This window comes from Strix uralensis, chromosome 18 (genome assembly GCF_047716275.1).
Source record: "Strix uralensis isolate ZFMK-TIS-50842 chromosome 18, bStrUra1, whole genome shotgun sequence".
NCBI lineage: Eukaryota > Metazoa > Chordata > Aves > Strigiformes > Strigidae > Strix > Strix uralensis.
This window is the reverse complement of record NC_133989.1, coordinates 11,521,786-11,589,600: the sequence shown is the minus strand read 5'-3', so window position 1 is coordinate 11,589,600 and position 67,815 is coordinate 11,521,786. Positions and strand designations below refer to the sequence as shown.

Sequence of the window (67,815 nt, the reverse complement as noted above, 5' to 3'; positions counted from 1 at the left end):
ACCATGACCATCAGCAGTCTACCTGAATTGACCGTGCCGCTTCCTTTTCTTGCAGGGCACATGGACACGCTGGCGGGGCTGAAGGAAATCTGTATATAAGTTATGTCGTTTGTTTTGTTCTCTGTTGTTTTGTAAATAGATTTCTTTATGTTTTTCACGCTGTTGGGACTGAAGGAAAGATGTATATATGTTATGTAGTTTATTTTGTTAGCTGTTGTTTTGTAAATAGATTTCTTTATATTTTTCAGCCCCAAGCTCTCTTTGCGTTTGCTTTGGGTACAGGCGGCGTTGGCAGGGTTGTGCTTTCCACTTGCTCTGGGTTCCCGGGGCTGGAGGCGGCTGGGGGTGCTGGCACGGCCGCCCCGGGGGCAGGGGGTACCTGTGCACAGAGCGGGTCCCACTGACGGCGCTCACGGCACTGGGCACCAGCGGGGTTCATGGGCTGCCACTTGCCTCCTCCAAAGCATTCCTGCCAGGAGGTACAAAAATGGCAGGAGCCAAGTCTGGGTGGGATAGGAGAAGGTTACTGAAGTCCTGCGATCTCTTGCTTGCTTCCCCTTGACTAGCTCGGCTACGAAGCGGGCTGAGATAGAAAGGGGTGTCTAAAGGGCTTTTGGAGGCAGGAGGGTTGCACGGGGGCATCTGCTCTCCGTTCTGGTGCAGAGTGGGTGGTGTCCAGTAGGAAAATGCCATCGGGGAGGGAGGGACGCTGCTGCGTGCAGCAAGTGCGCCCGCACACGCACAGGGGGATGTGTGAGTTCAACCCCCCCGAGCTTTTTTAGCTCACGCTTCACCCAGGCCGTGCTCGCCGCGTGCTGACGGCAGCACACCGTGTCCTTCCCTCGGCAGCCGTCGGTGCGCGCTGGGCGCGGGGTCTCGCAGGGGCTCACCCCGTGGCGTGACGTGCCCAGCTGGAGCACGTGGCAGCGCAGCCATGTCCGACCGCCTTCCTGCATCCAGAGGCCAGACAGGGCTGAATTCCGCCCCCATGGCCGCATCCATGCTGGAGGACACGGGCAGTGCTCGGGTCGGCTCGCCGGCTGCTCGTGGGCCAATGCCAGAACGAAGGAGATGGTCCTCGACCCCCGGAGCTGGCCCTATGCTCTGGCCCCTGTGCAGCTGGGAGCCGCTCGGTGCATCTGCACGGCCGTCAAGATGAGGCGGTGGGGAGTGGGGGGCGGGCTGGCAGGTGCCCTCTGCCCACCCCGGCGTCCTGGGCTGTCCCCTGCCCCCTTCCCTGGGCCCGGCCAGGCACAGGGGGGTGCCCGAAGCTGCCCCCTCGGGACTGCAGGGCTGGGTGCTGGGCTCACGAGGGGGAAGCCCACTCCCAGCTGAGCCTGGGGCTGTGTCAGCCTCCCAGGCTGATCCCTGAAGGGGAAATGCAGATGGGAACTGCTCAGCAGTGGGAACCTGTGACCGAGCAGTGACCAGGCACGGAGGGCAAGAGGGCAGGGCCGCCCCGCGGCCACCCAGGGGGGTCCCTGCAGCAGCAGAGATCCGTCTGCGGCCTGTGGAGGAGCCCCGGGACCCTGTGGGAAGAAGCAGCCCCGCCCCCACGGTTCGGCGCTGGCAGGACTGCAGCACCAGGGGTGACCCACGTCCCTGCATCTCCAGAAGAATGTATCCCGTGGGGAGGACTCACGGCGCAGAGAGTTCCTGGAGGACTGTCTCCCGTGAGAGGGACGCCTCGGGGAGCAGGGCAGTGCTTCCCGCCCCGGGAGGAGAGAGCGGCGCCCCGGCCGAGAACCCCCCGTTCCCTGCCCCCCTGCAGGCCGCTGGGCAGAGGAGTGTTGCAGAGGCTCTCCAATACACAAACAACAGCCAAAAGTTAAAAATGTGTTATCAGCACAATTAACTAGCACCCCGCAAACATTCAACAGCTTGTTGATTCCAGTGTCCGTGAGAGGAGAACAAAACCATCACCGCTCCCTCGGGTTTGACGACAGCCCAAACCGCTCTGTCACTCCCCTAACAAATGAGGGCTCCCAACCTCGAGGAACTTCTCAGGGCAGCGTCCCGACCCACAGGAACCCCAAGGAGTTTCCCTGGGCGGCGTCCCGGCCCAAGGGGAGAGTCCTTGACGGCAGCGTGCTGCTCCGGGGGGGACTAGCTCAAAATGGCTGCCCCGGGGACTCCATTTACGCCCAGGCCGGATCTGATCTCTGGTCCATACCGGCTCTTGTGGGCCCAGGGCCCCAGGTACCATCAAGCCCTGAGAACAAGGGTGCAGGGAAAGGAAATCAATAGCCGCTACATTTCAGCAGCCAAGAAGCCCGATTTTCATCGGGCGGGTGCACCTGCCACGAGGAGGTAGAGACATCAGGAACAAAACTGGGCCCGGGAAGAAGGGAGGGCAGGGGGGAGGTGTTTTCGAGCTGTGGTAACGCTTCTCACTGTCCCACTCTGTCTGTCACGTGTTGGTTTTGTTAGTGTTTGAATTAAAGTGATGGTGTTTTCTTTTCTTCCTCTAACGGGTCCGTCTTTTGCCCATGACCATAACGGGCGAGCCACCCCTCTCTGTCCTTCTCTCGATTCTTGAGCCTTTTGACTGATTTTCTCCTTCCCAGCGCTGCAGGGAAGAGGCGAGCGAAGGGCTGCGTGGCGCTCAGTTGCTGTGTGGCGCTCAGTTGCCCTCTGGGCTCAAAGCACGAGAGCTGGCTGGCAGCAGGGTGGCAGAAAGAGCAGGACTGCCTGCGAGGGAGTGGGGTTTCCCTTGGGGATGAGAAGCAGAAACAGCCCCAGCTTAGTCCTGCAGCCATCCTGGGCTGGGAGCGCTCAGGGACCACCTTCGGGCAGCAGAGCTGGGCTGGGGGATGGACCCACGGCCGGGCTGAGGCCCCGCCATGCAACCGCTCAGGGACGGGTGCTGGGGCAAGTGGGTACAAGGGATCTGCTCGTGACGCAGCTCTGCAGACTCCTTGAAGGACCACTGATGGCGGCAGGACTGCGCCCAACGCACTGTTCAGTCAGTTCTGTGTTTCGGCCATTCACTTCTATATTTCAGCACAGAAGTGTGTCTAATTCATCTCGAGGGCTAACGTAAAAATTCCCCCATGTACCCCGTGAAGTTGCAGCCCCTTAAGGTGTTCTCACCCCCCCTGCACAGCTGGCACTGCAGCTCTGATGTGATTAGAACCGTGGGATGTCACGGCCCGTGTACCAGCTGTGGGTTCCGGTGCCTGGCAACGGGCACAGACCAAGCAACCCTCTGCCCTGCCAGCAGCCCCTCTGCCCTGCTCCCAGCCCAGATCTTGACCCCTGATACCCACTCCTCACAGGAACAACCCAGCCCTTGTCCCCTGCTCCCAGCCCCTCAGTCCCTGCCCAGGTGCTGCCATCTCGGTGGCACCTGAAGAAAGAGAGGACACTTGTGCTGCCAGAGCTGCGGGCGCTCTCCACAGAGGTGAGCAACCTGTCACTGCCCGGGCAGGCTGGAGCAAGCAGTGCAGGGATGGTGCGGGGTGGGGACCCCTCTCTGGGGAGCTCGGGGGGCCGGGAGCTTGGCTCACACTCTGCAGCCAACCCTGCAAGGCCCCGGGCTGGGAGAAGCCCTTCTGGGCCGCTCATCCCCTGCTGAAATCGAGCATCCCTGCCTGGGGGGACACATCCTCGGGGGAGTCCAGGGCTTGTGCCGGAGGGATGCTCACCAGGCCCAGCTGGGCTCTGCCCAGAGCCTGAGCCGGTGCCTCCTCTGCCCCTTTCCAGGCTACATCATGAGAGCTGAGCCCTGCCCGCAGAGCAGCACAGAGAGCAAGAGCTCCCTGCACAGGGTAAGGAGCTTTTGGGTGCCGAGAGAGGCACGGGAATGGGGTCTGTGCGTGGTGGGGCTGGGGTCTGTTCCTGGTGCCCCGGCAGGGGCAGGGGCAGGGAGCAAGGCCGCTCACCCCTGTCCTCTCTCCTCCCGCAGATCGTCAAGCCCTTGCCGCTTCCCAAGCTGCTGAAGCAGCAGAAGCACAAGGTCCACCAGCTGCAGGTCCTGATCCATCTGGACCGGTGGGTGCCAGTGGCCAAGGAGCCACCCAGCCTCCAGCCAGCTCCTGCTGGGGACGTGCCCACCGCCCCAGCGCCCCATGGCTCTCCCTGAGCGGCGAGAGGGGGCAGGGGTGCCGAGCCCCCTGTCCCACAGCTGCACTCGGCTGGCCGGGGCACCACCAATGGACTTTTCTGCTTGGCTTTTGACTTAGGGTGTGGAACCTTGTGCTGGAGGCTGCAGGAACACCAGGCAGCAGCAGGGAAGCGGCAGAGGAGATGGAGGTGGAGGAACAGGGGGAAGAGCAGATGGAGGTTGAGGAGGAGATGGACAGGGAGGTGGAAATGGAGATCGACCCGCCAGCAGCAACACAGGCACGTGCTCCCCATTCCCTGCCCGCAGTGAGGGTGGGCTGCCTGCTGCCAATCTGGGGATGGGACTGCTGTGGGTGGGCCCCGCTGCAGGGACACAGTGCTCGGTCCCCTCGTCCTGGTGGCAGAACTGCCACCACCGCGCTGCCCTGAGCTCCCATCCGCTTTGGGAAGTGAGCGATTCCTTAGGGCCAGGCAGCCCAAGTCTAACCCTAAGCCCAGCCGGGGCTTAGCGCTGGTGGCAGAGTCCTGCTCTCCCCAGCGTGTCCCAGGGCTGTGGCAAATACCATGACCATCAGCAGTCTACCTGAATTGACCGTGCCGCTTCCTTTTCTTGCAGGGCACATGGACACGCTGGCGGGGCTGAAGGAAATCTGTATATAAGTTATGTCGTTTGTTTTGTTCTCTGTTGTTTTGTAAATAGATTTCTTTATGTTTTTCACGCTGTTGGGACTGAAGGAAAGATGTATATATGTTATGTAGTTTATTTTGTTAGCTGTTGTTTTGTAAATAGATTTCTTTATATTTTTCAGCCCCAAGCTCTCTTTGCGTTTGCTTTGGGTACAGGCGGCGTTGGCAGGGTTGTGCTTTCCACTTGCTCTGGGTTCCCGGGGCTGGAGGCGGCTGGGGGTGCTGGCACGGCCGCCCCGGGGGCAGGGGGTACCTGTGCACAGAGCGGGTCCCACTGACGGCGCTCATGGCACTGGGCACCAGCGGGGTTCATGGGCTGCCACTTGCCTCCTCCAAAGCATTCCTGCCAGGAGGTACAAAAATGGCAGGAGCCAAGTCTGGGTGGGATAGGAGAAGGTTACTGAAGTCCTGCGATCTCTTGCTTGCTTCCCCTTGACTAGCTCGGCTACGAAGCGGGCTGAGATAGAAAGGGGTGTCTAAAGGGCTTTTGGAGGCAGGAGGGTTGCACGGGGGCATCTGCTCTCCGTTCTGGTGCAGAGTGGGTGGTGTCCAGTAGGAAAATGCCATCGGGGAGGGAGGGACGCTGCTGCGTGCAGCAAGTGCGCCCGCACACGCACAGGGGGATGTGTGAGTTCAACCCCCCCGAGCTTTTTTAGCTCACGCTTCACCCAGGCCGTGCTCGCCGCGTGCTGACGGCAGCACACCGTGTCCTTCCCTCGGCAGCCGTCGGTGCGCGCTGGGCGCGGGGTCTCGCAGGGGCTCACCCCGTGGCGTGACGTGCCCAGCTGGAGCACGTGGCAGCGCAGCCATGTCCGACCGCCTTCCTGCATCCAGAGGCCAGACAGGGCTGAATTCCGCCCCCATGGCCGCATCCATGCTGGAGGACACGGGCAGTGCTCGGGTCGGCTCGCCGGCTGCTCGTGGGCCAATGCCAGAACGAAGGAGATGGTCCTCGACCCCCGGAGCTGGCCCTATGCTCTGGCCCCTGTGCAGCTGGGAGCCGCTCGGTGCATCTGCACGGCCGTCAAGATGAGGCGGTGGGGAGTGGGGGGCGGGCTGGCAGGTGCCCTCTGCCCACCCCGGTGTCCTGGGCTGTCCCCTGCCCCCTTCCCTGGGCCCGGCCAGGCACAGGGGGGTGCCCGAAGCTGCCCCCTCGGGACTGCAGGGCTGGGTGCTGGGCTCACGAGGGGGAAGCCCACTCCCAGCTGAGCCTGGGGCTGTGTCAGCCTCCCAGGCTGATCCCTGAAGGGGAAATGCAGATGGGAACTGCTCAGCAGTGGGAACCTGTGACCGAGCAGTGACCAGGCACGGAGGGCAAGAGGGCAGGGCCGCCCCGCGGCCACCCAGGGGGGTCCCTGCAGCAGCAGAGATCCGTCTGCGGCCTGTGGAGGAGCCCCGGGACCCTGTGGGAAGAAGCAGCCCCGCCCCCACGGTTCGGCGCTGGCAGGACTGCAGCACCAGGGGTGACCCACGTCCCTGCATCTCCAGAAGAATGTATCCCGTGGGGAGGACTCACGGCGCAGAGAGTTCCTGGAGGACTGTCTCCCGTGAGAGGGACGCCTCGGGGAGCAGGGCAGTGCTTCCCGCCCCGGGAGGAGAGAGCGGCGCCCCGGCCGAGAACCCCCCGTTCCCTGCCCCCCCGCAGGCCGCTGGGCAGAGGAGTGTTGCAGAGGCTCTCCAATACACAAACAACAGCCAAAAGTTAAAAATGTGTTATCAGCACAATTAACTAGCACCCCGCAAACATTCAACAGCTTGTTGATTCCAGTGTCCGTGAGAGGAGAACAAAACCATCACCGCTCCCTCGGGTTTGACGACAGCCCAAACCGCTCTGTCACTCCCCTAACAAATGAGGGCTCCCAACCTCGAGGAACTTCTCAGGGCAGCGTCCCGACCCACAGGAACCCCAAGGAGTTTCCCTGGGCGGCGTCCCGGCCCAAGGGGAGAGTCCTTGACGGCAGCGTGCTGCTCCGGGGGGGACTAGCTCAAAATGGCTGCCCCGGGGACTCCATTTACGCCCAGGCCGGATCTGATCTCTGGTCCATACCGGCTCTTGTGGGCCCAGGGCCCCAGGTACCATCAAGCCCTGAGAACAAGGGTGCAGGGAAAGGAAATCAATAGCCGCTACATTTCAGCAGCCAAGAAGCCCGATTTTCATCGGGCGGGTGCACCTGCCACGAGGAGGTAGAGACATCAGGAACAAAACTGGGCCCGGGAAGAAGGGAGGGCAGGGGGGAGGTGTTTTCGAGCTGTGGTAACGCTTCTCACTGTCCCACTCTGTCTGTCACGTGTTGGTTTTGTTAGTGTTTGAATTAAAGTGATGGTGTTTTCTTTTCTTCCTCTAACGGGTCCGTCTTTTGCCCATGACCATAACGGGCGAGCCACCCCTCTCTGTCCTTCTCTCGATTCTTGAGCCTTTTGACTGATTTTCTCCTTCCCAGCGCTGCAGGGAAGAGGCGAGCGAAGGGCTGCGTGGCGCTCAGTTGCTGCGTGGCGCTCAGTTGCCCTCTGGGCTCAAAGCACGAGAGCTGGCTGGCAGCAGGGTGGCAGAAAGAGCAGGACTGCCTGCGAGGGAGTGGGGTTTCCCTTGGGGATGAGAAGCAGAAACAGCCCCAGCTTAGTCCTGCAGCCATCCTGGGCTGGGAGCGCTCAGGGGCCACCTTCGGGCAGCAGAGCTGGGCTGGGGGATGGACCCACGGCCGGGCTGAGGCCCCGCCATGCAACCGCTCAGGGACGGGTGCTGGGGCAAGTGGGTACAAGGGATCTGCTCGTGACGCAGCTCTGCAGACTCCTTGAAGAACCACTGATGGCGGCAGGACTGCGCCCAACGCACTGTTCAGTCAGTTCTGTTTCGGCCATTCACTTCTATATTTCAGCACAGAAGTGTGTCTAATTCATCTCGAGGGCTAACGTAAAAATTCCCCCATGTACCCCGTGAAGTTGCAGCCCCTTAAGGTGTTCTCACCCCCCCTGCACAGCTGGCACTGCAGCTCTGATGTGATTAGAACCGTGGGATGTCACGGCCCGTGTACCAGCTGTGGGTTCCGGTGCCTGGCAACGGGCACAGACCAAGCAACCCTCTGCCCTGCCAGCAGCCCCTCTGCCCTGCTCCCAGCCCAGACCTTCTCCCCTGGTCCTGACGTCTCACAGGAACAACCCCAGCCCTTGTCCCCTGCTCCCAGTGCCTCATTCCCCACCCAGGTGCTGCCAACTCGGTGGCACCTGAAGGCCCAGAAGAAGAGGACACTTGTGCTGCCAGAGCTGCGGGCGCTCTCCACAGAGGTGGGCACCCTGCCACTGCCCGGGCAGGCTGGAGCAGGCAGTGCAGGGATGGTGCGGGGTGGGGACCCCTCTCTGGGGAGCTCGGGGGTCTGGGAGCTTGGCTCGCACTCTGCAGCCAACCCTGCAAGGCCCCGGGCTGGGAGAAGCCCTTCTGGGCCGCTCATCCCCTGCTGAAATTGAGCATCCCTGCCTGGGGGGACACATCCTCGGGGGAGTCCAGGGCTTGTGCCAGAGGGATGCTCACCAGGCCCAGCTGGGCTCTGCCCAGAGCCTGAGCCAGTGCCTCCTCTGCCCCTTTCCAGGCTACATCATGAGAGCTGAGCCCTGCCCGCAGAGCAGCACAGAGAGCAAGAGCTCCCTGCACAGGGTAAGGAGCTTCTGGGCGCCGAGTGAGGCGCGGGAATGGGGTCTGTGCGTGGTGGGGCTGGGGTCTGTGCCCAGCGCCCCGCGGGGCAGGGAGCAGGGCCACTCATCCCTGTCCTCTCTCCTCCTGCAGATTGTCAAGCCCTCGCCGCTTCCCAAGCTGCTGAAGCAGAAGAAGCACAAGGTCCACCAGCTGCAGGTCCTGATCCATCTGGACCGGTGGGTGCCAGTGGCCAAGGAGCCGCCCAGCCTCCAGCCAGCTCCTGCTGGGGACGTGCCCACCGCCCCATCGCCCCATGGCTCTCCCTGGGCAGTGAGAGGGGGCAGGGGTGCCGAGCCTCCTGTCCCACAGCTGCGCTCGGCTGGCTGGGGCACCACCAATGGACTTTTCTGCTTGGCTTTTGACTTAGGGTGTGGAACCTTGTGCTTGAGGCTGCGGGAACACCAGACAGCAGCAGGGAAGCGGCGGAGGAGATGGAAGTGGAAGAGCAGGGGGAGGAAGCGATGGAGGTGGAAGAGGAGATGGATAGAGAGGTGGAAATGGAGATCGACCCTCCAGTGGCAGCACAGGCACGTGCTCCCCATTCCCTGTCCGCAGTGAGGGTGGGCTGCCTGCTGCCGGGCTGGGGCTGGGGCTGGGGCTGGGGCTGGGGCTGGGGCTGGGGTGGGTGGGCCCTGCTGCAGGAGCACTCGGTCCCCTCCTCCTGGTGGCAGAACCGCCACTGCCGCGCTGCCCTGAGCACCTGTCTGCTTTGGGAAGCGAGTGATTCCTTAGGGCCAGGCAACCCAAGTCTAACCCTAAGCCCAGCCGGGGCTTAGCGCTGGTGGCAGAGTCCTGCTCTCCCCAGCGTGTCCCAGGGCTGTGGCAAATACCATGACCATCAGCAGTCTACCTGAATTGACCGTGCCGCTTCCTTTTCTTGCAGGGCACATGGACACGCTGGCGGGGCTGAAGGAAATCTGTATATAAGTTATGGAGTTTGTTTTGTTAGCTGTTGTTTTGTAAATAGATTTCTTTATGTTTTTCATGCTGGTGGGGCTGAAGGAAAGATGTATATATGTTATGTAGTTTATTTTGTTAGCTGTTGTTTTGTAAATAGATTTCTTTACATTTTTCAGTCCCAGGCTCTCTTTGCGTTTGCTTTGGGTACAGGCGGCATTGGCAGGGTTGTGCTTTCCACTTGCTCTGGGTTCCCGGGGCTGGAGGCGGCTGGGGGTGCTGGCACGGCCGCCCCGGGGGCAGGGGGTACCTGTGCACAGAGCGGGTCCCACTGACGGCGCTCACGGCACTGGGCACCAGCGGGGTTCATGGGCTGCCACTTGCCTCCTCCAAAGCATTCCTGCCAGGAGGTACAAAAATGGCAGGAGCCAAGTCTGGGTGGGATAGGAGAAGGTTACTGAAGTCCTGCGATCTCTTGCTTGCTTCCCCTTGACTAGCTCGGCTACGAAGCGGGCTGAGATAGAAAGGGGTGTCTAAAGGGCTTTTGGAGGCAGGAGGGTTGCACGGGGGCATCTGCTCTCCGTTCTGGTGCAGAGTGGGTGGTGTCCAGTAGGAAAATGCCATCGGGGAGGGAGGGACGCTGCTGCGTGCAGCAAGTGCGCCCGCACACGCACAGGGGGATGTGTGAGTTCAACCCCCCCGAGCTTTTTTAGCTCACGCTTCACCCAGGCCGTGCTCGCCGCGTGCTGACGGCAGCACACCGTGTCCTTCCCTCGGCAGCCGTCGGTGCGCGCTGGGCGCGGGGTCTCGCAGGGGCTCACCCCGTGGCGTGACGTGCCCAGCTGGAGCACGTGGCAGCGCAGCCATGTCCGACCGCCTTCCTGCATCCAGAGGCCAGACAGGGCTGAATTCCGCCCCCATGGCCGCATCCATGCTGGAGGACACGGGCAGTGCTCGGGTCGGCTCGCCGGCTGCTCGTGGGCCAATGCCAGAACGAAGGAGATGGTCCTCGACCCCCGGAGCTGGCCCTATGCTCTGGCCCCTGTGCAGCTGGGAGCCGCTCGGTGCATCTGCACGGCCGTCAAGATGAGGCGGTGGGGAGTGGGGGGCGGGCTGGCAGGTGCCCTCTGCCCACCCCGGTGTCCTGGGCTGTCCCCTGCCCCCTTCCCTGGGCCCGGCCAGGCACAGGGGGGTGCCCGAAGCTGCCCCCTCGGGACTGCAGGGCTGGGTGCTGGGCTCACGAGGGGGAAGCCCACTCCCAGCTGAGCCTGGGGCTGTGTCAGCCTCCCAGGCTGATCCCTGAAGGGGAAATGCAGATGGGAACTGCTCAGCAGTGGGAACCTGTGACCGAGCAGTGACCAGGCACGGAGGGCAAGAGGGCAGGGCCGCCCCGCGGCCACCCAGGGGGGTCCCTGCAGCAGCAGAGATCCGTCTGCGGCCTGTGGAGGAGCCCCGGGACCCTGTGGGAAGAAGCAGCCCCGCCCCCACGGTTCGGCGCTGGCAGGACTGCAGCACCAGGGGTGACCCACGTCCCTGCATCTCCAGAAGAATGTATCCCGTGGGGAGGACTCACGGCGCAGAGAGTTCCTGGAGGACTGTCTCCCGTGAGAGGGACGCCTCGGGGAGCAGGGCAGTGCTTCCCGCCCCGGGAGGAGAGAGCGGCGCCCCGGCCGAGAACCCCCCGTTCCCTGCCCCCCCGCAGGCCGCTGGGCAGAGGAGTGTTGCAGAGGCTCTCCAATACACAAACAACAGCCAAAAGTTAAAAATGTGTTATCAGCACAATTAACTAGCACCCCGCAAACATTCAACAGCTTGTTGATTCCAGCGTCCGTGAGAGGAGAACAAAACCATCACCGCTCCCTCGGGTTTGACGACAGCCCAAACCGCTCTGTCACTCCCCTAACAAATGAGGGCTCCCAACCTCGAGGAACTTCTCAGGGCAGCGTCCCGACCCACAGGAACCCCAAGGAGTTTCCCTGGGCGGCGTCCCGGCCCAAGGGGAGAGTCCTTGACGGCAGCGTGCTGCTCCGGGGGGGACTAGCTCAAAATGGCTGCCCCGGGGACTCCATTTACGCCCAGGCCGGATCTGATCTCTGGTCCATACCGGCTCTTGTGGGCCCAGGGCCCCAGGTACCATCAAGCCCTGAGAACAAGGGTGCAGGGAAAGGAAATCAATAGCCGCTACATTTCAGCAGCCAAGAAGCCCGATTTTCATCGGGCGGGTGCACCTGCCACGAGGAGGTAGAGACATCAGGAACAAAACTGGGCCCGGGAAGAAGGGAGGGCAGGGGGGAGGTGTTTTCGAGCTGTGGTAACGCTTCTCACTGTCCCACTCTGTCTGTCACGTGTTGGTTTTGTTAGTGTTTGAATTAAAGTGATGGTGTTTTCTTTTCTTCCTCTAACGGGTCCGTCTTTTGCCCATGACCATAACGGGCGAGCCACCCCTCTCTGTCCTTCTCTCGATTCTTGAGCCTTTTGACTGATTTTCTCCTTCCCAGCGCTGCAGGGAAGAGGCGAGCGAAGGGCTGCGTGGCGCTCAGTTGCTGCGTGGCGCTCAGTTGCCCTCTGGGCTCAAAGCACGAGAGCTGGCTGGCAGCAGGGTGGCAGAAAGAGCAGGACTGCCTGCGAGGGAGTGGGGTTTCCCTTGGGGATGAGAAGCAGAAACAGCCCCAGCTTAGTCCTGCAGCCATCCTGGGCTGGGAGCGCTCAGGGGCCACCTTCGGGCAGCAGAGCTGGGCTGGGGGATGGACCCACGGCCGGGCTGAGGCCCCGCCATGCAACCGCTCAGGGACGGGTGCTGGGGCAAGTGGGTACAAGGGATCTGCTCGTGACGCAGCTCTGCAGACTCCTTGAAGAACCACTGATGGCGGCAGGACTGCGCCCAACGCACTGTTCAGTCAGTTCTGTTTCGGCCATTCACTTCTATATTTCAGCACAGAAGTGTGTCTAATTCATCTCGAGGGCTAACGTAAAAATTCCCCCATGTACCCCGTGAAGTTGCAGCCCCTTAAGGTGTTCTCACCCCCCCTGCACAGCTGGCACTGCAGCTCTGATGTGATTAGAACCGTGGGATGTCACGGCCCGTGTACCAGCTGTGGGTTCCGGTGCCTGGCAACGGGCACAGACCAAGCAACCCTCTGCCCTGCCAGCAGCCCCTCTGCCCTGCTCCCAGCCCAGACCTTCTCCCCTGGTCCTGACGTCTCACAGGAACAACCCCAGCCCTTGTCCCCTGCTCCCAGTGCCTCATTCCCCACCCAGGTGCTGCCAACTCGGTGGCACCTGAAGGCCCAGAAGAAGAGGACACTTGTGCTGCCAGAGCTGCGGGCGCTCTCCACAGAGGTGGGCACCCTGCCACTGCCCGGGCAGGCTGGAGCAGGCAGTGCGGGGATGGTGCGGGGTGGGGACCCCTCTCTGGGGAGCTCGGGGGTCTGGGAGCTTGGCTCGCACTCTGCAGCCAACCCTGCAAGGCCCCGGGCTGGGAGAAGCCCTTCTGGGCCGCTCATCCCCTGCTGAAATTGAGCATCCCTGCCTGGGGGGACACATCCTCGGGGGAGTCCAGGGCTTGTGCCAGAGGGATGCTCACCAGGCCCAGCTGGGCTCTGCCCAGAGCCTGAGCCGGTGCCTCCTCTGCCCCTTTCCAGGCTACATCATGAGAGCTGAGCCCTGCCCGCAGAGCAGCACAGAGAGCAAGAGCTCCCTGCACAGGGTAAGGAGCTTCTGGGCGCCGAGTGAGGCGCGGGAATGGGGTCTGTGCGTGGTGGGGCTGGGGTCTGTGCCCAGCGCCCCGCGGGGCAGGGAGCAGGGCCACTCATCCCTGTCCTCTCTCCTCCTGCAGATTGTCAAGCCCTCGCCGCTTCCCAAGCTGCTGAAGCAGAAGAAGCACAAGGTCCACCAGCTGCAGGTCCTGATCCATCTGGACCGGTGGGTGCCAGTGGCCAAGGAGCCGCCCAGCCTCCAGCCAGCTCCTGCTGGGGACGTGCCCACCGCCCCATCGCCCCATGGCTCTCCCTGGGCAGTGAGAGGGGGCAGGGGTGCCGAGCCTCCTGTCCCACAGCTGCGCTCGGCTGGCTGGGGCACCACCAATGGACTTTTCTGCTTGGCTTTTGACTTAGGGTGTGGAACCTTGTGCTTGAGGCTGCGGGAACACCAGACAGCAGCAGGGAAGCGGCAGAGGAGATGGAAGTGGAAGAGCAGGGGGAGGAAGCGATGGAGGTGGAAGAGGAGATGGATAGAGAGGTGGAAATGGAGATCGACCCTCCAGTGGCAGCACAGGCACGTGCTCCCCATTCCCTGTCCGCAGTGAGGGTGGGCTGCCTGCTGCCGGGCTGGGGCTGGGGCTGGGGCTGGGGCTGGGGCTGGGGCTGGGGTGGGTGGGCCCTGCTGCAGGAGCACTCGGTCCCCTCCTCCTGGTGGCAGAACCGCCACTGCCGCGCTGCCCTGAGCACCTGTCTGCTTTGGGAAGCGAGTGATTCCTTAGGGCCAGGCAACCCAAGTCTAACCCTAAGCCCAGCCGGGGCTTAGCGCTGGTGGCAGAGTCCTGCTCTCCCCAGCGTGTCCCAGGGCTGTGGCAAATACCATGACCATCAGCAGTCTACCTGAATTGACCGTGCCGCTTCCTTTTCTTGCAGGGCACATGGACACGCTGGCGGGGCTGAAGGAAATCTGTATATAAGTTATGTCGTTTGTTTTGTTCTCTGTTGTTTTGTAAATAGATTTCTTTATGTTTTTCATGCTGGTGGGGCTGAAGGAAAGATGTATATATGTTATGTAGTTTATTTTGTTAGCTGTTGTTTTGTAAATAGATTTCTTTATATTTTTCAGCCCCAAGCTCTCTTTGCGTTTGCTTTGGGTACAGGCGGCATTGGCAGGGTTGTGCTTTCCACTTGCTCTGGGTTCCCGGGGCTGGAGGCGGCTGGGGGTGCTGGCACGGCCGCCCCGGGGGCAGGGGGTACCTGTGCACAGAGCGGGTCCCACTGACGGCGCTCACGGCACTGGGCACCAGCGGGGTTCATGGGCTGCCACTTGCCTCCTCCAAAGCATTCCTGCCAGGAGGTACAAAAATGGCAGGAGCCAAGTCTGGGTGGGATAGGAGAAGGTTACTGAAGTCCTGCGATCTCTTGCTTGCTTCCCCTTGACTAGCTCGGCTACGAAGCGGGCTGAGATAGAAAGGGGTGTCTAAAGGGCTTTTGGAGGCAGGAGGGTTGCACGGGGGCATCTGCTCTCCGTTCTGGTGCAGAGTGGGTGGTGTCCAGTAGGAAAATGCCATCGGGGAGGGAGGGACGCTGCTGCGTGCAGCAAGTGCGCCCGCACACGCACAGGGGGATGTGTGAGTTCAACCCCCCCGAGCTTTTTTAGCTCACGCTTCACCCAGGCCGTGCTCGCCGCGTGCTGACGGCAGCACACCGTGTCCTTCCCTCGGCAGCCGTCGGTGCGCGCTGGGCGCGGGGTCTCGCAGGGGCTCACCCCGTGGCGTGACGTGCCCAGCTGGAGCACGTGGCAGCGCAGCCATGTCCGACCGCCTTCCTGCATCCAGAGGCCAGACAGGGCTGAATTCCGCCCCCATGGCCGCATCCATGCTGGAGGACACGGGCAGTGCTCGGGTCGGCTCGCCGGCTGCTCGTGGGCCAATGCCAGAACGAAGGAGATGGTCCTCGACCCCCGGAGCTGGCCCTATGCTCTGGCCCCTGTGCAGCTGGGAGCCGCTCGGTGCATCTGCACGGCCGTCAAGATGAGGCGGTGGGGAGTGGGGGGCGGGCTGGCAGGTGCCCTCTGCCCACCCCGGTGTCCTGGGCTGTCCCCTGCCCCCTTCCCTGGGCCCGGCCAGGCACAGGGGGGTGCCCGAAGCTGCCCCCTCGGGACTGCAGGGCTGGGTGCTGGGCTCACGAGGGGGAAGCCCACTCCCAGCTGAGCCTGGGGCTGTGTCAGCCTCCCAGGCTGATCCCTGAAGGGGAAATGCAGATGGGAACTGCTCAGCAGTGGGAACCTGTGACCGAGCAGTGACCAGGCACGGAGGGCAAGAGGGCAGGGCCGCCCCGCGGCCACCCAGGGGGGTCCCTGCAGCAGCAGAGATCCGTCTGCGGCCTGTGGAGGAGCCCCGGGACCCTGTGGGAAGAAGCAGCCCCGCCCCCACGGTTCGGCGCTGGCAGGACTGCAGCACCAGGGGTGACCCACGTCCCTGCATCTCCAGAAGAATGTATCCCGTGGGGAGGACTCACGGCGCAGAGAGTTCCTGGAGGACTGTCTCCCGTGAGAGGGACGCCTCGGGGAGCAGGGCAGTGCTTCCCGCCCCGGGAGGAGAGAGCGGCGCCCCGGCCGAGAACCCCCCGTTCCCTGCCCCCCCGCAGGCCGCTGGGCAGAGGAGTGTTGCAGAGGCTCTCCAATACACAAACAACAGCCAAAAGTTAAAAATGTGTTATCAGCACAATTAACTAGCACCCCGCAAACACTCAACAGCTTGTTGATTCCAGTGTCCGTGAGAGGAGAACAAAACCATCACCGCTCCCTCGGGTTTGACGACAGCCCAAACCGCTCTGTCACTCCCCTAACAAATGAGGGCTCCCAACCTCGAGGAACTTCTCAGGGCAGCGTCCCGACCCACAGGAACCCCAAGGAGTTTCCCTGGGCGGCGTCCCGGCCCAAGGGGAGAGTCCTTGACGGCAGCGTGCTGCTCCGGGGGGGACTAGCTCAAAATGGCTGCCCCGGGGACTCCATTTACGCCCAGGCCGGATCTGATCTCTGGTCCATACCGGCTCCTGTGGGCCCAGGGCCCCAGGTACCATCAAGCCCTGAGAACAAGGGTGCAGGGAAAGGAAATCAATAGCCGCTACATTTCAGCAGCCAAGAAGCCCGATTTTCATCGGGCGGGTGCACCTGCCACGAGGAGGTAGAGACATCAGGAACAAAACTGGGCCCGGGAAGAAGGGAGGGCAGGGGGGAGGTGTTTTCGAGCTGTGGTAACGCTTCTCACTGTCCCACTCTGTCTGTCACGTGTTGGTTTTGTTAGTGTTTGAATTAAAGTGATGGTGTTTTCTTTTCTTCCTCTAACGGGTCCGTCTTTTGCCCATGACCATAACGGGCGAGCCACCCCTCTCTGTCCTTCTCTCGATTCTTGAGCCTTTTGACTGATTTTCTCCTTCCCAGCGCTGCAGGGAAGAGGCGAGCGAAGGGCTGCGTGGCGCTCAGTTGCTGCGTGGCGCTCAGTTGCCCTCTGGGCTCAAAGCACGAGAGCTGGCTGGCAGCAGGGTGGCAGAAAGAGCAGGACTGCCTGCGAGGGAGTGGGGTTTCCCTTGGGGATGAGAAGCAGAAACAGCCCCAGCTTAGTCCTGCAGCCATCCTGGGCTGGGAGCGCTCAGGGGCCACCTTCGGGCAGCAGAGCTGGGCTGGGGGATGGACCCACGGCCGGGCTGAGGCCCCGCCATGCAACCGCTCAGGGACGGGTGCTGGGGCAAGTGGGTACAAGGGATCTGCTCGTGACGCAGCTCTGCAGACTCCTTGAAGGACCACTGATGGCGGCAGGACTGCGCCCAACGCACTGTTCAGTCAGTTCTGTGTTTCGGCCATTCACTTCTATATTTCAGCACAGAAGTGTGTCTAATTCATCTCGAGGGCTAACGTAAAAATTCCCCCATGTACCCCGTGAAGTTGCAGCCCCTTAAGGTGTTCTCACCCCCCCTGCACAGCTGGCACTGCAGCTCTGATGTGATTAGAACCGTGGGATGTCACGGCCCGTGTACCAGCTGTGGGTTCCGGTGCCTGGCAACGGGCACAGACCAAGCAACCCTCTGCCCTGCCAGCAGCCCCTCTGCCCTGCTCCCAGCCCAGATCTTGACCCCTGATACCCACTCCTCACAGGAACAACCCAGCCCTTGTCCCCTGCTCCCAGCCCCTCAGTCCCTGCCCAGGTGCTGCCATCTCGGTGGCACCTGAAGAAAGAGAGGACACTTGTGCTGCCAGAGCTGCGGGCGCTCTCCACAGAGGTGAGCAACCTGTCACTGCCCGGGCAGGCTGGAGCAAGCAGTGCAGGGATGGTGCGGGGTGGGGACCCCTCTCTGGGGAGCTCGGGGGGCCGGGAGCTTGGCTCACACTCTGCAGCCAACCCTGCAAGGCCCCGGGCTGGGAGAAGCCCTTCTGGGCCGCTCATCCCCTGCTGAAATCGAGCATCCCTGCCTGGGGGGACACATCCTCGGGGGAGTCCAGGGCTTGTGCCGGAGGGATGCTCACCAGGCCCAGCTGGGCTCTGCCCAGAGCCTGAGCCGGTGCCTCCTCTGCCCCTTTCCAGGCTACATCATGAGAGCTGAGCCCTGCCCGCAGAGCAGCACAGAGAGCAAGAGCTCCCTGCACAGGGTAAGGAGCTTTTGGGTGCCGAGAGAGGCACGGGAATGGGGTCTGTGCGTGGTGGGGCTGGGGTCTGTTCCTGGTGCCCCGGCAGGGGCAGGGGCAGGGAGCAAGGCCGCTCACCCCTGTCCTCTCTCCTCCCGCAGATCGTCAAGCCCTTGCCGCTTCCCAAGCTGCTGAAGCAGAAGAAGCACAAGGTCCACCAGCTGCAGGTCCTGATCCATCTGGACCGGTGGGTGCCAGTGGCCAAGGAGCCACCCAGCCTCCAGCCAGCTCCTGCTGGGGACGTGCCCACCGCCCCAGCGCCCCATGGCTCTCCCTGAGCGGCGAGAGGGGGCAGGGGTGCCGAGCCCCCTGTCCCACAGCTGCACTCGGCTGGCCGGGGCACCACCAATGGACTTTTCTGCTTGGCTTTTGACTTAGGGTGTGGAACCTTGTGCTGGAGGCTGCAGGAACACCAGGCAGCAGCAGGGAAGCGGCAGAGGAGATGGAGGTGGAGGAACAGGGGGAAGAGCAGATGGAGGTTGAGGAGGAGATGGACAGGGAGGTGGAAATGGAGATCGACCCGCCAGCAGCAACACAGGCACGTGCTCCCCATTCCCTGCCCGCAGTGAGGGTGGGCTGCCTGCTGCCAATCTGGGGATGGGACTGCTGTGGGTGGGCCCCGCTGCAGGGACACAGTGCTCGGTCCCCTCGTCCTGGTGGCAGAACTGCCACCACCGCGCTGCCCTGAGCTCCCATCCGCTTTGGGAAGTGAGCGATTCCTTAGGGCCAGGCAGCCCAAGTCTAACCCTAAGCCCAGCCGGGGCTTAGCGCTGGTGGCAGAGTCCTGCTCTCCCCAGCGTGTCCCAGGGCTGTGGCAAATACCATGACCATCAGCAGTCTACCTGAATTGACCGTGCCGCTTCCTTTTCTTGCAGGGCACATGGACACGCTGGCGGGGCTGAAGGAAATCTGTATATAAGTTATGTCGTTTGTTTTGTTCTCTGTTGTTTTGTAAATAGATTTCTTTATGTTTTTCACGCTGTTGGGACTGAAGGAAAGATGTATATATGTTATGTAGTTTATTTTGTTAGCTGTTGTTTTGTAAATAGATTTCTTTATATTTTTCAGCCCCAGGCTCTCTTTGCGTTTGCTTTGGGTACAGGCGGCGTTGGCAGGGTTGTGCTTTCCACTTGCTCTGGGTTCCCGGGGCTGGAGGCGGCTGGGGGTGCTGGCACGGCCGCCCCGGGGGCAGGGGGTACCTGTGCACAGAGTGGGTCCCACTGACGGCGCTCACGGCACTGGGCACCAGCGGGGTTCATGGGCTGCCACTTGCCTCCTCCAAAGCATTCCTGCCAGGAGGTACAAAAATGGCAGGAGCCAAGTCTGGGTGGGATAGGAGAAGGTTACTGAAGTCCTGCGATCTCTTGCTTGCTTCCCCTTGACTAGCTCGGCTACGAAGCGGGCTGAGATAGAAAGGGGTGTCTAAAGGGCTTTTGGAGGCAGGAGGGTTGCACGGGGGCATCTGCTCTCCGTTCTGGTGCAGAGTGGGTGGTGTCCAGTAGGAAAATGCCATCGGGGAGGGAGGGACGCTGCTGCGTGCAGCAAGTGCGCCCGCACACGCACAGGGGGATGTGTGAGTTCAACCCCCCCGAGCTTTTTTAGCTCACGCTTCACCCAGGCCGTGCTCGCCGCGTGCTGACGGCAGCACACCGTGTCCTTCCCTCGGCAGCCGTCGGTGCGCGCTGGGCGCGGGGTCTCGCAGGGGCTCACCCCGTGGCGTGACGTGCCCAGCTGGAGCACGTGGCAGCGCAGCCATGTCCGACCGCCTTCCTGCATCCAGAGGCCAGACAGGGCTGAATTCCGCCCCCATGGCCGCATCCATGCTGGAGGACACGGGCAGTGCTCGGGTCGGCTCGCCGGCTGCTCGTGGGCCAATGCCAGAACGAAGGAGATGGTCCTCGACCCCCGGAGCTGGCCCTATGCTCTGGCCCCTGTGCAGCTGGGAGCCGCTCGGTGCATCTGCACGGCCGTCAAGATGAGGCGGTGGGGAGTGGGGGGCGGGCTGGCAGGTGCCCTCTGCCCACCCCGGTGTCCTGGGCTGTCCCCTGCCCCCTTCCCTGGGCCCGGCCAGGCACAGGGGGGTGCCCGAAGCTGCCCCCTCGGGACTGCAGGGCTGGGTGCTGGGCTCACGAGGGGGAAGCCCACTCCCAGCTGAGCCTGGGGCTGTGTCAGCCTCCCAGGCTGATCCCTGAAGGGGAAATGCAGATGGGAACTGCTCAGCAGTGGGAACCTGTGACCGAGCAGTGACCAGGCACGGAGGGCAAGAGGGCAGGGCCGCCCCGCGGCCACCCAGGGGGGTCCCTGCAGCAGCAGAGATCCGTCTGCGGCCTGTGGAGGAGCCCCGGGACCCTGTGGGAAGAAGCAGCCCCGCCCCCGCGGTTCGGCGCTGGCAGGACTGCAGCACCAGGGGTGACCCACGTCCCTGCATCTCCAGAAGAATGTATCCCGTGGGGAGGACTCACGGCGCAGAGAGTTCCTGGAGGACTGTCTCCCGTGAGAGGGACGCCTCGGGGAGCAGGGCAGTGCTTCCCGCCCCGGGAGGAGAGAGCGGCGCCCCGGCCGAGAACCCCCCGTTCCCTGCCCCCCCGCAGGCCGCTGGGCAGAGGAGTGTTGCAGAGGCTCTCCAATACACAAACAACAGCCAAAAGTTAAAAATGTGTTATCAGCACAATTAACTAGCACCCCGCAAACATTCAACAGCTTGTTGATTCCAGTGTCCGTGAGAGGAGAACAAAACCATCACCGCTCCCTCGGGTTTGACGACAGCCCAAACCGCTCTGTCACTCCCCTAACAAATGAGGGCTCCCAACCTCGAGGAACTTCTCAGGGCAGCGTCCCGACCCACAGGAACCCCAAGGAGTTTCCCTGGGCGGCGTCCCGGCCCAAGGGGAGAGTCCTTGACGGCAGCGTGCTGCTCCGGGGGGGACTAGCTCAAAATGGCTGCCCCGGGGACTCCATTTACGCCCAGGCCGGATCTGATCTCTGGTCCATACCGGCTCTTGTGGGCCCAGGGCCCCAGGTACCATCAAGCCCTGAGAACAAGGGTGCAGGGAAAGGAAATCAATAGCCGCTACATTTCAGCAGCCAAGAAGCCCGATTTTCATCGGGCGGGTGCACCTGCCACGAGGAGGTAGAGACATCAGGAACAAAACTGGGCCCGGGAAGAAGGGAGGGCAGGGGGGAGGTGTTTTCGAGCTGTGGTAACGCTTCTCACTGTCCCACTCTGTCTGTCACGTGTTGGTTTTGTTAGTGTTTGAATTAAAGTGATGGTGTTTTCTTTTCTTCCTCTAACGGGTCCGTCTTTTGCCCATGACCATAACGGGCGAGCCACCCCTCTCTGTCCTTCTCTCGATTCTTGAGCCTTTTGACTGATTTTCTCCTTCCCAGCGCTGCAGGGAAGAGGCGAGCGAAGGGCTGCGTGGCGCTCAGTTGCTGCGTGGCGCTCAGTTGCCCTCTGGGCTCAAAGCACGAGAGCTGGCTGGCAGCAGGGTGGCAGAAAGAGCAGGACTGCCTGCGAGGGAGTGGGGTTTCCCTTGGGGATGAGAAGCAGAAACAGCCCCAGCTTAGTCCTGCAGCCATCCTGGGCTGGGAGCGCTCAGGGGCCACCTTCGGGCAGCAGAGCTGGGCTGGGGGATGGACCCACGGCCGGGCTGAGGCCCCGCCATGCAACCGCTCAGGGACGGGTGCTGGGGCAAGTGGGTACAAGGGATCTGCTCGTGACGCAGCTCTGCAGACTCCTTGAAGGACCACTGATGGCGGCAGGACTGCGCCCAACGCACTGTTCAGTCAGTTCTGTGTTTCGGCCATTCACTTCTATATTTCAGCACAGAAGTGTGTCTAATTCATCTCGAGGGCTAACGTAAAAATTCCCCCATGTACCCCGTGAAGTTGCAGCCCCTTAAGGTGTTCTCACCCCCCCTGCACAGCTGGCACTGCAGCTCTGATGTGATTAGAACCGTGGGATGTCACGGCCCGTGTACCAGCTGTGGGTTCCGGTGCCTGGCAACGGGCACAGACCAAGCAACCCTCTGCCCTGCCAGCAGCCCCTCTGCCCTGCTCCCAGCCCAGATCTTGACCCCTGATACCCACTCCTCACAGGAACAACCCAGCCCTTGTCCCCTGCTCCCAGCCCCTCAGTCCCTGCCCAGGTGCTGCCATCTCGGTGGCACCTGAAGAAAGAGAGGACACTTGTGCTGCCAGAGCTGCGGGCGCTCTCCACAGAGGTGAGCAACCTGTCACTGCCCGGGCAGGCTGGAGCAAGCAGTGCAGGGATGGTGCGGGGTGGGGACCCCTCTCTGGGGAGCTCGGGGGGCCGGGAGCTTGGCTCACACTCTGCAGCCAACCCTGCAAGGCCCCGGGCTGGGAGAAGCCCTTCTGGGCCGCTCATCCCCTGCTGAAATCGAGCATCCCTGCCTGGGGGGACACATCCTCGGGGGAGTCCAGGGCTTGTGCCGGAGGGATGCTCACCAGGCCCAGCTGGGCTCTGCCCAGAGCCTGAGCCGGTGCCTCCTCTGCCCCTTTCCAGGCTACATCATGAGAGCTGAGCCCTGCCCGCAGAGCAGCACAGAGAGCAAGAGCTCCCTGCACAGGGTAAGGAGCTTTTGGGTGCCGAGAGAGGCACGGGAATGGGGTCTGTGCGTGGTGGGGCTGGGGTCTGTTCCTGGTGCCCCGGCAGGGGCAGGGGCAGGGAGCAAGGCCGCTCACCCCTGTCCTCTCTCCTCCCGCAGATCGTCAAGCCCTTGCCGCTTCCCAAGCTGCTGAAGCAGCAGAAGCACAAGGTCCACCAGCTGCAGGTCCTGATCCATCTGGACCGGTGGGTGCCAGTGGCCAAGGAGCCACCCAGCCTCCAGCCAGCTCCTGCTGGGGACGTGCCCACCGCCCCAGCGCCCCATGGCTCTCCCTGAGCGGCGAGAGGGGGCAGGGGTGCCGAGCCCCCTGTCCCACAGCTGCACTCGGCTGGCCGGGGCACCACCAATGGACTTTTCTGCTTGGCTTTTGACTTAGGGTGTGGAACCTTGTGCTGGAGGCTGCAGGAACACCAGGCAGCAGCAGGGAAGCGGCAGAGGAGATGGAGGTGGAGGAACAGGGGGAAGAGCAGATGGAGGTTGAGGAGGAGATGGACAGGGAGGTGGAAATGGAGATCGACCCGCCAGCAGCAACACAGGCACGTGCTCCCCATTCCCTGCCCGCAGTGAGGGTGGGCTGCCTGCTGCCAATCTGGGGATGGGACTGCTGTGGGTGGGCCCCGCTGCAGGGACACAGTGCTCGGTCCCCTCGTCCTGGTGGCAGAACTGCCACCACCGCGCTGCCCTGAGCTCCCATCCGCTTTGGGAAGTGAGCGATTCCTTAGGGCCAGGCAGCCCAAGTCTAACCCTAAGCCCAGCCGGGGCTTAGCGCTGGTGGCAGAGTCCTGCTCTCCCCAGCGTGTCCCAGGGCTGTGGCAAATACCATGACCATCAGCAGTCTACCTGAATTGACCGTGCCGCTTCCTTTTCTTGCAGGGCACATGGACACGCTGGCGGGGCTGAAGGAAATCTGTATATAAGTTATGTCGTTTGTTTTGTTCTCTGTTGTTTTGTAAATAGATTTCTTTATGTTTTTCACGCTGTTGGGACTGAAGGAAAGATGTATATATGTTATGTAGTTTATTTTGTTAGCTGTTGTTTTGTAAATAGATTTCTTTATATTTTTCAGCCCCAAGCTCTCTTTGCGTTTGCTTTGGGTACAGGCGGCGTTGGCAGGGTTGTGCTTTCCACTTGCTCTGGGTTCCCGGGGCTGGAGGCGGCTGGGGGTGCTGGCACGGCCGCCCCGGGGGCAGGGGGTACCTGTGCACAGAGCGGGTCCCACTGACGGCGCTCACGGCACTGGGCACCAGCGGGGTTCATGGGCTGCCACTTGCCTCCTCCAAAGCATTCCTGCCAGGAGGTACAAAAATGGCAGGAGCCAAGTCTGGGTGGGATAGGAGAAGGTTACTGAAGTCCTGCGATCTCTTGCTTGCTTCCCCTTGACTAGCTCGGCTACGAAGCGGGCTGAGATAGAAAGGGGTGTCTAAAGGGCTTTTGGAGGCAGGAGGGTTGCACGGGGGCATCTGCTCTCCGTTCTGGTGCAGAGTGGGTGGTGTCCAGTAGGAAAATGCCATCGGGGAGGGAGGGACGCTGCTGCGTGCAGCAAGTGCGCCCGCACACGCACAGGGGGATGTGTGAGTTCAACCCCCCCGAGCTTTTTTAGCTCACGCTTCACCCAGGCCGTGCTCGCCGCGTGCTGACGGCAGCACACCGTGTCCTTCCCTCGGCAGCCGTCGGTGCGCGCTGGGCGCGGGGTCTCGCAGGGGCTCACCCCGTGGCGTGACGTGCCCAGCTGGAGCACGTGGCAGCGCAGCCATGTCCGACCGCCTTCCTGCATCCAGAGGCCAGACAGGGCTGAATTCCGCCCCCATGGCCGCATCCATGCTGGAGGACACGGGCAGTGCTCGGGTCGGCTCGCCGGCTGCTCGTGGGCCAATGCCAGAACGAAGGAGATGGTCCTCGACCCCCGGAGCTGGCCCTATGCTCTGGCCCCTGTGCAGCTGGGAGCCGCTCGGTGCATCTGCACGGCCGTCAAGATGAGGCGGTGGGGAGTGGGGGGCGGGCTGGCAGGTGCCCTCTGCCCACCCCGGTGTCCTGGGCTGTCCCCTGCCCCCTTCCCTGGGCCCGGCCAGGCACAGGGGGGTGCCCGAAGCTGCCCCCTCGGGACTGCAGGGCTGGGTGCTGGGCTCACGAGGGGGAAGCCCACTCCCAGCTGAGCCTGGGGCTGTGTCAGCCTCCCAGGCTGATCCCTGAAGGGGAAATGCAGATGGGAACTGCTCAGCAGTGGGAACCTGTGACCGAGCAGTGACCAGGCACGGAGGGCAAGAGGGCAGGGCCGCCCCGCGGCCACCCAGGGGGGTCCCTGCAGCAGCAGAGATCCGTCTGCGGCCTGTGGAGGAGCCCCGGGACCCTGTGGGAAGAAGCAGCCCCGCCCCCGCGGTTCGGCGCTGGCAGGACTGCAGCACCAGGGGTGACCCACGTCCCTGCATCTCCAGAAGAATGTATCCCGTGGGGAGGACTCACGGCGCAGAGAGTTCCTGGAGGACTGTCTCCCGTGAGAGGGACGCCTCGGGGAGCAGGGCAGTGCTTCCCGCCCCGGGAGGAGAGAGCGGCGCCCCGGCCGAGAACCCCCCGTTCCCTGCCCCCCCGCAGGCCGCTGGGCAGAGGAGTGTTGCAGAGGCTCTCCAATACACAAACAACAGCCAAAAGTTAAAAATGTGTTATCAGCACAATTAACTAGCACCCCGCAAACATTCAACAGCTTGTTGATTCCAGTGTCCGTGAGAGGAGAACAAAACCATCACCGCTCCCTCGGGTTTGACGACAGCCCAAACCGCTCTGTCACTCCCCTAACAAATGAGGGCTCCCAACCTCGAGGAACTTCTCAGGGCAGCGTCCCGACCCACAGGAACCCCAAGGAGTTTCCCTGGGCGGCGTCCCGGCCCAAGGGGAGAGTCCTTGACGGCAGCGTGCTGCTCCGGGGGGGACTAGCTCAAAATGGCTGCCCCGGGGACTCCATTTACGCCCAGGCCGGATCTGATCTCTGGTCCATACCGGCTCTTGTGGGCCCAGGGCCCCAGGTACCATCAAGCCCTGAGAACAAGGGTGCAGGGAAAGGAAATCAATAGCCGCTACATTTCAGCAGCCAAGAAGCCCGATTTTCATCGGGCGGGTGCACCTGCCACGAGGAGGTAGAGACATCAGGAACAAAACTGGGCCCGGGAAGAAGGGAGGGCAGGGGGGAGGTGTTTTCGAGCTGTGGTAACGCTTCTCACTGTCCCACTCTGTCTGTCACGTGTTGGTTTTGTTAGTGTTTGAATTAAAGTGATGGTGTTTTCTTTTCTTCCTCTAACGGGTCCGTCTTTTGCCCATGACCATAACGGGCGAGCCACCCCTCTCTGTCCTTCTCTCGATTCTTGAGCCTTTTGACTGATTTTCTCCTTCCCAGCGCTGCAGGGAAGAGGCGAGCGAAGGGCTGCGTGGCGCTCAGTTGCTGCGTGGCGCTCAGTTGCCCTCTGGGCTCAAAGCACGAGAGCTGGCTGGCAGCAGGGTGGCAGAAAGAGCAGGACTGCCTGCGAGGGAGTGGGGTTTCCCTTGGGGATGAGAAGCAGAAACAGCCCCAGCTTAGTCCTGCAGCCATCCTGGGCTGGGAGCGCTCAGGGGCCACCTTCGGGCAGCAGAGCTGGGCTGGGGGATGGACCCACGGCCGGGCTGAGGCCCCGCCATGCAACCGCTCAGGGACGGGTGCTGGGGCAAGTGGGTACAAGGGATCTGCTCGTGACGCAGCTCTGCAGACTCCTTGAAGGACCACTGATGGCGGCAGGACTGCGCCCAACGCACTGTTCAGTCAGTTCTGTGTTTCGGCCATTCACTTCTATATTTCAGCACAGAAGTGTGTCTAATTCATCTCGAGGGCTAACGTAAAAATTCCCCCATGTACCCCGTGAAGTTGCAGCCCCTTAAGGTGTTCTCACCCCCCCTGCACAGCTGGCACTGCAGCTCTGATGTGATTAGAACCGTGGGATGTCACGGCCCGTGTACCAGCTGTGGGTTCCGGTGCCTGGCAACGGGCACAGACCAAGCAACCCTCTGCCCTGCCAGCAGCCCCTCTGCCCTGCTCCCAGCCCAGATCTTGACCCCTGATACCCACTCCTCACAGGAACAACCCAGCCCTTGTCCCCTGCTCCCAGCCCCTCAGTCCCTGCCCAGGTGCTGCCATCTCGGTGGCACCTGAAGAAAGAGAGGACACTTGTGCTGCCAGAGCTGCGGGCGCTCTCCACAGAGGTGAGCAACCTGTCACTGCCCGGGCAGGCTGGAGCAAGCAGTGCAGGGATGGTGCGGGGTGGGGACCCCTCTCTGGGGAGCTCGGGGGGCCGGGAGCTTGGCTCACACTCTGCAGCCAACCCTGCAAGGCCCCGGGCTGGGAGAAGCCCTTCTGGGCCGCTCATCCCCTGCTGAAATCGAGCATCCCTGCCTGGGGGGACACATCCTCGGGGGAGTCCAGGGCTTGTGCCGGAGGGATGCTCACCAGGCCCAGCTGGGCTCTGCCCAGAGCCTGAGCCGGTGCCTCCTCTGCCCCTTTCCAGGCTACATCATGAGAGCTGAGCCCTGCCCGCAGAGCAGCACAGAGAGCAAGAGCTCCCTGCACAGGGTAAGGAGCTTTTGGGTGCCGAGAGAGGCACGGGAATGGGGTCTGTGCGTGGTGGGGCTGGGGTCTGTTCCTGGTGCCCCGGCAGGGGCAGGGGCAGGGAGCAAGGCCGCTCACCCCTGTCCTCTCTCCTCCCGCAGATCGTCAAGCCCTTGCCGCTTCCCAAGCTGCTGAAGCAGCAGAAGCACAAGGTCCACCAGCTGCAGGTCCTGATCCATCTGGACCGGTGGGTGCCAGTGGCCAAGGAGCCACCCAGCCTCCAGCCAGCTCCTGCTGGGGACGTGCCCACCGCCCCAGCGCCCCATGGCTCTCCCTGAGCGGCGAGAGGGGGCAGGGGTGCCGAGCCCCCTGTCCCACAGCTGCACTCGGCTGGCCGGGGCACCACCAATGGACTTTTCTGCTTGGCTTTTGACTTAGGGTGTGGAACCTTGTGCTGGAGGCTGCAGGAACACCAGGCAGCAGCAGGGAAGCGGCAGAGGAGATGGAGGTGGAGGAACAGGGGGAAGAGCAGATGGAGGTTGAGGAGGAGATGGACAGGGAGGTGGAAATGGAGATCGACCCGCCAGCAGCAACACAGGCACGTGCTCCCCATTCCCTGCCCGCAGTGAGGGTGGGCTGCCTGCTGCCAATCTGGGGATGGGACTGCTGTGGGTGGGCCCCGCTGCAGGGACACAGTGCTCGGTCCCCTCGTCCTGGTGGCAGAACTGCCACCACCGCGCTGCCCTGAGCTCCCATCCGCTTTGGGAAGTGAGCGATTCCTTAGGGCCAGGCAGCCCAAGTCTAACCCTAAGCCCAGCCGGGGCTTAGCGCTGGTGGCAGAGTCCTGCTCTCCCCAGCGTGTCCCAGGGCTGTGGCAAATACCATGACCATCAGCAGTCTACCTGAATTGACCGTGCCGCTTCCTTTTCTTGCAGGGCACATGGACACGCTGGCGGGGCTGAAGGAAATCTGTATATAAGTTATGTCGTTTGTTTTGTTCTCTGTTGTTTTGTAAATAGATTTCTTTATGTTTTTCACGCTGTTGGGACTGAAGGAAAGATGTATATATGTTATGTAGTTTATTTTGTTAGCTGTTGTTTTGTAAATAGATTTCTTTATATTTTTCAGCCCCAAGCTCTCTTTGCGTTTGCTTTGGGTACAGGCGGCGTTGGCAGGGTTGTGCTTTCCACTTGCTCTGGGTTCCCGGGGCTGGAGGCGGCTGGGGGTGCTGGCACGGCCGCCCCGGGGGCAGGGGGTACCTGTGCACAGAGCGGGTCCCACTGACGGCGCTCACGGCACTGGGCACCAGCGGGGTTCATGGGCTGCTGGAGAGTGGTGTCCCCAAGAGCAAAGCTGTCACCAGCAAAGAGTGAGTTCTGATGTGGGCAAGGCCAGTAGTGATGACATCAAAGCAGCCAGGAAACCCTCTGCTTCCGTTCATGCTCGAGGAAAAGAAAAAGGACTTGTGGGGCAAGAGCCAGGATCTAGCCGTAGAGATGTAAAATCCCAACTCGTTCCCTGAGTGCCATGAGAGCCTTGGGGATGGCTGGTGCCAGGATGAGGGGAGGTTTTGTAGCTGTCGGTGCCCATGTTTGCAGCTTTGAAGTTGCACACACTCGGGGCTTTGCTTCACGTCCTGCTTTGCTTTCCCCTGGGCGTTGCAGGAGACTCAACCCGAGGCAAAGCGCATTCCTGCTGCAGGCCCCGGCCCGGCCCGGCCCCACTCGGGGGGTGACGCGCGGAGTGGGCAGCGCGGCCTGCGGGGGGGAGGGTGCTGGTGACAGGGTGCTGTGGGTGCGGGGGGTGCAGGGTCCCTGGATGTGGGGTGCAGCGGGTGGGGAGCCCTGGGTGCTGGCAGGGAGTCCCGGGGGGATGCCACGCTGCGAGCTCCGGGGGTCGAGGGGCCAAGGGGCTGCGGGGCGCGATGGGGCCGGGGGTGCGGGGTGCGGGCTCGGGGCTGCCCCCGGGCGCTCGTTAGCCACGGCCCAGCCCCTCCTTCATCAGCCGCGGCCAAAGCTGCTCATTAGCGGCGGCCGGGGCCGGGCGCCCTCCCCGCGGAGGCGGGCGGGGAGCGCTGCCGGCCATGGGGGTACGGGCAGCGGGACGGGCAGCGGGACGGGCAGCGGGGCTGGAGCTGGAGCTGGAGCTGGGGCGGAGCCGCGGAGCCGGCGGCGGGATGGGGCAGCGGCGGGGCGCGGCCGTGCTGCTCCTCGCCATGGGTAAGGCTGCCCGGGGCGGGGGGGTCGGGTTTTTTGGGGTGCCCGGGCTGGGGAGGGGCGGCTTCCCACGTGGCGTCTGGGGTGTCCAGGCGGGAGGTGATGCGGGGTCCCCTCCCTCCTCCCCAAGTCGGTGCCGTGTGTCTCTTCCTGGTGGCTCCTGGCTGCCGGTGCTGAGCTGGCCATGCCCGCCCCCCCCCCCCGCCTGTCCCTGCCCTCCGCCCCGCGCCGGGGGTGCTGCTGCTGCGTGCGGGGCGCCCCAACTGCCCCCGCATCGGCTCCCTGCCCTGGCAGAGCGGCTCTTTCAGGCTCTCTGCAAACGCAGGCAGAGCTGAGCACGGGCGAGAGATGGTGTGTGGTTTGTGTGCGTCCTGCGTGGAAGGGGGAGCTCGCCGTGCCTGGGTGGTGGGCTCCATCCCCAAAGGTCGTGGTGCTCACACCGACCCCCTCGGTGGCTGGCAGGGCACCTGGCCGGGCTGCTGGCATCGGGCACTGCCTGCACTGACATTTACCAAGGCTTCTCGGACTGCGTCCTCAAGCTGGGGGAAAACATGGCCACGTACGAGGAGGCGGATGGCATCGAGCTGCAGGGGTTGCCCCGAGTCTGTGGGTGAGTATGGCCCCACATCAGGACCCCCTGCATGTCCCATCCCGTGGGGCCTGTCCCCGGAGGAGGGAGGGTTGGGGGGGGTTAACAGTGGTGCACAGCCAGTGGGGCTTTTTGGCATTGCCCCTGTGCTGGGTGCTGCTCTCTGAACTCTTCTCCTGCGCTCCTGGATCCCACCGGTGTGCGCACACACACACATGCTCCCCACTTCGCTCCGATTTCAGGCAGACCCACTGAGATCCATCCATCCATCCATCCATCCATCTGCAGCTTGGCTCCGGCTGGAGTTTGTATTCCCAGCCCTTGACAATAGCTCCCACCCCCAGGACTTGTCCTGCGACCCCCTGCACACCTGCAGCTGGGAGGAGTGGGGCTGGTGGGACCCAACCCCTCTGCCCCCCGGGAAAGGCTCCCCTGGACACCCAGGTTTCAGGCAGCGACTCGCACGTGGCTGGGCTGCTCCAGGCTCCAGTGCTGCAGAGAGCAGGCTGCACCCAGCCTTGAGTCAGATTCAGCTGCCCAAAGCAAGCCTTCTGCCACCAAGACCCATCTTCTCCCTCTGAGACCCTTCGTCCTTCTGGCTTGAATTTACCCCACCCCTGATTTTCGTGAGTTTGTAGCAAGTGTCGCAGGAGGGCGGTGTTGGGTGGCCATTGCCTTTAGCAGAAGAGAAATCATGGGAAAAGAGTTGGGTAACGAGGGGTGGTGTTGGGCAGGTTTGGGGAAAGGTCTGCTTAAAAAGTAGACAAGCAGAAGCAGCAAGGTGGGGAGGGCAAGTGAAAGGTGGAAATAAAATATTTGAGAGAGAGATGGAGACTGCTCTGTGTCCCTGGCAGTGAGTTGTGGGAAGTGGAAAGGAGTTCTAAAGAACTGTAGACAGCAATTAAAGGAAAACCAACGTGCCTTGGGGTCGTGGAAACCTGCCAGGGCAAGGTGGAGGGCTGAGTGCCCTGCGGGTCAGGCTTTCCAAGCTGCTGAGAACCACCGTGGGCTGGGAGGGGAAGGCATCGCCCTTAGCAATGGGGTGCAGGCTCTGGGACCGGCTCTGAGGTGCCAGCATGCTCCGAGGTGCTGGCCGGCAATGGATGGGGCCATGGCAGGGCAGGGGACAGCTGGGACAGGGCAGTCAGCGGAGGCAGGTCGGGCTCTCAGCAAGCCGGGATGAGGGGCTGGTGTTGCCACCGAGGCAAGTGGAGGGTCCCCAGCCCTCCTGCCTGCCCCAGCTGAAATATCTAACTTTGGTGGTTGTTAGAAGCAGAAAATGCTTCAACAAAACTCTTGCTTGAGGAGAATGGAAAAGTAACTACCCGCTACTTTTTAAAAATTCATTTATTTCTTCCATGCATTCCCCTGCCAGCAAACATGCCGATGGGAGGTTGCTGTGACCTATTCTTTATTCCCCCTTCTCCACAGGACAGCCTAGCTCAGGACAAACATCCTCTCTGGGACATGGCTGAAGGCTGGGTTGAAATGGGAGCTGCCCTGGTTTGGGCTGCAATATATACTTTTTTTTTTCTAAAATGTGGCTTCTTGGTATTAGAAAACCACCAAGCATGCAACCCAGCACATGCTGTGGTTGACTGCTGGAGGAGTGATTCCTTTGCTGAAGCTCCCATGAAATGTGTGAGTTGAGGCTTTTTGACAGGCTCTGGGGCACTAACCAGGCATCACCGGACAGGTCCTGGGATCTTCCCTGCCTGTGGGGCTGGGGCTCTGCACCTTCTGGCCCACGCCAGCTTCTGCTGCTGGTCCCAGTGCACAGCTAGCCGGGCTTGCCATGGCTGGAGGAAGAGATTGATGAGGCCTCAGCTTCCTGCCAGGAAATATTTCTGCATTACTGGCCTTTAACCCTCAACTTCCTCCACTGCTGTCTACTTTCCTGGTGCTGTAGTCCCCTCTCTGGGAGCGTGGGTGAGGGACAGACGCAGAGCTGGGAGCCGGCATGGGGCTGGTGGTGTCTTGGCTCAGTATGCGCGGTGCTGCCCCAGAGCCGGCGTGGGCAAGTCGCTTGATGGCAACCTGCCTGGCTGAGCAGATGGAGGCTGTGAAGGGTGAAACATTGGGAATTGCCATCCCGGCTGAAAGCAGAACCAGGCAGGAGCTGTCATCCCCCTCTGCCTTCCCCCAGCCATCCTTTGCCTGAAGACATGGGCCAGGTTTAACTCTCACCTGGCAGAGCTGCCTTCTGGTGCTGCTGCAGCTCAGGAGCGAGCGTGGGAGGTTACCTGCGTTGGCACCAGCTTTTCTCATTATCTGGGGACATTTATTCTGCCACAATGACTCGGTTTAATGAACTCCCTCACAGCTGGCGTTCTGACGTAAGCCCCGGTAGGAAAACTAAGTAGAGTGCTGGGATCTGCCTGACTGCACAAGGTGTCATCTCCAGCACAGGGCACTTGGACAAAACCAAGCTGCCCCTTTCCCACGTGCAGGGTCCCTGCTCAGCCAGCCAGGCTGCATCTCCTTCCCGAGGGGTGGCACATGTCCCTGGTGTCCTGGTGGGATGGGGGAGGTGGCAGAGTGATTGCTCCTGTCCTCTTGGCGGTCCTGGGTTTGCAGGTAAACTATGGCCTGGAGGTGGTGCCCAGCCCCAGTTAATGTGGGACAGCAAAGCTGGGGTGGAGGGGAGGGCAGGAGGGTGCTGCCTCGGGGTGCTGTGGGCTGCCAGAGGCCGGGGAGCCAGATAGGACCCAGTGGGGTGCTGCCCACAGCTGGTCCCTGCCTTGCCCCAGCATTGGTGCCAGGACATGCATTGCTCCAAAGAGCTGCCATATGAAATGCTTTTGTGAAGCTCTTTTCAGGTAAAAGAAGCTCTCTTTGAAAGAAGTCATGGGGGGAAGGTTAATGGCAAGTGTGACACAGACTTATCTGTCCCTTGGGGAAGATTTTGTTTTGGAGAGGAGCCACTTCCAGAGGAGAGGATGGCTCATGGCATTTGCTGAGACTTTCAGGCTCCTGCTGTTTTATTTTGTGGGTTTGTACCTACAAAACAGAGACCTCGCCTGTGAATTCAGGTGTGTCGGGACTAGTGTGCGTGCAGCAACCTGCCAGGCTGTGGGTGCCCTCCCCATCACAGCACCTACAGGAGCCTTTGGGGAGGTTGATATGGAGTCTAATGCCCTACTATCCTCAGGTACTCAGCAGTGAAAAAAAGAATCAGACAGGGATGTCCATTCTCATCCTCCCTATGCTGGGTGGGGAACGTGGCCCAGCCTGGTACCTGCTGTCCTGGTCCTTGGAGAGCTGGAGCCCACCCCACCCTGCCCAGCTTGACACCTGTGGGCACCCACCCAGCTTCTTCAGAGCCACCGCACTCCTTCACCAGAGGCAAGGAGGGAGCTCAGGGAGGAGACAAAGCCTTGGCAGGCTGGATACTGCTCTGGATAAATGCAGTGTGGGGCCATCCTGCGTGGTGCTGGCCCCAGCATACCAGACTGGTGGGGTGGTGTTCACCACAGCCCTCCCAGGAGAGTCTTCTCGGGCACTGCTTTTTTCAGCCGTGTTTCTGCCGTTTTTCCCTGCCTGGTTCTAGCTCTGGATCTGAAAAAAAAAAAATCCACGTTGCCATCCCCAGGGGAGGCAGCCAAGGGGTCTTCAGCGAGCAGCTCCTGGTTTGTTCCCGCAGGACTGGGGGTTACTTTTGCCCGTCTTGTTGTTTTTCCCTGGTGCTCCCCAAGAGCCTCTTTCCACTGAATGGCTTCTACTCACGCAGGGCAATATCCAGCAGATACGTGGAGAAGTGTCTAATGAGAACACAGAGAATAACTCCTCCTGCCCCTGCCCATACCTTAATTATAAAGCTGCGATGGTCTGCAGGAGCCGTTGTCCTTCCCCTTGCTTTGTGCTCGCATTTTGCCCTTGACTCAGCTTGGAGAAAGCTATGAATGAAATGTGCTGGGCCTTTGTTTGCAGTCTAGTTTAGACACTCAGGGTGCTCGGTGCTGAAGGGAAACAGTTGTTGATGGAAAATAATGGATTTTATTGACTTCCAGAGAAAGGGGGGGAAAAAAAAAAAAAAGCATGAAATAATTTCAGTGTGTTTTGATGTTTGTTTGGAGTTTTAGCCAAGATGCTCTGATAGACAATGGAGGGGGTGACAAAACGCTGAGGTTGCTGCTGCTCAGAGGGCAGGCTCGGGGCAGCAGGGCTCTGCCCAGCTCCTTGGTGCTGTGCGAAGGGTCTGACATGCGGTGTCTCCCCTGGCTGCAGGTACTGGGATGAATTCCACACGTGTGCCCTGACAGCGCTCTGGGAGTGCCAGAAGGAAGCAGCGGCCGTCTGGGAGATGCTGAGAAGGGAGTCTCGAAAAATCAAATTTCAAGGCAGCTTGTTCGACCTCTGCAGCCCCAGCACGGCCCAAAGCTTTGCCTGGATCCATGTTCCCAACGTTTCCATCCTTGGCATCCCCCTCATCGTCACTTGGCTGAACTTAGAAACTGCAGCTCTGTAAGTATCACAACAAAGGTGGTGGCTGCATGTGTTGTGACATCTGATAATTTTTCCAAACCTTTGAGGAATACACTGTGGGGTGCTCAGTGAACACTTGGCTCCATCCTCTGCCTATGAGACATGGAAGAGCTCAGCAGCATCTTCTGCGTTTTGCTGTTTCTCTGTAATGTGGAGTAACACCCATCCCCTTCTGCCTCAAGGCACAGGCACAGATCTGGCTGACTGCAGAATTGGGAACTTGTAGATACAGGGCAGAGGATTTGGGGAAAAATGATAAATTGGTCATGAATGCTGGATTCCTTTGCACTCTTCTATGGCTACTGGAAGGAAATCTCCTTTGCTGACTCTTTCCACCAGATCAGCTCTCCAGATTTTTGATTTGGGCACTGAAAACAAGGGGCAGGGGATGGTGTATGTCCTGTCGAAGGCAGAAAGGAGACCTTACTGCCCTGTACTGGCCTTTTTTCTTTAATGACATGGTGAAACCCCTGCTGAAGAATAACCACAGGTGCATGACCTCTTGCACACATCTGGATCCTGAGTAACTCCTGTGTTATGTGTAAATCCCTTTCCTAAGGAAATAGAGGGCAAAAATATTTAGGGAAAGAGGGACTGTTGAGCTAGCATGACAAAAAGGATTTATAGCAACTCTTACGCTTTAAAGCTTTCTCCAAAGGTACCTGTAAGCAGCTCTGTGGGTGGCAGTGTGTAATCCAGAGTATTAAAGTTTGTTGTAGAGCCTACAGCATGGTAGAAATTATTTGTCCCACCTCCTGTTTGATAGCACAGTCTCTTCTTGTCCCCTTTGTGGCTCAGAGCATTGTTACTTCTGCAGCTTCAGTACAAGCATGAAAGTGTTAGCAATAGAGAGGTGCTTGCAAGTGATTTCTGGGTATGTTAGAAAAACTCACCAGTATTTCTGGGCAGTATGATGCAATTCTGTGTTTTAAGGGTGCTAATGAAGCTCTGTGCCCTGCCTGGCCGGCCAGGGCCATAGGAGCTGTGGTGACCCAGCATGGGTTTGTGACCTGTTTCCCAGGAGGGTCGCGGGGCAGCTCCTCGATGAGGGGAAGCACAGTCAGTCCTGACGGGACTTTCTTCCACTTCCAGTGCATTCCCCATGCGGCGCTGCCACTCTGGAATGGGAAAGGAGCTGGTCTTCATCATACTCTAAACTAGGGCTCAACAGTCGGACATGGTGGTAAACTCCATGTTCTAATAATGGGACTCAGCTGTCATTCTTCAGATCTGAAATTTCCGTCTTCAACTAATGAGGTATTTCAGCCCAACTTTCCTAGATCTGTCACAGATCACTTTGGCTGTTTCCACAGCTTGTTCGCCCCTTATCAGGGCACTTGCTTTGTCTTCAGTAGGGGCAGGCAACTGCTAACAGCAAAGGACAGCCGGGTGCGGAGCTGGGGAAGCTCACGGCTCCTCATGGTGCTGAGAAATACTGAACAAGGACCTTGCAGTGATGGTCTGAGCGCTGCCTGCCGTGGGGGTAGGCACAGCAGTAGATACCACCAGCCGTAAATGGATCGGGAGGTTCTGAAACGGTGTCCCCAAACCTGAAAATGTGCTTTACACTGTGAGGAGGGGATCTGGGGCCCTGCTAGCCCCAGAGATCCCACTGGATGCATTACAGGCACGTGGGCAAGCTTCTCCTACAGCAAAGGATCTTTTTACCAACAGTGGTGTTGGGCTTTTTAATGATGGGTCACGCTGCTCTCCTTTGGCATTCACACATTCTTCCTCCTACCTTCCCTATCACCTAACACTCTGCTCCTGCAGCAGCAGGAGGGAACAAATAAATTGAGACAAATTCCAAGAAATAAGTCAGGGAGGAGCAGCTGGTGTTCAGACAGCACTTCAGTGTGAGGCACCTAGGCTTTCTACAGACAACAGAGTTGCTACTCACAGACTCGGCATCTCAGGCACAAAGCCTTAAGAGTAGTAGTGGAGAAAGGGCAAACCAGAGCACTGCAGAACCTGGAGCGAAGCACTCAGCTGCTTTGGTTTTTCTTCTGATTCTGCTCCAACAGCAGCATACGCTGTTTGATCCTGCTTCCCCTCCCTGTTATCTCTTCTCCTGCCTGTGGTTTGTAGCTGGGGAAAGATGAAGCAGGTGGGTATTGTGTACCACCAAGGCCAGAGTCTTTTGGATCCAAATCCTGTACCTGCTCTTTATTTAGAATGAGTGTTCAATGCCTTTAGGAAAACAAATAAGCACAATCACCCAAAGTCCCACAACCCTTAGCTTCTTTTTGGATTTAGCATCTTCCCCTCTGTTAAAATTTCTGTTAAAATTTCCTACTTTTAAACAGCTCTGGGGAAGGGGAATGCAAAAGTATCAGCAGAGATCTCCAAGAATTCTTCTTTTTGCAAAACCATTGGTGTACTACCACGGTCTCTAAGAAGAGCAGGTGTTGAGGCATATCTTCCCTGGAAGCAAATCCCTCAACTCTACTGCAACACAAAACCCAAAGATTCATTAAGAAACGAAGACCATCTGCCGTCATTCCAGTATGAAGCAGCAGATTTTTTTTTAAAGCCAAAGGTGCTCCTAAATATGACTGAACGCATGTGAGTGAAAATTAGGTCCCACAGTATGGGAGTGATGAGTTTCAGAGGTTCCCTCCTCAATCAATCAATTTCATTTTTAGCAGAACTTCCCCTACGACTAGGACAATTACAGTAGATTTCCTTTAAAAAAGAAAAAATTAATATACAGATTCAGTCCTCAAAGGCAAAGTCAGCAGACTTTCAGAAAGAATTTCTAATCCTACAGCACGCTTCATAGTGATAGAGGGCAGCTCGTTGGATGTCCCACACAGTGTGTTAAATCCACATTTGCCAAGGAGTTTTCTTGTGGTCCTGCTCTGAGTGTCTCTGGATACGAAGCTGTACTCGGACTTCACCCTGCTCAGCAAGGGAGGCTGCTGAAGCAGCTGCAGCATGTCTCATGTATTCAGAAAATAAGGAGGTAAGTGTTCCTCGACCCAAAGTGTTCATCTCTGTTCTTACAGGGGGAACAAAGATAGCACCTCTTTAATACAGTCTCACAGCAACACTGGGATTAGCTGCCCATTCTCCTTTAAGAAATGGGATGAATGTGGCTTTCCCTCTGCTCTCTCACATTCACTGTAATTAGTCTTCTAGCTCACATTTTCCTTAAGACCACCCCTGAAGAACACAGGAGTTCACACTGTGCTTCGGTGTGCTGTTAAGCCTTGAATTAAGCCTGCAAACTTTCCCTGTGCAGGATTGGGATGTTCTTTCTCAGTAATAGCAACAAAAAGCAGGAGAGGACAAAATGACCCTGAAAGTCTTAAAATCCGACTGACACCAAGCCGGTGTTTGTCAGCCCCGAGGCAGTGTGCCTTCTGCTGTGCCCCTGATCCCAGTCGCAGCACACTGGCTGCTCTTTTCCGAAGGAGATACTGGCACCTGCTGGAAGACCAGTTTATATCTAGGCTGAAGGTGACTGGAAGAAAGGCAAGTATCTTTATTATATGAGAAACAAGGAGATTTTGAGAAGGGATGAATTGTCTTGCTGACTGCACAGCAGAGTTGCGGGGGAAGCCCTCGGAAGTGACCTCTGGGTGGCCCTCCAGCAAGTGTTGGCTCCTGCCCAGAAAAAAACTTGTGTAAACTCTTCCCTCTGAAAGACTGCTGCTGTTTAAAACTGCTTAAAGGGGTTTTTCGTCAGGAAGAGGTCCTGGCAAAATCTCAGAATATAAAGCTCTGGCTAAACATAACCAGCAATCCTCCTCTGTGGCAGACCTGCCAAGTATTTAAAACATCAGGATGTCATCCTGCCCCAATCCATAGTATCTGAATATGAGTGGGAACTGAAATACAGCTCCCCTAGTAACAAAAGTCAAAAGAGCAGCTTCAAGGACTTTATCAACTTTTGCATCTCAAATCATCCCACTGCTTTTCAACAAACTGAATTAGCAAATAATTTATGCAAATCAACACTTACAAATATTAACATACAAAGGAAAGTTACTGCAGCAAGATGCTGCACAGGACAAAAATCTGCCTTTAGAACTGGCTTTGCCCTTGTTTGGGCTCGCACAAACTGGCCATCTCTCAGCAGAAGCCAGGCAGAATGCAGGTCTGCTTGCCTGGGCTGTGGGATCTGAAGAACCATCTGGCTTTGGCCCCTGAGCAGTAAGGTGTTGTCCCTGCCTGCCCACGGGTGATGTTTATTTGAAGTGCCTCTAAACAAAGGCACATCCTGTTATTTTGAGAAATAAGCAGGAGTCTCTCACTTAATTAAACATCACCTCTACCAGACCAGATCTGTTGCTAGACTTCTGAAACCTGACAGGAAGACCCGGACAAGTGGGAAGAGCAGCATGGCTCCAGGACACCTTTGCAGGCTTCCACGGGACAGCTCCAGCCTCGGGCTGAACCTGTGGAGACCCTGGGCTGCTGACGCTCCTCCTGAAGCGAGGTTTATGCTGGCTGACTTCCCAAGACAGCACTCACTGATGCCTTCATTTCAGAGCAGAGGTATGAAATATTTATTGTAGGAAATTTTATGTGCCATAGACAGTGGGCGTCTTACAGCCACGTGTTCTCTGGCTGTATCCTTCTGTTGCCATGATACAGACACTCATGGTATTTCCTGAAGCACTCAGCTTCCCAGGAGAACCGTAACACACTCACAGCAACATAACATTTTTATTATTACAAAAGATTTCTTCAGCAAACTGCTGTCTGACATCTCTATGTATTAAACATGGAAACAGCAAACAAACCCACCTAACGTTACAGGTTATTTAGGGTCTCAGCTGGTGATTCAGGTAAGTACAACTATTTTCTCTCTCTGTCCATTCACCTCCTTGACTTCCTTTTCCAACCAAAGCCCAAACAAGTTACAGATCAGTAGCAGCAGCTCCCAGCCCCACTGCTCACTGTGCCAGCTCCTGCAAGAAGAGCTGACTACTGCGTTACCCATACAGGGCACTCTCACATTTGTTAAATTCCAGATGCTCCTCACGTATCAAGTTTTGCTACCTGGCTTTTAACAGTCTCATGAGTGAAGAGTTTAAGAGCACACTCGCCATACAGTCATATTAAATGCTTTGTGTTAACAAAATAAACATCTGCTCCTCCCCTGTTGCTGGCTGATGCCAGAGGAGATGCTCACACTCATGCAGTCACCAAGGTCCAAAAAAAAAAGTCTAAACAGACCTGCTGTGCTTCTTCAGTGATGATTCTCAGGCATTAGATGCACTTGTGCTGGAAACAACGACATAATGCAGCATGTTGTTACCAGAGCGAGTCTATACGTTGGATTTGGGTGCAGAGTTGAGGGGGATTTCTCTGAGTTCTATCCTCATGCAGAGGTACTCCCCGATCGCAGCCATCAGCGCGGTGCACACGATGTGCACCAGCCACCACGTCAGGGTCGAGGGAAAGTGCGAGTTATAAATCCAGCAGCCCAGAAGGTGGAAGAAGTGAACCGTGACTGTGAAATCCAGGCACTGCTTTCCTCGGCGGATGAAGTACAGCAAGCCCAGAGCACTGCAAAATAAAGACAGAGATCAATAAACAAACCACACCATGCCTATGGCAAAGGAGATGCAGTGAGAGCTAGCAGCAGCTGTCAGTGCTGATTGTTTAGCTATTTTAAAACTTTTAAAGTGTTTTAAGGATGTTTCTGACCCCTCTCCTGGCTGCTGCAGCAAGACTTACATGCTTACAACTTTTTAATTATATGACAGCAGGGAAATGAGCTTTTAGTGCAGAGAGCCAGGCAGGAATTTTTAAACTATCTCCCCCAGTAATCTTTGCCCAGTGGCAGGGGAAAAATACATTCCTCTTTATAGATCAGTGTTTGCTGAGATCCATTAATTCTAACTTTCAGTAAAATCTCTCACAGAAGCAAATCTCATTCCCAGGTGGGAAACTGAGGCAGTGAAGTGAAATGACTTCTCCAGGCTCTAGAAAGTCAGGAGTCAGCAGTTCCCAACTGCTCTCAGCAGACATGCTCAATCAGGCACAACGCTTTTGGCAGATCTTTTAAGAGAGGCAGTATGTCATGCTGAATTCTCTTAAAGTTTAATATTAAGAAAGAACAAGACACAGGTGCTCCAGCTAGTTGCCAACTTACCAGGTGAGCGCATTGAGGATGAAAGCCATCATGGAGAGCCTCCCCGGCGGGGTTGAGAAGCCTAAAATCTACATGGGACTATTAGTAGGAAACCGTGGCACAAATCACAGCCCCCAGCACGTAATCTCGTTATCATCGGCACAGCCCTGCGCTGATTATGATCTATGAGAGGGGCCTGAGCCGTTACGGCAGTCCTAAGAGGTCTGTCTCTCTGTCTGGGGGTACCTATAGAAAAGGGACAGGTTTGTTCCTATACTGACGAGTACCATCTAAATGAGGCATGGAGCGTGTGTGTGTCTCCATACTGGGGTTACCTCTATGGGGGGAGTTGTTTTTATACTGGAGGTACCTATACAGGGTGTCTGTCTCTAGACGGGTGTACCACCTATACAGCGAGGCGCTGTGTCTATACCGGGGGAACACCTATCAAAGGGAGGGGCCTGCCTCCACACCGGGGGCACCTACGGCAGGTCTGTAAATACTGGGGGGCAGCTACATGGGGTGGGGGAGGCCCGCCTCTATCCCGGGGTGCTACCTACGGCGGGGCAATGCCGACGCGGGGAGCGGGGTCTGCCTCCCCCAGAGAAGCCCCCGAGAGAGCCGCCCCCCGCGCCCGCCCCAGGGGCCTGTGCCCACAGCGGCTCCCCGGGGCCCGGGCGGGCCCGCGCCCTCACCTCGTCGCTGAAGACCTGGTGGAGGGAGGGCCCGGTCCTGCCCAGGGTGCCGAGGAGGGCGAGCCAGAGCCCGAGCGAGCTGTAGTAGCCCGCCTGCAGCAAGACCATCTGCGCCACGATCAGCGCCGGGTCCCACACGTAGCTGCGGAACTGCGCCGCCATCGCCCGCCCGCCACCGCGCGCCGGAAGTGGCGGCCGCCGCGCGGCAGCGCCCCCTGGCGCGGCGGAGGACGCGGCGCTGACCCCTGGCCCCGACCCCAGCCCTTTGACCCCGCGCTGGCCGCGACATGGCGGGCCCGGGCCCCGCGGCCGGGGGTCACCACGGCGGGGGGTGCCGCTGCTTTCCGCCCCCGCTGCGAGGCAGGTAAGCGCCCGGCCCCGGGGAGCTGAGCCCGCCGGTTCACGGGGCCGGTGGCGGTGCCTTGCCGGGACCGCTCGGGCCGCGGGCAAGGGCTGAGGTACCGCCCTTCAGCACCCGGAGCGCAGCCCGGGCGGCCTGCGGAGGGGAAGCGCCTCCCGGGAGCCCACAGCACATATTTGGTTTATTATACGGGAGCAGCGGGTTATGGCCGTGCGCTGTCTGCCCGGTGACCAGCACCCGGCTCGTTCTCATGCTGGTGTGCTCTGGGCTTGCCCCGTCTGCACGGTGCCGATCTGGGTTTGTTTCAGTGCATTCAGTAATTTGGCTGAGCGGCCCTTGCTAAAAAGACACAGATGCCGAACATGCAAGAAATGATTGTCACGGGATATTTCCTTTCATCGCTAGGCCAACGCCTGTAGGTGCCAAGACTGTTGGTAGCTGCTGCCCAGCTGTACTCATTTTAGCTTTAGGCCATAGGGCACCGAGATGTTGTTTTGAGCCCTGGTATGCCCTGGCAGCACCTTTCCATGACAGGGCTGGCTATGTGTAGGGCTTGGCTTCTTTTGGGAGGTTTTTTCTGATATGTGATTGTTTCTTTCTATGCTTCATGAAATGGCGAGGTGCCAGAGTCCCTCATGCTCAGTCGTACCTCTTCTGTGCTCTGCTCTTGGCTGCTGGAGCTCATTTAGTGGCTTCAATAAGCTGTCCTGCTTGCTTGGCTTCAGATACGGGAATTGTCACTATATGAATACTAAAATCCCCAAGGCCGCATAGGACAACCCAGCGTTTTGGAGATAAGGTCTCTGCTGGAAGAAGGAGAGGAGGCACCCCCGGGCTGCTCCGGTGGACGGGGGAGTTGCCACAGAGCTCTTGTCACGTGGAAAAGAGAGGAGGAGGACAAAAGGGGACCCCAGCTTTTATGGGAGGTGGTAGACTCATGTCAGTCATGGGTGTGGAATATTCTGGCTATGGGAACTCAGATTATGATCTCTGACATTCTCTCATGACGTTTTTCCCATGTCCCCATATGGGAAGTTCCCTATGCTGCATGTTTTCCCTTCCTCGTCCTGTGGATGTCAATGTGCTGAGGCAGGTTTGACACATTTTTCTCCCTGTTCCTGAACCTGCTGCTCGTAGAAAGGATTGTGGGCCACTGCTGCTGAGTTCTGACTTGGGTCTTTGGAGAATTTATCTTTGCAGAAGCTTACCAGCCTTAGTGCAGAAATGAACACGGGAAAATCCCAGCCCTGTCAGGGCTGTCTGCTGCCAGCACATTGCTGAGCATAAATTGCGAGACTCAACACTTCCTCTCTTAACTCTTGGTAGAAATTGGTTTCCTTTCCTGAAATCTACTGTGCTTAGCTCTCGGAGACATGCAAGCCACAGCTTAGATATTAATTTTCACTTCCCTCTTTCCTGTTCAAGCTTTGTAGGACTGACTTTCCTTTGCCAGCAAAAATTTTGGTTCTTTAGTCATAGCCAACTAAAACTCCAAGCTAGTGTAAGGTAGGACTGTTGGTATATTGCTGGGTGTCTTTCCACAGCCAAAGTCATCAGCAACAATATTTCTGATTTATCCAATAGTCCTTGGGATCACAAGATATGAGCTGGTGTTTTGGGAGATGCCGACTTGAATTCCTTCTGAATTTGAGACTCCTCCCTGCTTGGTTGCTGCCCCATAATTGAAGGCATCAGCATGGCACCAGTCGTGTCAGATGTGTGAGCTGAGGCTCTGTCCGGCCTTGGGCAGGCAGCGTACCAGTGTGGACACAGTGAAGTGCTGTGGCACAGACATTTGTGCTGCGAGTCAGCTGCAGACCAGTTTGTGAATTCAATTCCTGGCTGACTTCGTGACAGCATGTTGCATGGTCACGTCTGTTCGTCTGCGCTCCTGAATTCGGCTCTCTCTCCTCTCCAGGCTGCTCCAGCTTTGGAGACTGTGTCCTTCTCCTGGAGGAGAGGGTGTTCTCCCCATGGGGAGCCTCGCCCCACACTCCTGCTCTGTGGGAAGGATTTAAAGTAGATCTGGAAAGCAAACATTGTTGGAGAATTAAGTGACATTCTCAATTTTCCTTTTCTTCCTCTTTACTTCAAACGAAAATCAGAGACAGCTGTGAAGGAAAGATGTGTTAAAGGGGAAAAGGATGTCGAAACACAGAGATCATGCTTTCTAGGGTGTCATAGTACGTGCTGCTCGCCTGGCTCCTGGTTAGAATGTCCTTTTTTAACCAGCTGACTGCTCTGTGCGTGACACCTGCATGTTGTGAAGAGCAGCAGGTGGAAGAAGAAGTGGCAATATGCCCAGGACGTAGCAGATGCCCCGAGAATGTACCCAGATCACATGCAACTATCATGGTCTCCTCTTTATCAGGTGTATGGAAAAAGAATGCCCTGTGTAGCCAGGGGTTCTTTCCATAAGAAATATCTGTATAGGATGGTATTGTTTTTCCTCCTCAGGAATCATTGCCTAAAACATGAAGCTGTTTGTTTAGGTGATCCATATTTTACCAGCCAGTGTACAGAGGGCAGTGCTATCTGAACTGATCTTTGCTGGCGTCTGTTTCCCTCTTGTCAGGCAGGTAGGGTTTGTGCTAAGGTGGCCTTTGCTAAAGGGACAGTAAGGCCAAGATTATACTTTTCCAGAATTACCTGGCATTAAGTTGTTCAAAATGTGGGATGAGAGTTTCCAGTCGCTCCTCTTCCTCTACCCCCGCAGTGTGCAGGTCTGTTTTTCCAAAGAGCTCCGTGTAATGAACAGACTTTGGGAGTTGAGATTTTTTAAAATGCTACTTAAGGTTTTTTGTGCTTGAGAATCCTGCTCTAAATTAATTTTAAAATCTACCTGTAGGAACTGTGCTGAGCTTGGCTGAATAATCTCTTTTCCTGGCCACGGCAGTAGCATTTATGATCTAGAATTGTCTAAAGGGCTCTGCGTGTGGCCTTCTCAAGATTATCTACACATTTCTTGATGTGTCATGTAAAAATGTGGTTCCCCTCACCCTCCAAGTGCATTGTATTTGGACACTCCCTTCCACTTCCAGCATGTTTGTGTTGTGTATTGGGAACTGGCAGGTGTTTATTTTTATTTTCAATGCAAGAGTTAGGTAACTGTTCACTGTTGAACACTGGGTTAGGAACAATGGTGGCCAGCTCATATTATTTCTCTGCCAACTGTAATTTTTAAATGGAGAAGGGAACTGACACACCTTGAGTGTGAGAATTCATCACCCAGAACAAATGTGTGGCTCAACACGTGGTTTATTTTTCTTCGGCTTCTCTCACTTGTAGTGAGGTTTCAGGAAGTACATTTCAATTGTGCTTTTTTTCTCTCTGGGCCCATTTGTCCTGTCGTTCTCAGTGAGTGTCATATACCCACAATTTTTCTGCATCATTCCAGAGACAGGAGAATGTCAGCATTTTGAGAGGAGGTATTTGAAGTGCGAAAGGAAGCAGGCTGCTCTATGTCATGGGTAACAGAACCATATTACGATTTTGTGGCTGCATTTCCTTTCATATGAATTCTCTTGAGATACAGTCGCGGAAAGTTTGTGTGAGGGAGGTGGATCTACATAGTGCACTTTGAAAATGTCATCAGTAAAGTTACATAAATTTGTTCTCAAGGTTGGAAAATACATTAGGGTCGAGTTTAATTTTCTCTTCTCTTTCTAGAAGCCCAAGAGTTCTATCAGTTTGCTTGAAGGATTGTGTGTGCAAGTGTGACTTTGATGGACAATGTGTGTGGTCCCTGGGCCAGGTAGGCAGACTGGGTCCTCTCCGTTCTGTCAAAGCAGAACTTCCCCAGGAGGGAAAATGGTGACTTTTTGGTGGAGGGGGAAGGGTGTTGAGGGGTATGACAACCAGGAGGAGTATGGTGTGTTGTGCTTGCTGCCAGAGGAAGTTAGCAGGCAGGTTAGCAGTGTTTGTAGCCACATTACAGACAGCTGGCTTTGAAAGCATCTTTGTGGTGGCTGTTTTGCCTGGAAGGAAGGTGTAGAGGGGTCGTGGCCACACGCACACAAATATAGATGCCGTTTAGATGGTTAGAGAGGACTGGAGTGCTTCTGGCCACCTTGTGCCACCAAGACTGTCTCCTGGCTGGCAGATGTTGTCATGGTATGGACCAGTCTTTGCACATTCAACCCAGCCCCTGTGCTCTTGTTCCTCTCCATCTTCTGCTGCCCACCTCTGCTGGACTGGAGACTCACTGGAGCTGGGCTCCCTGGCTGCACCAGGGGTGACTTTCATCAGCTCCTCTGTGTGATGAAGTGAGGATAATGAGGAAGGGTAGTAACCCATCCCACAGCGCAGATCCCTCCCTCGCATCCTTGGATGCTTGAGGTGAACTAGAGGATTAGTGATACATCACTGTCCTGAGCACAGAGGGTCATGTGCTACAGGAAACTCCACCACTGGTTCCTACCCTTACCTGGACATATGCTGTCTTCAGATCTTCATTTTTTTTCAACTCCGAGCAGTGCTCCTTGTTACTTCATATGATGCCAGTGGTCATGTGTGCAGGCACAGTCCTAACAAACTCTTGACCTCAGCTCGCACCCTCTGTACCTATTTATTCCCAAAGGAATGGGCAGTTGGGAAGGCTGCTTCACCTTAGGGATCTTTGGTTTGAGGGTTAGCATGCTAAAGGTGGGACAGGGGGAAGGCCACAAGTTCTCTCGGGGTAGCTTTGTAGTGCTGGAGCGGGCTGAGAACCAGATCTGGCAGAGTGTGCATCCATACCTGGCAGATGGGATCCCGGCACACGTGTGTTGCTTCCCTGTTAAAAAAATATTTTATGCTCTACAAACTAGAGCCCAAGTGCAAACTGATGTGACTGTGGCATGAACGAAGGACTGACACAGAGGGCATACTGGTATGGTAGTTCAGGTGCACCCTCAGGTTGTTAAGGGGCTGAAATGAGAGCTTTCAAGGAAATTCTCATGGCCAGGCAAAGTTGTTAATGAAGGAACCAAAATTGAAATAGTTAAACTGTGCCTTCAGGTTTTTTCCCTTCTTTATCTGTGTGGGTTTTTTGCACTTGCCACTTACAGAGAAAACAGACGGAGCAGTTTCGCTTTCCATCTTCAACAAGAACTGTGATGCAACACCCTGCCTGATAACCGCGGTGATGACATGCCGCGAGTCGCAGAGTCCTTCTCGGTTTTCTGTAAATGTCAGACTGTCACTTGTGGAATGCTGCAAAAGCGGATGCTGTGTGCCCACTTCCCCCCCACTTTCCCTTTCTCTTCTCCCCCCCTTTCCCTTTCTCTTCTCCCCCCCTTTCCCTTTCTCCTTCCCCCCCCCTTCCCTTCTGTCCCCCCTTTTTCTCCCCCTTCCCCCCCTTTTTTCCCCCCTTTTCCCTCCCTTCCCGTTTTCCTCCTTCCCCCTCTTTGTCCCCCTTCCCATTTTTCTCCCCTTCCCCCCTTCTTTCCCCCTTCCCCCTTTTTCCCCCTTCTTTCCCCCTTCCTTTTTCCTCCCCCCTCCTTTTCCCCTCTTCCCGCTCCTCTTCCCCCCTTCCCCCCCCCCTTTTTTCCCCCCCTTTCCCCCCTTTTTTCCCCTCCCCAACCCCTTCCCTCTCCCCATCAGTAAGTGCCCCCCGCCCCGCCGGCTCTCAGGGGGGCACATCCCCACCAGCGCAGGCCCCGCACAGCCCCAGCCGGGCCCGGGCTCCGCAGTGGGGCTGAACCGCTTCGGGAATCGGCCCGGCCGAGCCGCCCGGTGCCCGGCCTCCCGCGGCGAGACCGGAGCTGCCCGTGCCGGTGCGGGGCAGCCCCCCGGCAGCCCGCAGTCCCCCCGGCAGCCAGTGCCGGTGCGGGGCAGCCCCCCGGCAACCCGCCGCCATACGGGGATGCGGGGCGGGGCCGTGGGCTTTCCCCGAGGGGGGCGGGCGGCATCGACGCTCCGCCCCCGCGGGGCTGCGCCGTCCCTATAAGCGCGGCGGCGGCGAGAGGCGCCCACAGCTCGTTCTGCCGAACCGCATCGCGCAGTACCGTGCCGTGCCGTACCGCCCCACCGAGCCATGCCGCTGCCCCGCGTTCCGCCGGCGCTCCGCGCCGCCCTGCTGCTCGGCCTCCTCCTGCGAGTCGCCGCCGCCGAGTCGGTGAGTCCCGCCGGGCTCCGGGGAGCGGAGCAGAGGGTGTCCCCCCGCCTGCGCGCCCCGGTGGGGAAAGGGCGCTCCCGGTGCCGGGGGGTGGGTAACCCGGCTGCTCCCCGCCGGGCCGTGGGTCTCGGCCGCTGGTCGGTAGCCTGAGAGCTAATGGCACCGCTGCCCCCCAGGGATCTGCCCCCGGCCATTTGTCCGTCTCCGGGGAAGGGGGGGCAAAGCGGGTTAATGGCAACGGGGCCGTTCCCCCTCCCTCCTCCGGTTCCCCTGCGCCTTCCTGGCTGTGGCGCTGCTTCCTCCGTTTGATGCCAAAGCAGCGTTGTCCTGGCCCAGCCGTGCCCGTGTAGACCTGTCGCCCTGTCCCTGCCTGCCCGGCGGCTGTGCCGCCTCTCACCTGTCTGCCCCCATGCCCTGGTGAGGGGGGGTCTTGCTTCTTTTCTTGATTCTTCTTCTTCCTCGTCTTGCTCTTCTGTAATCAGGGCTGGGGAAATCAAAGCGGTACAGGGGTAGGTGATAGAAATGAACTGCTCTCCATTACAACTTTGATCTCCAACTGCTGGTCCTGGACTCAAGTCATTTAACCCCTCTTTTACTGTGAATGTGTGATGGGTCAGACACGTGCAGCGCTGGCTTCCCACTCTTACCTGGGTTTGGTTGTGCTGGTGTGTTGTGCCTGTGTGTATCAAACCTTCCTCACTTCCACAGGGGAGTGAAAAGTGATGCATTGCCACGGAGGGTTTAAGAGCCTCTTAAATATATAATGAGGTGAAACGGTTTGGATGCTTCAAGATGGGCACATGTGGGATCTTCGTGGTGAAGCAGAGATTTTGGGATTCTGCCTTCCCTGCTGTTTGTTTGGGTTTGTGTGTGTGTATACAGTTTGCTGATAGTGTGGTCAGGGCAGATTCCTCTGCTAGTCTGAAAGCAGCTGAAATTAAGGTAACTGCAGGAGATCGGGGGTTCTCAAAACTAGGTTTAATTGTCCACGCTGCTTGGCTCTGGACTGAAGGCTGAGTGGGCAGATTGGAACTAATAAGACTCTGCTGCTCAGTTGCTCTATAATAGGGACACGGGGTTGGGGGGTTGCTGGTTGTAGAGTAGGAAACTCCCACAGAGAGCATCTGTAGCAATTGTCAGCTACTCTCTGCTAAAACCAACCAGCCCAAATCCACTTTACTCTAATCTGGTGTCTTTATCCCTGCTATTAAGCATGCGAATTGCTCGTTTGAGAGCTGGCCAAAACTAGTAGGGCAAACCTTTGGGATAGACAGCATCTGGAAGTTCCATTGACCATGTTTGGTATGAAATGCAACTTGGTGACCCTGGAGAATTGAGTGGTCTGCAAGCATTGGATTTCTGCAAAGACAACAAATTTTGCACAGATGTATTCTGTAAATCCTTATATAGAACTTGGACGGAGTATTTGTCTGTATCTTTTAAGCTACCTAAGATGGAGTGTATGCTTGAGAAGTAACACTGGCCTGCTATAAAGCCTTATCCAAACAAATTGTTTGGGTTACAGGCTGCTGGGGAGGAGACGAGGATCACACACTGTTTGGGAAAGTTCTGCTGGCGCTCCTCCTATATTATTTTTTTTTGTAATAGCACTGCCAAAACGTGCAGGGCTGCACAGCATGTGGCTTTTGGTTTTTCTGTGCGGGCAGGGTGAAGACGGGTAGCTGTTTCTTAACAAGATGGGGACTGTATTTCTGTGCTTATGTAAGAGCATGGGTTTTGAGAGTGATTTGGTGCTTGAATATTTCCCCAAGCCTGTACAAACAAAAATGCCTTGGCTCCTTTCTCCTTGCGTGGATCTCTGGTGTAGATGGGATTTCTCTGTGTGAAGCAATCTTGGATGTGTAAGAGGGTGGGGAATTTTACTGCAGTGCCGAAGTGTGACGTTGGTGTAGGCTGTGGGTGGGTTGTGTTACGGCAGCTTTGTGCGAGAGCATCGTCTGGTTTCTGTGGGGTGGGGGGAGGCTGGAGCTGAAGCCTGATGTTTCCCCGTGGTCCCCGGCCCTCTGCGGTTGGGCGCTTTAGAACGCAAAGGCGGTGTGGGCAGGATGCTCCCCTCTGCTTGTGCTGTGCAAGGGTGGCGTTATGCAGAAGATGCTTTAGGGGCCTGCAGCTGGGGCTGGGCAGAAAACCACCAGTGCAGCCAAGACACTGGGATCAGTGGAGTTGAGGAAGGACTTGACGTCTGCCTTGCTTGGGCAGAGTAGCATTGTTGGGCTCTCCCTGCGCTTTTAGCATCTAAAAGTGCCCCTGGCAGCACAGGAGGGACGCAAGGGGCGCTCCCCCCCGCCCCCCCCCGCAGAGGGATCTGCCAGCTTCAGGCGTTTGCTGCTCTGATGTTTGAGCTGCAGAAGGGCTCCGAGAGCCCTGAGCTCGGCAGGGCCGTAGCAGTGCTAATGGGCTGCAAGTTTGTTGCAGCTGTCCTACTTTTCTGCCTTGAAGTATGCAGAAAAAGTCTGCTTGCAGCACCGCATCGTTTGTGCATCCCTAGCAGCGTAGACAAGCAGAAATCCAACCCAGAAGCTGCTGGCTCGGGGAGAGGGGGGAGGCTTTGTGCTGTTTGTGGGCTCTGTTTGCTGGTTTAAAGCAATCATGCTTGGAGGCCTCCTGATTGGCAAAGCTGGTGTCTTGTTGATGATAGCTGTGTTTGGAAAGTAGTGCAGCATTATTAATGTTAAAACCGGTTTGGCTTGTCCTGCTGCCATTGATCCCCGAGGCCTGTTCTTTCTGCTCTTTGCCCAGTTTCTCATCTGTCCCTCCCAATCAAATCAAGACACTGCTATCTGCACGTTTTACTTTACCTTCTGACTTGGCAAACTCACGGGGCAGCTGAACATGTAGAGCAAATCCTTGCTTTGCTGCAGCCTCCCTAAAACACAGAGCAGCAAAACTAACAGAGTCTAAGGTGATGTCCCTTAGTCCCGAAGGGAAGGAGCCCCTGACTTCTGGTAGCCAAACCTAGAGCTGGTTGTCGGGATGAAACGCCTGTAAGGTGTAGAAAGAAATAGCCTCTCTAGCACCTTGTACCTTGTGGAACTCCATGGACAACTCCTGGGGTGGGAGTTCAGGGGTGCACGGTCCTGCTGCAGCCCAGCACCTTGTCTGTACTGGATGTGGAGGTACCCCCAGGGTGGGAGCAGTCACCCCCCCAGTGCTTGGGGCACAGCCAGGGAATCAGTGCTGCTGCCCAGTTCTCATCTGTCCTAAGTGCCTGCCAGCTCCTACGCTGGAGAGCACTTTCTTGTGGTTCAGTTTTCCAAACAGCTTATGCAAGAGGCAGATTGGGGCTGAACTTGGTACTTTTCAGACTCACGATACCAGAGACTCATTCACTCTAGGAAGTTCAGGCTGTTAGCCAAGCGATTGCTCTCTTTCCTGCCCCTTCTATTGTCTCCCAAAGCCTTGGCACTTGGAGGTCCTGCAAAGGCCTGTATCCAGTCCAACAACAGTGAAAATGTTTTTTTTCTTAAGTTCTTCCCCTCTCCCCTCCCCTCCAAGCCTCCCTTAATGGCTTTACTGTTGCCTTGAGCTGTTTGAATGGTTGGGGTGGGGAGGCCATTTGCTGCCCGAAGTGGAGCCTAATGTGACCTTGCCATGGTTTTCCTGGGGTGGCTTACTGCCTTCTTGATATACTTGTGTCCCACTTCCACCACAAGCTGGAAGCTGCTAATTTGACTTTGAGTGATGATGGAGAGGAGGCATTCTGGCTGGCTGCTCGTCATGCAGACTTCAGCACAACTCTTGAAGCTACTTCTCCCTCCCTTCTGACTCTGGTGCTGGTAAATGCTCTGTTGAAAATGTGCTGGCTGCCTGATTCCATTTGGCTGTAAGTTAAGACTAGGTTGTGTTGCATTTTGTGCATGTGAAGTTGTTCTCCCTCAGATAGACTTTGTCTTTAACTTTTTTAAAAAAAAAATTCATTAATTGTAACCATACCAAGAAGGGAGGCAGGATAACTGTGGTTCTATGGTCTGCAGTGTAAATGACTTAAGTTGACTTGTAAGATTACTTGATTAAGTTATTGTGGCTCGCTGATCCCACAGAAATCCCCAGCTATCACTTTGGCTAGACAAAGCGGAGCATCCATCCTTCAAAACGCTTCCTTGCTCTTGAGTTAACATTTATCCGCTTCAGCCTGCTCTTAGATCCTTGCAGCTGCATTCTTCCTCTCCACTCAGTACAGCTTGTTCCTTTATGCCCTGTAACAACAGCAGGGCTGTGCTGCTTTTGCAGCCTCAAACTAGACGATAATGCAGTTGAAGCACTACAAAACCGGTGGGGACAAACCCTGCACACGCCTGACCTCCGGGCTGCTGTTGTGGAGCATGTGTGGCTGTTTGTTTGAGACGCGGTGGAATGCAAATGCTTTAGATTAAGGATTCAAATGATTTGCACTAGAATGAGGCTCTTGTGATGAGACTGGGCTTGGTGGCTATGAATAGTCAGGGCAGCCTAGTTACAGAGTTTAACTTGTAATAACCTACTGCACCGAGGGTCCATAAAAGATCCTACAAAAGCTCTTATCATAGGTTAGTTCAGACTTCTGGTTTTTTTTGTCTTTAAGCGTGTGCCTGAAGTTGACCAGTAAATGCTGCTGCTTCTGACCAGCTCTGCTGTGTATCCGTCAGCCCTGACTCTCAGCAGCCATGCTCTGACTCAGGGTTTCTGGCACTTGCCTGGCCTCACAGCTCTGCTGTCACTCTCTGAGTAACGGCCCTGGCCCCTTACCCAAAGCAATGACTCGGACTTCCGAGGCACTGCAGCACAGAGGGGATCTCTTCTTATGAGGTTAGAAAAGGGGTGACAAACAAAACTAGCGCTGCTTGGCAGAGGCACCTTCGCTGCTGCCTCTTGTCTGATCTGCTTTGGGTTATGCCTATGGTGGGCAAAAAAGCTATTGGGCTCTGACATACGGCTGCTGCCAGTAGCTGAGTTGGTGATGGCAAAGGTAGATCAGAAAATGGCCTTGTCTTGAGCAGCCACTAGCTTGCTCTGGCAGCTCCGTGGTTGCTGCGTTTTCAGACAGATACATTTGGAAATGAGAGTTGTATGCGGGAGAGAGGAAAGCAGCAGTATTGTCTGAAATGACTGAAAGCATTCAAAGCAAGCTAAAGGAGTGGAAAGTCTCAAAAGATGGGGTTAAATACTTAATTTTGAATCTGGAGAAAATGTCAGCGTAGGAGGGGAAAACACACAAGATATAGCTGTGTCCCTCTCAATTTCTAAAGGCTGGCTGACTTAAAATACGCTTGTAAAAGTCTTATTTTTGCTGTAAGTATGCACTGTTATCAATTTTATCCTTAAATCCTTTGAGGCTGAGACTGCTTATAAAATGCCAAGAGGCTGCTGTTAGACAAATTATTGGGATAGCTTAAAAATCAAAGCAGTTAATTAAAATCTCAGAGAGACACTCCTTGGGGTGGGAAGGAGACTGGGAGACCTGTAACACTGTTACCCAAGCAGCTAGTGTGATGTCAAGCAAAAACAAGGTTTCTTCTTGCTTAAACAAATTGTGTTCTGTCAGGGAAAGCAAAGCCTGCCATGGGAAGGATTTCTCTCTTCTGATGTTGCTCTAAGGGGAAAAGGTGTCTCCAGCACAGTCCAACTAAAACTGTGCTGCTGTCTGCTGTAAAACATGAATACAAAGCGATGTGGCCTTGCCCCACTTACCTTGCTGCGAGGCTAACCCTGCCTCCTGCCCTTTAGCTGCCATTACAGTCAAACTACAGCAATAAAAAGAAAAGTTAATGTTCATTAATGACTGTGAAAGTGCCAGCCTTGGACTTGCAACCAAAATGGCTTCATGGTACAGTAGCCAGAAGTCTCAGTGCATAAGGTGAGGTGGCTGAGAAGAGCATGTCTGGGAGGAGGGTGCCTGGTGGTGCTACTGTGCTGGCCTGGAGAGGACTGGGACTTGTAGGTGGAGGGACGGATCCTGGCCAGTGTGGTGCTAGGAGGGTGGCAGAAGCGTCTTTTGTGGACTAGTGTCCCCCCTTAAAAACAGAGAAACTTCTACTCTCCCCCAAATGGAAATATAGTCCTTACTGATGTCAGGAGCTTTTGCCTGGAAGACTCTGTTCCCCAGCAAGATAAATATTTGTTACAAATCCACAGTGTGCAGCAGAGCAGACCCTGAAGCCAGGATCTTGCAGGAGACTATTTATGTGAGGGCTGTTCTTGGCACTACTTCTGAATCTCCCGAGGCTGAGTGCGAGGACCTGGTCTTGCGTGTTGGTTACTAAACGACTTGCTAGTCCAGCTGAGTGCAGGCTCTGCAGAGCCAAGGAAGGAGTGACCAAACCAATAGCTGGGTCCCCCTGCTCCTGGCTGTGACAGTGTGGGTGCAGAGATGTGGTCAGGGATGGCTGGAAGACTGCTGCCAGCTGTTCACTCCCTGCTTGGAGAGAGGAGGAAGCCTGGCTGGGAGTCTGGAGCTCTTCGAGAGAGGAAAATGCTCCTGGGAGTGACAGGTTTCCTAAAGTACAGCTGCGTTATCCCCGATAGCACATGCTGGGTCTGCTGCTTTCTGGGCTCAAGCCAAGGCAACCTCTGCACAAGTCGGGAATATCTCTTATTAAAAACCAAAGCCAACCCCCCCCCCCCCCCCCCCCCATGCACCGAAAGCCCAGCCTCTGCTGCTGTAGTGAACTAGGAAAATCCCTGCTGTTGAAATGTTTGTTTGTATAAATGCTTACACGGGTATAGCCTGATAGCAGAGTGGTACAGCCATGCTGTCTTGAGTGCTTTTGTGCTGATAACTTCCTCTTCTACAATTTTTTGCTGGTAGCTTTGCCAACAGAGCAAAACTTTAAATAGCATAACTGTGCTGGCAGAGCTCTACCGCCTGGGCTAAACCTAAATCTTTGGGCTACTACTGCTGATTAGATTAAAGTGGATTGTGGGAAGGGAAGCATTTGTAGGGCGCAGCATTGGGAATCTTGACTGTACAAACAAGCTGAGATTAGCTGCATGGTGAGCCAGCTAGGAAAGGCACCCTTTGAAGTTGGGTGTCTGCCTGGCTTAATTTTGCTAACAGTCTGGCATGAGGGAGCATAAAGATCCCGAAAATGCATGTCACATGTTTCTTGCTGGAAATTCTGTTTGTGTGCGTGTCCAGGGAAGTACTGGGGTGTAGCTGTATTCTAGGAGAGGGCAGTGAGGGCAGGCCGCTCCCCGGCATGATGGGGAAATACGATATGTGAAATATCCCAAGCCTGAAGTATTAGCATGAGAAATCAGCCTTGATGGAAAAGCTGCTTTGCTGGGGCCTTTATATCTTTTTTTTTTTTCTTCCCCAGACAAGGATGCAATAGGAGCCTTCTGATATAGAGTAGGGCAACTCTGAGTCATGAGCCGGAAAAACTGAATTCCTTTTTGAACCTTGCATAGATTTCTCCAACTTCTGAACTGAGCCCTGGGCAGTGAAGTGTATAAAATGCCTGTGATCAGGTTTGTAAATACCATAAAAAATACAGTCTTTTTATGAACTAGGTGTGTATCACTGCCCGTGTCCGGGAGAACCTTTCAGGGGTGTGAAATGTCTCTATAGCAGTTGTTTTCCTCTGGAGTCACATGAGAACTCCTGCTTTTCCCTCCTGCAGTTTTCCTCTGAACCTTATCTTTATTTGCTTCAGGGCAAGTGATTGACACACAGCCATCTGCAGCTGCCTGCTGAGCTTTATCTCTAGCTGGAGGGGGGAGCAGTCCTCTCCTTCCCGCTCATCTCTGTAGGTCTCTGGAGCTGGGCATTGAGTATTTAGAGCAGCTATTTTGCCACCGTTGCAGTAAACAGATCCCAGCATGTGCCTGTGTGGCAAAGGACTCGATCTTTATGGCTTTGCTCTTGGTTGATAATCAGGCAAGAGCAGTCAAACAAGAATTCATTCCTTTGTAATCTCTCCGTCCTCCTCCTGCTTGCTTCTAAGGCAAAGCCTGAAAGGCACGCGTATACGGTGTGGTCTGAAGAGAGCAGGCTGTGTGTAAGCAAACGCATGCAAGTTAAAAGGTAACTGAGGTTTGACTTTGCAAGTGTAGGGAAGCCTATTTTGAGCAAGCAGAGCCTGGGAGGATTTATCCCTACTGCAGCAGAGGCACCGGTGACAGCGGGTTGCTCTCCAGAGCCCAGGATTACAGTTTGTCACTGGGATTATGCCTCTGCTGCTGCATGAGCCCCCAGGAGAGCTGCTTGCGGCGACACAGCTTAAAGAATCACACAGGGAGTGGGGGCAGGTGGGGGAGTGACCCAGGCCGAGGCTGTGTTAGGGCTGGACGTGCATTGCTGCACCTCTGCCCCCACGTAGCGTGTGGGCACACAGGACTGGTTATGTGGCTGCAGGGAGACAGATGCCTGGTTGGACAGGGACTGGGGATGCTTCTCTTAAGTCACCTTGAATGAGTGACACTTTTACTAGCTGAACAGTTTGTCAGCCTATGTGTTGCTCTGGCTCTATCTTATTAAGCAAGACTTGCCAGTATTACTGAGCACAGTTAAAAAAAAAATATTTTTTTCCCCCCTTTGGTAAGAGGCACAAAGAGATAGCATGCAATAACTGATCTGGGGTACTGGAGATGCAGCGCTATCCCCTGCTGCAAGCCAGGAGCTACTTGCCAGCCCTGGCCTGTACTTCTGTCTCTGATTTCCGCCTTAGTCGTCAGAGGTGTTACAGATTTACCTTTGTGGCTCACTGTGATGGGAGTGCACTTGTATGGTGGCTGTCAGAGGAGATGGGCAAGGCTGGCTTTGCCCAAAGCCATTGTGCCTGTGGTCCTGCTCTAGGACTGCTTGAAGAGTGTTGAGCAAAGGCACAGTAGTGTTTAACCATGTCTGGAAGCCTTGGGGGGAGCCTGTCATGCAACTGAGTACACACGTGTGCCTGGATGGGAGCTGCTTAACTTCTGTCCCTCGGCACAGAGGCCAGTGCAGGCCATGTGTGCTGCGAATTATGTGGGACAGACTGACCAGGAATGAGAGGTAGAACGGTACCCTCCAAGTGTGGGCACAAGGAGTTGGCACAAGTGGATTTTTTTCTTTAACTGTGGCTGATGTGTTGAAGGAGTTAGGTGTGACATAGTTTGGAATACTGCTATTTGTTTTGCTCTCAGGGCAAAAGTGACTTTTTTTTTTTCCCCTGCACAGAGCTGGAGCATGGAGGGAGGGGAGCAAGTAAAGGGTGTTTTGGGGGGGAAATATAGACCCTTCCCTTAATAGTTTGGCAGGATCTGCCTCTGCCGGAAGCTCATGTCACTTCCAATAACTTTCTTCTAATGCTTATTAAGATGGGAAGATAGAGCTGAGCTGTCTTTGCCTATTACCTTGCTGCACGCCTACCTCCCTTGGAGGTCAGCTCCATTTGGCTGACTCGCACTGATCTGAGCCAGCCTGTTTCCAGCACTGCATGGCTCCTCTGCTTTCCTGCTTTTGGGGGGCTAGCGTGCTTCGAGGGGGTGAGCTCAGCTCCTAACCCCCGCTCTTTGCATGCTTTGTGTGAGCTTTAAAACCTTCCTGATTTGTGTGCTTGTGCAAGAGCTTGGTGGAAGTGAACTGTATGGAAATCCCCTGTCTTGGGCTGGGTGGTTTAGAGAGCTTGGCATCCTCGCAATGGAAAGGCCGCCTTGGATCTGGTGCTCTTCGGTTCATGATGCAGGACAGTGCAAGGGCCAGGCTGGTGGTTTTGCAAGAATGATCTCTTAATAACCAGGCTCTGAGGCCAGGAGCCCTTTCTTGTTAAGCTGATCTAGATGTGCATTGTATCTGTTCATGCCACCTACAAAGAGTTAATATGTCTGCACCTCTTCCCTCTCTTCTGCCACCTCCCAGGCTGGCCCAGCTCTGTGTGCTTTTGTCTAGGAAAGATTGACTTTCACCTTGTTCCTGTTTACTCCTAGATTTGTGTACACAGTGCTGGGGAGGGAGACACAGGGGCAGGAACGAGTGTTGGGTCTCCATGCCAAAGTTATAAACTTGATAAAGAGCTCCCTGCGCTTTGGATGCCCAAGTCTCTGCAGGTCTGACTCCCTCTGCAGCTTGTTGGCTGTGACCCTTCAAAGAAGCTTTTGATGAACTCTGGTGTGTTTGATCAGAGACAAGGGACAGCCGTAAAAGCCAGTTCCATGTCTGGAAAACTTTGTCTCTGCCCCAAAACACCATTTGGGGTTTTTTTGAAAGGGTTTGCAAAGGCTGTGGTGAGGACGTGTGGGCTGGGGCAGGCAAGCTGCCCGGGTTTGTTATTTCCCGGAACTAGTCAGCGGCTGGGGAAATTCACACATTGGACAGAAACTTTGCTTGGTGCCTCAACAAATAAATGTTCTTGCTTTGAGAAGAGACTAGTGGTATGCTGGGCCTGTAAGCGAAGGCCCCAGAAGCACAAAAAGGAGTGGCGTGGGCTAGGGATGGAGCACAGCAGGGCTGCCAGCCCCTGCCTGGGGTGCGATTCCTGTGCCTGAACTGAGCAAACAGTGTCTGGCTTCATCCAGCAGTGCAGCCTGTCTCAGGCTCAAACACGAGACCTCTGTGCCCGGCTTTTCCAGGAATGACGCTCATAGTTCACGTGCCTGACGTGCTGGTTGTCTGGCAGGGAATAAACTTATTTTTTTTGCCACTGGCAGGCAGGAAAAGCTTCTGGTGCCCAGCACTTTGGTTAATCTCCCTTGCTGCTTACTGGGGATAAAGCTGCTTAACATGAGGAAGAAACCCTGGAACTAGACCCCTGCAGAAAAGGTTGATTTCCATACAGACCTCTCCTAGAGAGGAGCATATTAATAGCAGTGTTTGACTTCAGCTGCCGAGGCGAGGTGGGGTTGTGCAGCCGCCCAGTCCAACTCTCCCAGCAAGTCCCTGGCCTGGCTCCAGTGCTGGGATAACAGGTGGTGGAAAGCAGACTCTGAGCAGTGCTGGTGCCCTTCTCCAGTTGGCAGTTGCAGAAGGTGTTAAGCTGAATGTGGCCAGAGACGACTTGGCAAGGGCTGCACGTTGTCCTGCAGCAGTCTCCTGGCTTTTTCCTCTTGGCTGCAGCCTGCAAGCTGAGAGGACGCGCAGGCATCTTCCGTGGTGCCTCTTTGCCTGGCAGTGGAGCTGTAGGGAGGACTGAATCCTCTTGGAAAGGGATGCATTCTTTAAGCAGTACTCCACGAGCTCTGTATGTGGCACTTGGGAAGCCTAAAGCCCTTGCTTTTAATTCTGTGAAAGTGCCTGTGTGCCCTCTTAAAGGTGTGTATGTGAGGAATGTGCCTGCTCCAGACCTGCCCTGTGAGCCACTCCAGTGTTAACTCTTCCCGGGCTGCCCATGTTCCAACTCCCAGTAGGAGCTTGCTCCCTAGGAGAGCATGGCTTGAAACCTGGAGGGCGAGTGTGGAGGTGCCCTGCAGCCCTCTAAGTTCCCTGGCAGGTGAATCTGTAAAATGAGGCTTGCTGCCCCCAAGAAAAGTTTTCCCATATGGTTCTGAGCAGCTCTCGTGGCTTCCAGGAACTTCCCTGTCCTTGCTCAAGAGGATGATGCAGAGTGAGTTCAGGGAACGCTCCCATATAATCTTATTTACGCTTGTGAGTCAGTAATTTCCTTGTTATGTCCTCTGGCTTGTAAACACTGTCTGTCCTGATTTAAATAGGGTTTTCTGATAGCTAAACCTGGTGCGTTCCACAGTATGTACTAATCACTGTGGCTGGCTGCCACTGCTTTGCTCACAGCTGGGCTGATCTGATAAGGCCAGCCTGCTGTCCAGCCACTCAGTGGTTTAAGCACAGGTTTTCTTGAGCTGCCCTCATTAGGACATTAGCTGGCCATGATTCATAATGAAGTACGGCGTGAGCTGGCACAGGGGTGCGGCTCGGCACAGGGCTCTTGCCAGCATTGATCTGCCCTGGCACAGCAGCCGGGTTACACAGATCTGCAGCGAACGTGCCCCCCAGCCCTGGTGCCCTAGCTCAGGCAGGATTGGGCTCTTCCTGCCCCTTCATGAAATGGCCAGAAGCTGTTCTGGGAACAGCTACTGCACGCTGGCAGCAGTTTCCATTGCAGGTCTGGCTTTGGAGTTTCACGTATCTTGAAATGAATTTGCCTTGCAGCGAGTGATCCATATCGTTAGGAATGCCTGGTTCCAGGCCGGGATGGGATTTCTTCCCAGCTGGCCTTCCTCCCCAGCCCCCTTCCCATCACCTAGTGCCAGGCTTGGGCAGAGCAGAGACAGAGGGTCTAGGAGGAGAGCTGGCCTCAGCACTTCGTGCTAGGCTGTTCATTTGGTTGTCCTCCAGCAGAGTTGCTGGGGAAACCAAAGATGCCTCAATAAGCTAATGAAAAGCGCATCTAGTAGCCACTGCTTCTTATGCAAAATGAGAAACATCTTGTCCTGACCACAAGGCCTTGTTTGTGGCAAAACCAGTATGCTAATGGGCAGGGAAGTCTGGGCTGGATGCAGGGCTGTGGCTGTGGGCAGAGGAAGCTGACACATGGCTTGTGGCTGATTGTTGGCCTTCACTTCTGAGATCAATAGCGGATGTAATTCATCAGCTGGTGTCACCACCAGGCTGTAGGATGGGCCTTGCCTGGGTGAGCAGGAAGGCTGATCCCAGCTGCCTGGGCTCTTGCTGCTGCCCCGATGAAGCAGCAAGTCCTGGGGCTCAGGTGGTGCCACCCAGCTCTCACTGTCCCCACCAATCTCTGATCTTCACCCCCTGTGAGGGTGTAGCTTGTGGAAAACCTGTACATCAGGAAGAGCCCTCAGATGTGCAGGACTGTGGAGTAAAGGGGTGTTTTAAAAATGCTCTCCTGGGTAGATAAACCCTTCAGAAAGACTTTCCAGAAAGACTGCTGTGGGGACAGTATGAAAAAATGTTGACAGCTTAGCCCCTGGCTATGGGACCCATCCATCTACATTGTGCTTCTGGCCATAGGGGGAAGGGGTCAAGTCCCCTGCCATGTGATGACTTCATGGCTGTGGAAGCATCTGGAGCTGCTGGAATCTGTGGGCTGGTGTTGAGCAACCCAAGAGCTCATACCTGTGGTACCCTCGCTGGGGCTGGCCCCAGGGCTGTGGCGTGAGGCGAAATAGTTCTGGAAAAATGGCATAACCTTGGTGAGGGCAGGAGGTTTGGGCTTGTGACTCCTTGAAGGTCCAAGTGCAAACGAGCTCTGGTGTGTAAATTGCCATTGTGGCCAAACAGCTGATTCTCCGGGAGGCTCTTCTGCCATTTTGCTAATGTGTCTGTAAGTGCAGTCATCCGGCTATAGGATCGAGGACTTCATTTTACTGACTTGTTTGTTTACGTGTGTTTAAAGAGGTGAGGCAGGGGAAGCTCTTCCTCCAGGCGAGTCATTACTGATAGCAAGTGCTCTTGAACATCGCGCTATATTGCACTGCAGTTCAGCTGAACTGACATACCAGTTTTTCACCCTTGGGTGATAAAATAGGTTTGTTCTCAATACAAGTGGCAACAAATTGCCTTGGCGTGAGGCTTTGGTGCTATGCTAAAAACTGACCTATAGGTGCTAGGCTTTTTCTCTGGGAACAGCAAGTCCTTCCAAATCCCCCCTTATCACAGACTGAAGGTATTGCTTTTCCGAATGCTTTTGCTACAAACCCCTGACCAAGATCCTGTGGTGTTATTTTCACCCTGCGGGTTCAAGTGAACCTCCTGAATCTGTAGCCCTCAGGAAATTCCCCTCCCAGGCTGGCTCACTTCTGTTCTGCGAAATTCTAGGGGAATTCAGCTATTTCCAGGCTGATGAAGATAATGCTTTTGGTAGAGAGGAAGTTCAGCATTTAGTATTCTTCTGATGGAAGCAATGTGCTGAGCACAGGCTCTGAACTCCTGACCTTTTATGAAATGTTTTTGAGGAGTTGCCTGATACTTAACGCTTCTCCACCCCCGTTTACAGGTGAGAGAAACCGAGACCATGGACGCTCGATGGCTTGACTACCCTGCCTCTGGAGCCTTGCCAGATGATGAAGACATTGGCGAATTCAGGCCTCATGTTACTTCTGATGGGTTAGATGTAGATGATGCATCTGGGTCTGGAGGTAAGTTAGGGAAGGGGAAAAATGGATCTCCCTCAGTTGATGCTGTGAAATTTCTTCCAGCACCAGCCCATGAGTGATGGGCTAAGTGCACAGCCAGAGCTCCAGGGGGAACTGCAGTGTCAGGTGGAGATGAGAAAGCTGTGTGAATCGTAGTCACTCACAGATAAGAACAGTGAAAGTGGTTGTACTGTGATGTTGAATCACTTGGGAGGACAGACAGAGTCCAGCCAAGCTTGTCTTACTGCAAGTGAAAAGGCATTGCACTGGCTGGATCTCTTTCCCGTTGAACTCCAAAGAACTGAGAAACTTAAATAAAAATAATAATTTAAAAAAAAAATCTATTGCTGAGGTAGTGTTAAAAGTCTTAAAGTTAGTATCTCAGCTGAGGCCAAACAAGGTAAAGGACTAACTGGTGTTCAGGTGAACTCTGTGACATGCAAAGCTCCCTGCCCAAACCAGTTTCTGTAGCTCCATGTCCCCTTTATGTGAACATTTGTTCTCTAAAAGGGAAAGAACAAGTGCTGAAATCGGTGCCTGACATGTTTGGGCAGATCTGGTAACCAGAGGGTTGGCGAACTATCCTTTAGGGATGGGTGGTGAGAGCATTGCCCTCCGTTGGCATTAGTTTAGCAAGCTGTAGCAGACCTGCTCTGCAGGGCAGCTCCTGATGATCGGCAGCAGGGGCCAATGGATCCAGCTGAAGACCCCTCCCATGCGAGGGGTGTTGGTTTTAAGATTACATCTCATGGGCTTGTGCAATCAAAACCATGAAGTGGCGAAAATACTAGTAGATAAGAAGAAATTGTAGTCAGCAGAAAACGAGAGTCCTAGTTTGACCACAGTTGCTGGTATTGCGGGAAGTGTTTGAGTTCTGGAAAAATGACGTGTAATAAGAGGAAAACTTAGTGTCCTCTTCTACTTTTTTTACTTTTTTTTTTCTTCTCTCTGCAGACTACTCAGACTCTGAAGATGCCATGTATCTGACCACCATGGATACTCCTTTGGTAGGTGTTACCTCTGCATGTTTTAAGTAACACGTAGCTACTCTGGTCTGCCTGTTAAGCTTTCTAAATACCCTTCCCCCTGCAAGACATGGCATCAAGAGGAATCTACCTGCATGAGCAGGAACAGTGTACTCGTAATGCACTAAGCAAACTTTCTTTTCCCTGCACACCCTCCTGCTTTCAATTGTAGGTAGGCTGGGTGCTACTTTACTAATGGGTGTGGTTTGTCTATATTCTGTAGATATCTGACAACTATATCCCTGGAGATACTGAGAGAAAGATAGAAGGTGAGAAGAAAAACACAATGGTGGACAATGAAATCATTCCAGACAAAGCTGTACCTGTTGAAGAGAACCTGTCCAACAAGATCTCCATGGCAAGCACAGCCAACAGCAGCATCTTTGAAAGAACAGAAGTCCTTACAGGTAATACTCACCTTGTCCTGATAAATCATTAATACTGTAAATAAAAATGACTTGTGTTGTTCCCTGTTTCTCTGGGGAGCAGTTCCCTGCTGGCAACAGGAGTGAGATGCATTACCTCTGTGACTGCCTGTAGCAGGGTCACTTCTGCCTTCGGGTCCTTAAACAGCAGAAGAGCCTACTGCTTGCCTTGCTGGGGTAGTAAACAGCTTGGTTTTGAGCCTGCCAGCTGACTGTTGGCTTAAGTGCCACACAAGTCATGTGGCAGCTGCTCTGCACCCAGATACTACCTCAACAAGAGGCATATCTAACCATAAATCAGTGACATCATAGGCTTTCATATCAAATGCAGGTGTTTCCCTTCTAACCTCTGCCCAAGTCCTGCCTTTTCTGAGCCTTGACAGGAACCAAACAACCCCTCTAAGGGATCTGAACACTTAGTCAAGTGTTGTGAATCTAAGTACCTCTGTCTAGAGCAAAACCAAGTGACTGGCTTCCCCTCAGCATGTGGGATGGGTCTGTCTCAAGGCATGCTTCATCAAGCACTTGGCCTGATGGTCTTGAGTACAAACCTCGGCACATCTTGCTGATCTGCAGAGGAGTGACTGGAAGAGTGAATTGCAAAGCCACCTAACAAAGATTTAGTGCAATGAATAGGTGTCACAGTGAAGGATAAACTTCACTGAAGTCTTATGGCCACCCTTGGTGTGAGGAGAGAGGAAAATATTGGTGTTTTTCTGTGGGTTTGTGGTTTTTGGTTGTTGGGGTGTTTTTTGGAGGGAGGTGGTGGGGGTGATGCGGTGTTGCTGTTTAATTGAAATACAGAGTCCCCAGAGTGTGCTCACACAAGTAGTCAGCAAAACCTTCAAAGCGGAGCTATACCATTTTCCTGGAGTTGATGCTGTTTGTGGGTTGTGGTGGGGCTTTTTGGGTGGGTTTTTTGTTTTGTCTCCACAAAAGGAGGATGGTTTTTGTCAAATTTTTTTTTTCTTGCGCTAAACCGGAAGATTAACACAAACTGGTTAACGTGGAACATGTGATTATTCTGTGGTTGGGTTGAAAGCAACTTCTGGCCTTTCCCAGCAACATCTGCTGTCGCTGCAAATGCCAGCACGTATGGTGACAGGCACGTGGACAACACCGACTCTGGAGGCAGTTCTGGGGCTGGTGCTCCTGAAGCAGGTTTTGAGATGCAGCTGATGGTTTGGAGTTGTCCAGGAGTTTAGCCTTATTCCGTGCTCTTCTTTTCCTCCCCAGCTCTCATTGCAGGAGGAGCGGTGGGGCTCCTGTTTGCTGTCTTCCTGATCCTCCTCTTAGTCTATCGCATGAAGAAAAAGGACGAAGGCAGTTATGACCTTGGGAAGAAACCGATCTACAAGAAAGCCCCTACAAATGAGTTCTATGCTTAAAGTTCAGCAGCACCTTGTGCCCATCAAGGGACAAACAGACTGTATGGAAACACTGTGCCCTCAGATGAGATGTGCTGAACAAATGCTTTTTTTGGATTGAATTTCAAAGCGATTTAGAGAAAAAACAAACTTCCTACGTGACCCTTCCCATCCCACTCAGCTAACAAGGGCCCAATGAAATACAAAGAGTCTGAAAAAAAAACCTCAGTGTATTTTTCTAAAGCTAGTGTAAAAAGAATAAAGATGCCAAATTCTCTGCTTGGTTTTGTAGAGGGTATATAAACACAAAACAGACTGTACAGAAGCAAACACCATGTGTTTGCATCCAGTGTGCTGTGCTCAGATTGGCTGCTTCTATGGAAGATGGCTTTTTTATAAACCTTGCTGATAAATGTCTTGCAGCAGGCTGTTGATGTGTGAAGCATTTTTGTGGAGAACTATTTATGAATCTCTTACACTACAGATGATGTTGCCTTATCAGGGAGTAAAAGGCCCATAGAGGCTCAAAATCCCTGAATGCCATAAAGGGCCTATGGGAATGTCTTCCCCAGGAGATTTCTGTCTCTTCCTGTTGCCCTGGGCAAGGGTCATTAGTCCATGAAATCAGGACAGCCAGTTTTGTTTGGCTATGATGACACCCTTTCCTTGCCTTCAGTCTCTTACCTTTTTTAACAATCGCTTGTAGGACTTTTTTATAACAAAACTTTAAAGAAAATAACCTAATGTTTATATAAAGTTTGTAGAAATTGTTTTGAAATAATAAAAAAAATCTACTTTTTTAATTTCCTCAGATTTATTTTTTCAATCCCTTTGTGTTTCCTTTGGCCAGGCATTTCTCTGGAGATGTTTGTTTTATATGATTCATATTCTGAACTGAAGCAGTTAGCTACAGTGTGTTACAGGTTTCTTCTAGTTCTATAGCAGCTACTGTAGAGGGTGAAGATATTTATGGTTTTCCCGTAACTTTTTTAGGATTTGATTTTTTTTTCAAAAAATAGAATTATTTATAGTTTCTGAAATGGCTGCTCTTCTCATTTGGTAACTTTTATCCTTTTTATGTAAAACACTAATATAATGCGTCTCTGTGAAAACTATTTAAGCTTTATTCTGTGATTTTTAATTAAAAATTCAAGGCAATAACTTCTAGGATTAATCTGTATGCAAAATTGGATTCATAGTATGATTGAAGTAGGGAAAAGAAGAGAGTATTTCTAGCCTGTAATATAATATATTCACTGTAATATATTATAATCGGTCATATAGAGCTATATATTATATATTTTATGGAGAGGTATACAGTTAAGAGTGAAAGGGCTGGAGTTAATTCTCCAGCAGCCTCACTGTGTGTAAGAGACCTGGTCTCGTTTGTCTGCTGTTTGTCCAGTGCCGTGTCTGGAGCACCAGTGGGCTTGGGTGCGGGAAGGCAGCTGGGGGCAGCCGGAGCCCGGGGGCTCTGTCGCCGTGTCCCGGGCCGAGCCTGGAAGCAGGCCGTGGTCGGTGATGTGCTGTGTTTGATGTCTGAGCCGGAGCAGAGATCCCCATCTGCGGTTGCTGTTTGAAGCAAGCACTGGAAGCTCGCAGTATGGAGAAAATAACTTTTAGTTTTGGGGGCTGGCTGTGCTGCAGTCCCCTGCGGTACGGTGCCGAGTACCTGCCTCTTGCGGAAGGCTGGCTTTGGTAGCTCCAAGTCTGCCACGGCGGCATCTCCCAGCTGGGAGCCCTGAGCTTACATAGATGGCTAGCTCTGACCCTCCTGCGGTGGGTCTGTCTTAATAGACCATGTGCATAGCTCCTACCTCTGCTGAGACTTAGACCAATTCCCCCAGCGCTCCTAGAGCCAAGGGTAACGTGCGTGTCCCACGCCTCTGTTTCAGGAAGGTGACAGAATACTTTGTGCAAGTCGTGTCCTCCTGCAGCTCTTGGAGTCTGGTGTGGTTTAAGACAAAATCTGAGTGTGGGTCCTCAAACTGAGTAACTGAGTAGGCAGCACAAAACCAGACGGTTGCGAAGGCTGTTCAGAAACCTCCTCGGCTCCCAAAACCTCCTTACTGAGGCGTTGTTGTAGGCTTGAGGCGATAGAAAAAACTTCAGCCTCAGCCAGCGGCAGCTGCTCCTGGGAGCCGGGCAGGTGAAGTGGGGAACACAGGGGAGCCGTGTATGGAGCCATCGCTGCGAGAGAGCTCTTCCCAAGGGTCCTCCTCCAGGTTGACTCACTCACTTTGTCCCAGTACAAGCGTGTTCGGGGAAACTGCAGGCGCTGGGAGGCTGTAAAAACTGCGCAAGAGTTCACTGTGGACTGGGAAGGAGAGGGAGGATTTCACTGCCTGTGGACAGCACTACCAGGAAGGCAGGAGCTGTGTCTGCTTCTCGGGTTATTTAGATTCTCTTGTGTAATTGCTCTTGGGGATTTTCCACTGTTACTGATTTTTTTTTTTTCCCTCAAATAAACTGGTACTTTCTAAAATTGGCTTTTGGACTGTTTCTGATCTGAAATTACTTTTGAGAGCTGGGTAACAGGGAGCTTGTGTTTGTGTAACTTCTTGGTTTACCTACGGGGGAGGCGTGCTGGGATCTGGCTTGGCGGTGGCCTGTCAAAGGGGCTTTGTCAGCGCCTCCTGAGCTGTCTTCAGCATCTGACCCACAAGTGACTCCTGTAGGACCAGCGTCACTGGGTTTGTGGAGCTACTGAAGCTCCTTCAGGCAAGTAAAGCAAGTGCAGCATGGCACAATGAGGTCAGTCCACCCCTTCTCTGGTGATCCGTTTTGTGACAGCACTTGGCACGGGCTGGCCCCTTGCAGCCCTTTGGTCAGAAGGAGGTAGAGATGGGCTCGTGCATGTCCCCTGATGGCAGCAGCACGTTTGTGTGCCCTCAGGAGAGCAACGTGCAGAGAGTCACTCGACCAAGTTTCAAGCCAACCTGTTTAACTGGGGTGGACCTTCAAGTGGGGGTAGAGCTGTTTCAGCTTCCCTGGGAGCAAGTCCACAGGTGATTTCATGCTGTTTTTGGACTAAAGCAGCTCTTAAGTAAGACATGGAGGAAGCTGCTGCTTCTCCAAGCCCCTCTGCTCTGACAGTTTGGTGCTCTTGAGGGACAGGACCCATCTCTTGTCTCCCCGGGCATGTGGGAGAGGGTGGGCTGTGCGCAGAGCAGGACTGCTCCCTGGGAAAAGTGCTGAGTCTCCTTGGAAGTGCTGTATTTAAATGGATTGTTGTCCTCAGGAAAATCTAATTCCCTTCTCCCTGGTGGGAACTGCTACTCCAGGTGGCTAAGATTAGCAGGGATGGAGGAAAAAATTGGGACTAGTACACAGTCTCCCTCAGGGGTGAGGGAGTAGCAAACACTTGGTCTCCTTTTTGTTGCCTGCTCTGTCACTGTGTGCTCTCAAAGGTCCTCTGAGAATCTGCTTCTAGTACTGAGGAAAGCGGAGCCATGTGCTCCCAGGGCTGACCCTTCCCTTCATGGGAGCCGCTGTTTGTCGGTAAATTGGTGACGTATGTCTGTGATCCTC

General features: G+C 55.8%; 3 protein-coding genes and 1 long non-coding RNA gene across 4 annotated transcripts; 2 read left to right on the top strand and 2 right to left on the bottom strand.

Annotated features, from left to right (window-relative positions):
- Positions 1-29,024: 29,024 nt before the first annotated feature.
- On the top strand, positions 29,025-34,925 carry LOC141951729 (neuritin-like). The gene is made up of 3 exons (XM_074888331.1): positions 29,025-29,127; positions 29,587-29,734; positions 33,941-34,925. The coding sequence occupies exons 1-3, from the start codon at positions 29,085-29,087 to the stop codon at positions 34,179-34,181; spliced, it is 432 nt and encodes a 143-aa protein (XP_074744432.1). The 5' UTR covers positions 29,025-29,084; the 3' UTR covers positions 34,182-34,925.
- A 3,763-nt stretch (positions 34,926-38,688) lies between these two features.
- Positions 38,689-41,154, bottom strand: SYS1 (SYS1 golgi trafficking protein). The gene is made up of 3 exons (XM_074888330.1): positions 40,982-41,154; positions 40,308-40,375; positions 38,689-39,718 (listed from the first exon to the last, which is right to left on the bottom strand). The coding sequence occupies exons 1-3, from the start codon at positions 41,141-41,143 to the stop codon at positions 39,478-39,480; spliced, it is 471 nt and encodes a 156-aa protein (XP_074744431.1). The 5' UTR covers positions 41,144-41,154; the 3' UTR covers positions 38,689-39,477.
- A 4,179-nt stretch (positions 41,155-45,333) lies between these two features.
- LOC141951674 (uncharacterized) lies at positions 45,334-46,119 on the bottom strand. Its single transcript, XR_012631423.1, has 2 exons — positions 45,769-46,119; positions 45,334-45,595 (listed from the first exon to the last, which is right to left on the bottom strand). It is a non-coding gene; the product is annotated as an uncharacterized LOC141951674 (long non-coding RNA).
- A 1,185-nt stretch (positions 46,120-47,304) lies between these two features.
- SDC4 (syndecan 4) lies at positions 47,305-66,769 on the top strand. The gene is made up of 5 exons (XM_074888227.1): positions 47,305-47,439; positions 61,329-61,470; positions 62,422-62,474; positions 62,716-62,899; positions 64,154-66,769. The coding sequence occupies exons 1-5, from the start codon at positions 47,359-47,361 to the stop codon at positions 64,303-64,305; spliced, it is 612 nt and encodes a 203-aa protein (XP_074744328.1). The 5' UTR covers positions 47,305-47,358; the 3' UTR covers positions 64,306-66,769.
- The last annotated feature ends 1,046 nt before the right edge of the window (positions 66,770-67,815 follow it).

Coding starts and splice junctions, on each gene's coding strand:
- LOC141951729 (XM_074888331.1), top strand. CDS start 29,085: ATGGGGCAGCGGCGGGGCGCGGCCGTGCTGCTCCTCGCCATGG. Junction 29,128..29,586: donor CGTGCTGCTCCTCGCCATGG/GTAAGGCTGCCC, acceptor GGTGGCTGGCAG/GGCACCTGGCCGGGCTGCTG. Junction 29,735..33,940: donor GGGTTGCCCCGAGTCTGTGG/GTGAGTATGGCC, acceptor CCCTGGCTGCAG/GTACTGGGATGAATTCCACA.
- SYS1 (XM_074888330.1), bottom strand. CDS start 41,143: ATGGCGGCGCAGTTCCGCAGCTACGTGTGGGACCCGGCGCTGATCGTG. Junction 40,376..40,981: donor ACCAGGTCTTCAGCGACGAG/GTGAGGGCGCGG, acceptor AGTCCCATGTAG/ATTTTAGGCTTCTCAACCCC. Junction 39,719..40,307: donor ATCCTCAATGCGCTCACCTG/GTAAGTTGGCAA, acceptor TTTATTTTGCAG/TGCTCTGGGCTTGCTGTACT.
- SDC4 (XM_074888227.1), top strand. CDS start 47,359: ATGCCGCTGCCCCGCGTTCCGCCGGCGCTCCGCGCCGCCCTGCTGCTC. Junction 47,440..61,328: donor GAGTCGCCGCCGCCGAGTCG/GTGAGTCCCGCC, acceptor CCCCGTTTACAG/GTGAGAGAAACCGAGACCAT. Junction 61,471..62,421: donor TGATGCATCTGGGTCTGGAG/GTAAGTTAGGGA, acceptor TTCTCTCTGCAG/ACTACTCAGACTCTGAAGAT.